Here is a 72,089-nt window from a genome sequence, read left to right on the forward strand (position 1 = left end):
CTGCGCCTTGGTCCATTCATTCACCTCAAGACGACCGTGACAACGAGGCCGTTTGAAATGGGCACCTTTAATCAGAGCTACTCAATACTGCCCCTGCAGCCATAAAAAGTTAATCTCTGCAGGGTCTCAATTCTGTCTCACAGAGTCTCTTCTTTTCCATACAAAATGAAGAAGCATGCTTATTGAATTCACACCCACATGGTAAAACTGTTCATCAGTTTGATATTGATTTCTAGATTCTCGTAATGTAGATTTTGTGCAGGATCATCCTGATTTGATCAATCAAAGTCATGTCAATTTAGTTAGCACTATCACATTTTCCACTATTTCTTATAAATGTAATCCCCATCACCAATACTGTATGATCAGAGACCAATGCTGACTTCATTGTTTTGAGATTTACTGTATCTCATTAATTTAACTAACCAATCCAAACTTTTGCATATGTTTGTTGGGGAAAACCTTGTTCTATAATCTCTAACAGGCATTATTGTTGCCTCAGATGAATGGTCAATACAGCAAAGTTTTAAATTAGCATTCGTTTTAAATTAGAGGCTTTTGAAGAAGGGACTTTGTTTGAAACCATTCCCAGCTATCCTCTGTGTGTGGTGGGTATAAAACTGAAGTGTTGCCGGCTCAATACCACTCATACAATACTGGGCTAATTTAGATCACTTGCACTAAATATGTGTGCCAGCCAGTAGGTTCTTGTTCCCCTGGTAAAATCCCCCACACATTGGCCACATGGCAGCCAACTGGCTTTGTTGCGGTCTGAGAAGCTAACAATAGAGTAAAATAAAAGTGAGAGAATTACAAAGTAGCAGCAGTCAAATTGTGTCAAGTCCGAGTGAGTGTGCCAGCGACCAGCTGCATTAGCATAGTGCCATGGCCACAGGGGTCTGCTGACGGAAGTCCAGGAGGGGAGGCTGTTTTCTCTGTTCCCATGGTGGAAAAAAGGCTAGAACTGTCTGGTGTATTTAAATGATCATCTAATAATAACCTTTGCAGCATATCAAATTACGGTTGCAAGTAGTTGATATATTAGACTACTGTCTATAGATATTTGAGAAATACAAGTTTGGTTCCTTTCCACTTATTTCGCCAAAGCCACAGATTTGCTAAATAATGCCTCACACAAAGACTAGTTTGCTCTCTCAGAGAGGGTTGGTTCCCTAAGTGTTCCATGTGGAGAGAAGCCAGCCAGCCTCCAAAGTGAGAAAGCCAACCATCCGCCCAGAACTAAAACCCTAGCAGCAACTCAAAGCAATTTTCTGGCTATTTTGTTGATTTAATCCCTGGTTTGCGATGCTCAGGCACAGCGGAGCGTGTGTGTGTGTGTGTGTGTGTGTGTGTGTGTGTGTGTGTGTGTGTGTGTGTGTGTGTGTGTGTGTGTGTGTGTGTGTGTGTGTGTGTGTGTGTGTGTGTGTGCGTGTGTCTGCGTGTGTCTGCGTGTGTGTGTGTGTGCCTGCGTGTATGCATGTATGCCTGTGAGGTGGGGGGTAGCTTTTTCGTGCCCCCGAGGGCCCAGATCTCAGCGCTCCCATCAGCAGGCTACATTACTGCTCTTACTGTGCGTCCATCACGGAGGCACTCATCCCTGTCTGTCTAATCAGGGGCTGGCTGCTGAAGCTGAGATCAGCCGTGGGATCCCATTCGCTCTATCCCTGGGACTGGAGCTCATCTGTCAGACAGCCTAATCACACGTCAGCGCAGGTTCAGGAGACTGAGCAGAGAGCAGCAGAGCAGCGGCTCCTCACATCACAGGAGCTACTGCTCATGACCTCCCTGTGCCAGTGGCTGTCCTGGCTGTCAGGCTCCCGCTCTCTGTGTGTAGAGAAGATTTATGATTCGCTGCACACCGTTAGTATATTCTGTGTCACTCTGACCCTGTCTGCGGCAAGGCGGTAACCCCCTTTTCATCACCCCACGATAATGGAACTCCCGCCATTATATATCCATGGCTGAGTCCCAAAGGGCACCCTATTCTGTATACAGTGCACTACTTTTGACCAGGTCAGAAGAAGTGCACTACATAGGGAATAGGGTGCCCTTTGGGACGTACCCGTACGGAACATGTCTAGGGGCTCATGTCTAGTTAATGTTGAATTGGTGTTGAGTCGCAACAATGGTCTCTTTTTGGAACATATGGAGAACATTTTCTTTTGACTTGCTGAAAGCAATCCTACTTTTAGAGCAACCTGTGTATCTGTTCTTACTGAAGGTGAGAAACACCAAATAGATGGTGTCAGCATTTTGACAAAGTGCAGAAAAGTTACTGTGTAATTAGCTAGGGGGGGAACACCTCTTTTTTGAAGGCAGGAAATCGTTAAATGTGTATTTACCCTCCCCTTTATACTGACCAATAATGAGAAGGTAAAAAAACGTGTTACTTAATAGTTACTTAATTCCTGATTGTTCAGCATTGTCTTTACATACCCCATCCATATGTCAAGACTTGTTCTTGTGTCGATAAAGAACATGTAATGTATGCGCCACGTTCAAGCTCTGTTGCCCACAGAGGGGCATATTTTCACTAACATGCATTTTTTATGTAACAACAAGATCAAAGGACAGACCACAAGGTTTTACTGCCAGTCTCCAAACCATAACTCAATCTCAGCACATTTCCCAGCAGACCGTTACTCTTAAAAGAAGCAACATGTCTCGGGAGCCTAGAGAAACAGCCCAGTAACTTTTGGTGTGGAAAGAATCATGTTACCAAATTGAACTGAATGTTCGTCTGGAGACCATCCCAAATGGCACCCTATTCCCTTTACACTGCACTACTTTCAACCACTACTTTTGACCAGAGCCCAGGGCTAGTCAGTGCACTAAAAGTAGTGCCACTATAAAGGGAATAGGGTGCCATTTGGAATGCAACCCTGAACACCCGGCCAACCCCGCGCGGTGCGCTGCAGGGCTAGCCGGAACCCTGCAGATGGTCTCCCCCTCACCGGTTTTAATCTGTCAGCTTGGGTTGTGGTCTGGGGCGTCGGGAAGGGGAGGGAGAAGGTTAGTTCCATTTTCCCCACTCCCCACATGCAGGTGTTGCCTGCTGTTCATGGCAGCCTGTCATGAGAAACCCGGACAGAGAATAAAATCCCGCAGCACTCAAGGTCACAACTCGCCACCCCTGCAGTAATTGCCCCTGCAGTGTTGGTCCTCAGAGAAAATGTCTGTCTCCTCCACTGTGAGCAGGGGGGTTGAGATGGGGTGCAGGCAGGCAAGGAGATAACTAGGCAGAAAGGCAGGACAGGCAGACAAACAGACAGGCAGCAACAGGATCATGTATTGGAGGAGGTATTTTGTTAAATGAGACTGTGGAATGTTAATTGTTTTTGGTAGGATACTTTGACATTTCACTGTAGCCACATGGTCTGAAGTGAATCAGGCTGTTGTGTGTTGGTCACTGTCGGATCCATACTGGCTAGTAAGGGCAAACTAGAAATGTCAAGATGAACAATGAGTTTCATAACTTGAGAATTGAGAGTGGGTTGAGATTGTGCATTCAATATTTTATTAATAGATAAAGTAGCTACTGTTCTACAATCTCTCTCCTATTATTTTCTCTACTCTCTCTTACATACAGTTTATCTGAACCTTCTGCTTCGATTCACACGAGGCTTTCTTTTTTCCTTTGATTCTAGGATACAAGGGCATCTTCGCCATCTCACAGATAGAACGACTCCATTCTCCTGACAGATCACGAGCTCTCCCAGCAGGATTTGACAGGACCTGGTCACCATGGTGATGAAAGGCCTGCTCCTAGGCTGTGTGACCGTGACCGTGTTGCTCCAGCTCTCCAGCGCCGGCCTGGTCAAGAAGATCATCCGCCACCGCAGAGAGACCCTGAGAGACCCCTCTGAGAACATGACCCTGCCCCACCCTGACCAGCCAGTGATCTTCAACCACATCTACAACATCAATGTCCCCTCCAGCTCCCTGTGTTCCGTAGATGTGGAGAGCCCCGGAGGAACCGAGATCAAGCCCAAAGGAAGTCCAGTCCAGTCGGACATGCAGACCACAGAGCACCTGGAGCACACGGTGGACGGGGAGAACCAGATCGTGTTCACCCACCGCATCAACATTCCCAAGCAGGCGTGCGGCTGTGACAACCACATGCACGACATGAAGGACATCCTGAGCAGGTTGGAGATGCTGGAGTCTGAGCTGTCCAGCCTCAGAGAACAGTGTGGCAGTGGAACCAGCTGCTGTGGAGCTCAGATTACAGGTACAGTATAGTACAGTCGGTCTACAGACACTCTAGGCCAGTGTTTCCCAATCTTGGTCCTGACACACCTGATTCAACGAAAGGCTTTGATAATGAGTTGATTAATTGAATAATGTATGTTAGTGCTATGACAAAAACAAAAGGACCAGGATTTGGATTTGGAAACACTGCTCTCGGGGCAGTTAGTTGTAGTTTCGACATAGATAACATTTTTAGATTGGTCTTAATTCTTCTAAAGATCAATAACCCCTATTCAGACTTGGCTTTTGTCTTTGTGCATAGTATTTGTGATAGAACTTTTACTATTATAAATCACCTAAACTGAATTTTGTGTTGCTCCCTCCATGTTTCCTCAGGTGAGGTGGCCACCAAGCCTTACTGTAACGGCCGTGGTAACTTCAGCACTGAGACCTGCAGCTGTGTGTGTGAGCCCGGCTGGAAGGGACCCAACTGCACCGAGCCTGAGTGCCCCAACTTCTGCCAGGACCAGGGGCGCTGCATCGACGGCAAGTGTGTCTGCTTCGAGGGCTTCGATGGAGATGACTGCAGTATGGAGCTGTGTCAGGTGGACTGTGGGGACAACGGGGAGTGCATCGACGCCATGTGTATCTGTGAGGAAGGCTTCACAGGGAACGACTGCTCCCAGACCAACTGCCTGAACAACTGCCTGGGGCGTGGCCGCTGCGTGGACGATGAGTGTGTGTGTGACGAGCCGTGGACGGGCTACGACTGCTCCGAGCTCATCTGTCCCAACGACTGCTACGACCGCGGCCGCTGCGTCAACGGAACCTGCTTCTGCGAGGAGGGCTTTACCGGAGTGGACTGTGGGGAGCCTATCTGCCCCAGCAACTGTAACAACCGCGGGGTGTGCGTCAACGGCCAGTGTGTGTGTCACTCCGGCTACAGCGGGGAAGACTGCTCCAAGCTCACCTGCCCCAACGATTGTACTGAGAGAGGCCACTGTTTCAACGGGAGGTGCATCTGCGACCCAGGCTTCGAGGGAGTGGACTGTTCCATTTTGTCCTGCCCAGACAACTGCAGCAACAGAGGCCAGTGTGTCAATGGAGAGTGTGTCTGCAATGCAGGATTCGAGGGCGAGGACTGTTCTGAAATCTCCTGCCCTATGAAGTGTCTGAACCAAGGGAGCTGTGTGAACGGAGAGTGTGTGTGCAGTAAAGGCTTCGCGGGGGATGACTGCAGCATCAAGACCTGCCCCAAAGACTGCCTGGGACACGGCGAGTGTGTTGACGGCAAGTGTGTGTGCTTTGTGGGCTTCACAGGCAAAGAATGCAGCGAGCTGACTTGTCCCAACAACTGTCTGAACCGTGGCCACTGTGTCAATGGCCAGTGTGTGTGCAACCAGGGCTTTGCTGGGGAGGACTGCAATGAGAAGACGTGTCCCAATAACTGCCTGGAGAGGGGTTACTGCGTGGACGGGAAGTGTGTGTGCTTCGAGGGATTCCAGGGCCTGGACTGTTCTCTGCTGACCTGTCCAGGAGACTGCGAGGACCAGGGGAAATGTATGAACGGAGTGTGTCTGTGTAACGAAGGCTTCATCGGAGAAGACTGCTCTGAGGGTAAGAAACACAGTCTGCGTCCCAAATGGCACCCTATTCCCTTTATAGTACACTATGTTCAGGGGTGTAAAATACTTAAGCAAAAATACTTTAAAGTACTACTTAAGTAGTTTTTTGGGGATATCTGTACTTTACTTTACTATTTATATTTTTGAGAACTTTTTATTTTACTCCACTACATTACTCCATACATTTTCCCTGACACCCAAAAGTACTCGTTACATTTTGAATGCTTAACAGGAGAATGGTCAAATTCACACACTTATCAAGAGAACATCCATGGTCATCCCTACTGCCTCTGATTTGGCAGACACACTAAACACAAATGCTTAATTTGTAAATTATGTCTGAGTGTTGGAGTGTGCCCAACTATCTGTAAATTTAAAAAAAACAAGAAAATTGTGTCGTCTGGTTTGCCATACATAAGGAATATGAAATTATTTATACTTTTACTTTTACTTTTGATACTTAAGTATATTTTTCAAATTACATTTACTTTTGTTACTTAAGTATATTTAAAATCAAATACTTTTAGACTTTTACTCAAGTAGTATTTTACTTTCACTCTTATTTGAGTCATTTTCTGTTAAGGTATACTTTTACTCAAGTATGACAATTGGATACTTTTTCCACCACTGACTATATTTGACTAGGGCCAATACGCTCTGGTAAATAGTAGTGCACTATATAGGAGAAAGAGATTTCCTTTGGTTGATGAGAGTATTGTTTGATGTGATGTCATTTGTTTATGTTGGCTGATATTTTGAAGGAACATTTCCACATGATGACATTCATTGAAGTGCTAATGTGTCTGGCCTCACAACATTGTTTATATTGATTTAAATTAATAATATTGCAGTTTAATGTGGTTGTCGAATGATGACATATGGGTTGAAGTTTTCCAAGGCTGTCGGCTTCATCATGGAGAATTGATGATTTGGTTGAAGTTAGGTCATTAGTAGCCGCAAAATAACTCAGATCAGAGAAAAATGTCAAATTATACTGTTGAAGCCCACCCTCTATTGAACTGTAGTTGTGTTGCTGTAATTTTCATACAAAAAAATATTCACTATCTTGACATTTTAATTTCCCTGCTTCCATGATATAAACAAGCTTCCATGATATAAACAACAAAAAAACAATTATCACTTCTAAAAATATGAATATGTCCCCTAACATGTTGTTGTTTTGTGTCTCTCCAGTGTCTCCACCCAAGGACCTGACAGTGCTAGAGGTCACCCCGGAGACAGTGGACCTCTCCTGGGTTAACGAGATGCAGGTGTCAGAGTACCTGGTCACCTATGTGCCAACCGCCCTTGGAGGCCTGGAGCTGGACATGCGTGTGCCTGGGGACAAGAAGACTGCCACCATCAGTGAGCTGGAGCCTGGTGTGGAGTACCTGATCAGTGTCTTCGCTGTCCTCAACAACAAGAGGAGTGTCCCTGTCAGTGCCAGGGTGGCAACACGTAAGTCAGGAGTAGCGTAACTTTGACCCAAGATGCTGACCTTGGGTCAGTTTAGCATTTTCCCCACTAATGGTTAAGGTTAGGATTTGGGGAGGGGATCCTAGATCTGTACCTAGGGTAAAATTCACCCCAGGGCCATAAGACACCTCTACGGTGCCCACATTTGGACATTCTTTGTCTCAGCAGGCACTCATGATAAGGCTGACTAAAGTCTGACTGAGACTGTCCTAATATGGACACCGTACAACCTTAACCTTTGATGCCTGACTGCTATGGGGTAATGCAAAAATGCCATTCATTAAGGGCAGTCAATAAAAATCCAATGTAACTTTTAATATCAACAAATTGATTACAGGGCTAATGCGAAAATCTGTTGCCAATGTAATTTCATTAAATCACTAATTTGTACCTGGGATGGTGCAGTTTTTCAATGTTGCCCTTAATCTACCCGTCATTGGAACCAGCTGGCCGTGAGTCCATGTCTGCGTCTCAATGGCGCCCTATTCCTTATAGTGGACTACCTTGACCAGCGCCCATAGGGCTGGCTCTGGTCTAATCAGTGTACTGTAATAGGGAATAGGGTGCCATTTGAGATGTAGCCATGTGCTGGGTGTCCTGAGGGTTAAGTAAACAGAACATCAAATATGGTCTTATTTGTCCGTCTCATCCCCTTAGATCTCCCTGAGCCTGAGGGACTCAAGTTCACATCAGTGAGGGAGACTGCAGTAGAGGTTCAGTGGGACCCGTTGGACATCCCCTTTGATGGCTGGAACCTCATCTTCAGAAACACTGTGAGTTAGCAACAGTGGATCCCTCATCTTCAGAAACACTGTGACTTAGCAACAGTGGATCCCTCATCTTCAGAAACACTGTGACTTAGCAACAGTGGATCCCTCATCTTCAGAAACACTGTGACTTAGCTACAGTAGATGCCTCATCTTCAGAAACACTATGAGTTTGCAACAGTGGATCCCTCATCTTCAGAAACACTGTGAGTTAGCAACAGTAGATGCCTCATCTTCAGAAACACTATGAGTTAGCAACAGTAGATGCCTCATCTTCAGAAACACTATGAGTTAGCAACAGTGGATCCCTCATCTTCAGAAACACTGTGACTTAGCAACAGTGGATCCCTCATCTTCAGAAACACTGTGACTTAGCAACAGTGGATCCCTCATCTTCAGAAACACTGTGACTTAGCTACAGTAGATGCCTCATCTTCAGAAACACTATGAGTTTGCAACAGTGGATCCCTCATCTTCAGAAACACTGTGAGTTAGCAACAGTGGCTCCCTCATCTTCAGAAACACTGTGAGTTAGCAACAGTAGATGCCTCATCTTCAGAAACACTATGAGTTAGCAACAGTGGATCCCTCATCTTCAGAAACACTGTGAGTTAGCAACAGTAGACCATTCATCTTCAGAAACAGTGTGAGTGGGCAGCACGCCCCTCTCCTGTCTCCCATGGTGCATTGCATGTTGTTAATGGAGCTCTCTCTACCTATTCCACAAGGAGGAGGTTGAGATCTTCAGAAGCCCACAGCCTATCATTATCCCTGTTTCCCTGTGGAAGAAACCATATACGCCCCATAACAGGACAGACACCCACTCCAAGCTTCAGTAATTGCCCTAGCTATGTGTCTGCGTCCCAAATGGCACATAATTCTCTATATAGTGCACTACTGTTGACCAGAGCCCTATAGGTCTATGGGTCCTGGTCAAAAGTAGTGCACTATATAGGGAATAGGGTGTAGGGTGCCATTTGGGAGGGAGATTATGTGAAACAGGGTTAGTATTTCATGGAAAATAGTTTAGCCGAGACAGTATCCAAAGACTGTTTTCTTAAAGTCTCTAAGTTCAAATGTGACTAAATGTTCTGCGAGGCTTCTATTGACAGCTCTAATGGCCATGTACTGCAGCCATGAGGCACAGAATGATTATTGTTTCTTAAAGCTTTTTTTCTTTTCAAGAGCCTTTGAGAAATAGTCCTAGGACATGAAAGCCACAGTTCATTACATTCAGCTCCACACACTCTACTATAGTTCCACCATCACAGACAGGACCCCTGAGTATGATGTGGCTGACCTATTCCCACACCAAGTGTTTTTGTCCCAAATGGCTCCCTACTCCCTATATAGTGCACTACTTTTGACCTGAGCCCAATTGGCCCTGGTCAGAAGTAGTGCCCTGTAAAGTGAATAGGGTGCTATTTTGGGAAGCTGCCTAAGTCTAAGCTTGCCTTTGAGGTGGGTAATGATAGATACACTAGATAGATAGGTACTTTATTAATCCCCAAGGGGAACTGTGCCATTATGAAACATGCCATATCATTTTAATGATTGGAGTTGTTTGGTGTCGGCAGAAAGAGGAGAACGGGGAAATTCTGAACTCCCTGGGCAGCCCTGACACCATGTTTGAGCAGTCTGGGCTGGGACCTGGTCAGGAGTACGAGGTCAAACTGGAGGTGGTGAAGAACAACTCCAGCGGACCCCCAGCACGCAAGAACGTTTTCACAAGTGAGTGTACATCCATTTGTTTACAGGACAACATTTTACTCCTCCAGGCAAATAACCCCCCCCCCCCCCCCCAAGTATATGCACTTGGTGGCACTGTGATACCCAAGGTTTACAGAATCATATATACAGTAGGCCTTTGATTTAATGCCTCAAGGCTTGAATGTCTTATCTCTGAAGAAGCTTTGAATTAAATGTTCAGAATTCATTCAGAATTAGATTTTTTTTCATACCTGCCAATGCGGGCTACACACAATTACAGGTAAATAACTAATTCAAATATGGAGAGCTTCACACAGGGACCTGCCAGCATCAAGTCTACTGTAATGCTTGTATTCATGACATATTTGCATGGGAATAAGCCATAAACCCCTCTTACGCCATTCTGACCTGCATACATTTTTAAATATGATTTACATCAATACAGACAGACTCAGAAGCGGCTTTCAGCTGTCAAAGTTACACACAGAAACACATTGTCACCTTGATCCAATAGATTTCTTGAATATCCCCTCTGCTGCAGCTCTGAGATTGTGTCCTAAATGCCACCTTATTTCCTATGTAGTGCGCTACTTTTGACCAGGGTCCTATGGGACTAGTAGTGCACTATGTAGGCGACAGGGTACAATTTAGGATGCAGTCGGACAGTCGGTAGAAGGCATCCTGAAGTTCCAACATTGAGTGATTAGCTCATTACTTTTCATATCATCGTCTTGATTTACTAGAGGCAGTAAAAAGCCATCACTACCCCCTTGGAAGGTTTAACAGTTATGAGGAAATAATACTTCCATCAGGGTGCTGCTATCAAGGCTAATGGCTTGTATCAGTGAGAAGTACTTTGGGTTTGTGATCAATATAACTACAGGTTTTGGGGTTGAAACTATACTCCAACTGCCAGCTTGGTTCCCACCAACCCTCTCACCAGCCAAGCTATTTTTAGGTGGCTCGAGGGGAGGTTAAAATACACTGCACCACCAACACATTCAAGACTGGTAGTCATCGAGAATGGTGTTTTGTTATATATATTTTTTTTTAAAGCTTTGTGGAACATTCCAGCACTGAAATGGGATCTGAACAGAGTGTGAGCTTTTGACCCTGCCCCAGAGAGTTCTGTTACAACCAATCAGAATAAGGCCATTTCAATATGCTGAAGAAAATGTTCTTCACAAGGTTCTCTACTAACCTTTATGGCCTCACCTCCATCCCAAAGCAAGGTCAGACTCTCTCTGCTTATTTATGGTTTGATAACTACCCCCGGTTTGCCAGAGTAAACGGAGCAAGGCAAGGAGAAGCCATTAGCCACCTGACATTCTCCTCTTATAGACCTCCTCTGTAGGATCGGAGGGTACTTTGTAAGTTAACGCATTGACTGTCACTATAGGACTAGCATTTACAACGTGTGTGAAGTCTATGGAGCTGTTGAACAATGGAACCTGAGCACCATACTGGGTGGTGTTAAGCACACACACACACACACACACACACACACACACACACACACACACACACACACACACACACACACACACACACACACACACACACACACACACACACACACACACACAGCAGCACTGGGATGGGGTCCCCTATATCTCCATGTCACTCAAGGCTTCTTTATGTCTGCCATTAACACACATTGACATACTGTAGTGGGATTTGCATTCTGGGGGTCTAATTGCATGGAGTGATCCCGTCCCCCCCTCACTCTCCCCTTCCCCTCCCCCCATGGTATGTATGTGTGTGGGATGGAGGCACCACTTTGGAGACAATCACAACCGCTCATATGCACGCACACACATGCACACACGCACACACACACACGCGCACAAGCACACAGCCAGTCTCATTGGGGGTTAAATCTGTGTTAAGCTCCAATGCAGGTTCCATGTCTTATCTCCCTTTTGCAGAAGGTTTGACTTTCCTGAAGTTGCTGAAAGTGACAAATCAATTCCATCACACTGTAGGGAAAGTGCCTTTCATGCTCCAGGTTTTGATGTGTACTTACATGAACAACCGCATGCATGGATGCATACTAGAAAATGCAGTGTTTTCAAACTGTTATTGGTAGTACATGCTCTCACTATTCATATTCAACCCTGTAGCAAAGGTTCTGATGAGAGCTCACACTCTCTAACCTGGATTCCAAGTCTCTCTGCCCGATCCTTGTTGTCTTACCTGGGCACCTGCACCCAGTACCACTTCCTCCCTTGCCCAGTGCATTCCTAAATAGGCAACCTGCCTTAATTTAACAACCAAACCCCCTTCTTTGGCCTACGAACCTTATGAATGCTTACTAAATGCTTATTAAATGGGATTCGACCCAAATAGCACCATATTCCCTATATAGTGGACTACTTTTGAGCCGGTACCATAGGGCTCTAGTCAGAAGTAGTGCTCTATATAGGGAATAGCACCCTGTGTTCACCCCACCCCCTTTTCTGGCCTCCTCTCTCTGCAGAGATCGATTCGCCCAGAGAGGTGGATGTGCGTGACGTAACGGACACCACAGCGCTGGTGACCTGGTTTCTGCCGGTGGCCATAGTGGACGGGGTGAGCGTGACCTACGGGCCCAACGACAACCCCTCAGACAGGAACACAGTGGAGCTGTCCTCCAGCGACACACAGTACCACCTGGGCAGCCTGAACCCTGACACAGAGTATGAGGTGTCTCTCATGGCCAAGAGGGGAGAGATGACTAGTGTGCCTGTGTCTGAGAACTTCCTAACAGGTAAGACACAAGTAATGTCCCAATTGGCACCCTATTCCCTTTATAGTGCACTACTTTTTTTTATCATGGCCCATTACTGCTCTGGTCAAAAGTATTGCACTATATGGCAGGGTTGGGGTCAATTCCAATTTAATTTGAAATTCCAATTAAATTCTTGATTTCACTCATGAAGTGGAGAATGTACATTGAATTCAATTCGAATTTCAACAATCGTCAATTTACGCAATTGGAATTGAATTGTGATTAGACTGTTTGAATTAGAATTGTAAAAACATTTAATCTTTGTAATTGAATTGAATTGAATTCAATATTTGTATATGTCCCAGTTAATATAATTAATGCAGTATCAAAAGTTGACTACATGATTTGTTTAAGTAATTTCAACTTGTATTTCTATATTTCCAGTACAGCTAGGCTGTCTGAACAGATCAGCCTGAAAGCCTGAGGGAATTTAATTTGAATTTGAATATGTAGAAGTTCTGGGGATAATATTGAATAGGTGAATGAATTATTGGAATTACCTAACATTGGAATTGAGAGGAATTGAATGATCTAAGAATTCAAATAATTGAATTAAATGGAATTTACAGGGATGGAATAGAATTAGAATTGAATTTGTGGAATTGACCCCAATCATGCTATATAGGGAATAGAGTTCCATTTGGGATGCAGCCAAGGAACCTGGAACAAGCCTTTCAAACAGCACTAGGGTTGCAAAATTCGGTTAAAAAAAAGTGGTGGTCTGTTCTCAACTGGGTGTCTGGACCACACATGGTACTGTATTTACATAAGGATCATACCATTCCCACTCCGACTGATCTGTGACTGGATGTGTTCCAGACCTGGATGCCCCGCGGGATCTGCAGGCGGTAGAGCTGACTGACGAGAGCATCACTCTGGAGTGGAAGAACAGCCAGGCTAAAGTAGACAACTACCGCATCAAATACGGCCCCCTCTCTGGAGGAGACCACGGGGAGCTGCTGTTCCCTACCGGACCCCTGGACACCACCCAGGCCAAGATCAGTGGTAAGTGATCTCATTTGAATATCTGTAAAACCCTGGCGAAGGCAAAGGGCTCAAATGCGTTAGTTATATCAATAAAGATATTTTTATTATTTTATCTACTTCAACTACCCTTCAAGAGTTTCTCTTCCAAACAACTTCCTAGTCACTTCAGTTAGCTCCTCAATTCAATCAGCTTTGTTGGGGAGCGAGGTAGTGGTGGTGTTCCGTTCCCTTTGGTAAGACAGAACCCATCCCACTAGTCCAGAGTTACAGGATGCTGTGGTGGTGGTGATGTTGAGTAATGTCTGGTGGTGCTAGTCTCGTTTCCCACTCTACAGGAAGTGAGGAAGTGAACTGTGCTTCTGGTACAGTTTCAGTTTTTAGATACTTTTGTTTTCTTTGAGTTTACATTAACTCATTAACTCTTTGTAACGCTCGTCGTATGAAGTAGAGGGAGACCAAGGTGCAGCGAGGTAAGCGTTCATGATTTTTAATCAAACTGAACACTGAAACAAAAAAACAAAGTAGAACAAAACGAAACAGTTCTGTCAGGTGCAGACACAAAACAGAAAACAACTACCCACAAAACACAGGTGGGAAAAAGGCTGCCTAACTATGATTCCCAATCAGAGACAACGATAGACAGCTGTCCCTGATTGAGAACCATACCCGGCCAAAACATAGAAACACAAAACATAGAATGCCCACCCCACATCACACCCTGACCTAACCAAATAGAGAAATAAAACGGCTCTCTAAGGTCAGGGCGTGACACTCTTTTTAAAAAAGGATTGAAAAAGTATTTCTTTTAATGTGATAACAGCTTTAAAACAACCATGCTATCTTTGTGTAAATTAATAGATATTGTTTGTCAATGTAAACGGCGGCGGCGCTCTGCCAACTATTCAGCCGCCAAGCATTTGTGGTCCTCTTTCAAAAATGTTCTGCATTATATTCAATGCACTTACAGTATTTCCAAATGGCCTGCTTTGTTTTTGTGTCGTGAAACGTTTGCCCGGGCACAAAAGCCCCCCAATTTATTAGAAAACAGCCAAAAGGAGAATGCAATTCGGGCTTTAAATGAAATAACACTGCTGCTTGTTTCAATGTGAGCTCCATCCTGGTCAAACAAGAAAAGCAGGGAGGGCTTTTTTTCATCCGCATGCGTCGGCACCCAGAATGCACCATGCTTTGAGGTGGGCGGACGGACGTGTTTTTCAAGATTCCAAACCAGTAATAGTGTCCTTGGGAGGCCCATCCCCTGTATATAAGGCAGTGTGTGCATCCCAAATGGCATTCCATTATCTACATAGTGTTTTACTCCCTACATAGTGCACTACTCAAAAAAAGTGCACTCTGTAGGGAATAGGGTGCCATTTGGGACACACCCAGTGTTTCTATTTCGCTGACTGACGTCCCCCTCCGCTCCTCTCTGATCCTCACACACCTCAGCACTTTTTTCACACAGTTATTATCTGTAATTGCCTTCACGCTTGTGATTTTATTGATAATGAGTTTCCTCTGCATTAGGTGTAATTTCATGCTGCAAGACTCCTAGTGCTTGGCTGCCTAGTGACCTCTGTGGGAGTTAATAAAGGAAATAAGGGCAGTTGGACTGAGGGCTGTTAATTGCACCGCACACAGCGATCTCAAAAGCCTCTTATATCACAGCAAATGTTGTTTCTGGCCCATACAGAGCCTCTTCTAGAGCCATCAGGGCAAATAGAGGTTCCAAATACAGGTTCCAGGATGAAGAGGCTGAAACCCAATTATGCTTGAATCTTTTTTTAGGCAATTAAGACCTTGAAGAGCTTGAGTCTTTTTCATTGTTGTCGAAGCTATTAGCTGCAAACAGCTGAGTGTTTTTCTATTACACTATTTTCATAGATCAAAACCTGATCATTGGTCAATACAACAAAAATATGTTCCTCATACTCTGTTTGCATACATCCGGTACAACACGTGTTATTTGTCTGTGTGTTGTGTAGGCCTGAGACCTGGGACAGAGTATGGGATGGGAGTGACTGCCGTGAAGAGTGAGCGTGAGAGCCTTCCTACCACCACCAATGCCGTTACTGGTGAGATCTATTCACTTTTACTGTATTGTAAATGAATACATTGTGTTGTTTACTGTCATGGATAGTAGTAGGAATCTACTAATTATAATTCCCATTCAACTATTTACCTCCTACAATCCACAAATAGTTATCTCCACTTGTCTTGCACAATTTGAAAACCACAGTCAGACATCCTAGTCTTGTTAGCCTGAAATACACTCCTTCTATATTTCCTATTCTATATTCTATATTCTCCTTCTATACTATGTATTCTATATTCTTCGTCTATTTCATATTATTTGTTCTATATTATCCTTCTATGTTCTATATTCTCTTTCTATACTTCATATTATTTGTTCTATATTCTCCTTCTATATTCTAATCTTCAGCATTGGATGCGCCTAAAAACCTTGAGGTGGAGTCTTCCACTGAGACTCAGCTGGTGCTGGTGTGGCAGAAGCCGGTGGCTAAGATCGACAAGTACAAGTTGCTATATGTGTCAGCCGACGGGTACAGGGCTGAGTTGACGCCCTTCTCCAATGACATCAAGTTCACCCTGAGGAACCTGACGGCTGGCATGCTGTACACTATAACCCTGACCGCTGAGAGGGGACACAAGCAGAGTGGCCCCGCAACCATCTCAGCAGCAACAGGTCAGTGAGGACTATTCTAGCCTTGTCCCATACATAGAATTAGAATGAATAGAGCAGGTATCCCCATTCAGGTCAGTTATGCCATAATGGGAGGACTGGCGGCCATATTGAGTGTCCCCTCATTCTATTTACAGTATATGGTCCCATACTGCAGTAGCCACAGGTCAGTGTGGACAGAACCTCTCCAAACCTGGTCCCATACATATCTTTTTATGGTCTCAGAATGTACAGTATGTATACAAGCCACAGGTCAGTGTAAACAGTACTGGAATTGTCAAGCCAAATCTTCAATTTAATTGACAATAACTGTCTTGACAATGACGAGTTGGCAAGAGCACAAACTAATCTGGAACCAGGCTAACAGTACACCTCTCCTAGCCTGGTTCCAGACTGTATGTACAGTATCTAACTCTATCTTCATTGGCTAAAGCACAAACAGACTGGACGACTAGGCTACATCTCTTCACATGATGAGTTTTAGAAAATAATTATGTTAGGCTATACCTTAGCACTACCACTATTCATCTTCCATTTATATTAACTATCAACAATCTCTTACTGTATCTTAAAAAGCTATAGGAGGGATTTACACTGTCCATCATCCATGTTGATGCTGTATAGTAGGGGTATTGAAGAAAGCACATTTTTTTATTCTGTGAGAATCAGTTTGGGCTGTGTTTTGTGAGGTTTGGTGCTGTAGGGTTTTTTATTATATGGTTTTGTACTGTAGGACCCCAGCCCTTTTCTCATTAACCAAAGATTCCGTTTTGCTCTCGAGGCCTGCAGCCAAACCTAGGCAATGAATTGAATTCATTGTTACTACTTTTCTGTCTGTCTCTGTTTCCCCCCTCAAGCCTTTAATTTAACTGAATGTGGGTTTATTTGACTTATTTTACTGAAATAAGGAAAGAAAAATAAAAGATGATTGTGATTTTTTTTTCCGCTAGCCCCAGTGGTCAGGGTGCTTCCAAACCAAACATTTGAGAAGAAAGTCCTCCAGTTATGTAACAGGGTAGCCATTCATATGTATGGCTATGGGCAAAAATTGAAAACGCTGGGATGGAAAACGCTGGGATGGTTCAGAATAACTTTATTTTGTTGAATCTGTGTCCCATGCTGCCAAGGTGCAGAATGGAGGCAGTGTGTGTGTGCTCCATACAAAGCTCATACATGTGATAATTGTTAGAGTGAGCCCATTCCCCTGTGTTTTTTGTATGATTTGACCACGATGAACTGTGGGTCTGTCAGATAAAAGGACACATGCGGGAGCCTCTGTTAAAACATTGTGTCTCCGAAATGAACACTCCTCTAATCCGCATACAGCATTCGTTCCTCCGACCGTTTTTAGCGTCTCCAGACGGGTAATGCAAACACAAAGCATGCTGCATGTTAGCAGGGATATAAAGGGATTGGACAAGGGGAGAGGGGTGTGGTGGTTGCCCACCCTTTCGCCCCCACCCCAGGTCTGGGCCTTACTTGTGTTTGACAATCATCAGGCATTGAAAGGATTACAAGAACCTGAGTTCAAGTGTTTGGAGGCCCACTGGAGTGAGCAAATAAGAAACACTATACCTCTGGCGGGGAAAAACGCTCAGGAACAGCGGTTCTGAATTTTGAATGCTGAGCAAGTAAATGCTGAGCAAGTAACCAAAATTGATTTGATATAATAAATCTCCCGGTAAATTGAAAGTACCAGATCCGTCCAGCAGTCAGAAATGTACAGGAAGATCAGGAGACAATAAACCTGCAGTTTTACCATCATTTAGGCTAATCTGCAAATTCAGGGACTCACCGAGTTGTGGGGAGCCTTTGTGTAAACGGAAGACTCAGGCACAATGAGAGAAAACTGTTTGATTGATCATATCTTGAGCAATAGTCAAAGGAGTCAATAATCTGATTGGAATAATAGAATAAACACATCAGAATGTATTGGCTTTAGTGCCCTGCACACACCATACAGACTATGACGTATAACCCTAGAGTGTAAACAAAGCCTTATTAAGATTCTGCTGTACAGAACCCTCTTCTTTAGTAGTTTGGTGATGGTTCCATACGCCCACGTGAACCAGTGGCGGTCAGTGCCGTTTAAGATGAGGGAGGATGATTATTTTTTTGTGGGCATGGCCTTATTTATATTACAGCATATTGGATGACTGTCATTCATATTCCGTTCACCCAGCTCAATGTAACATCGACAGGTTTAGGCCAGGGTTTCTTGAACTATGGTTTGGGACCCAAAGTGGGCCCTGAGCATGTGAGCCAGTGGAGGCTCCTCAGAGGAGGAAGGGGAGGACCATCCTCCTCAGTGAATACATAAAATAAAATAAATTGTAAACAGAGTAAACTATACAAAATATACTAAATATATATATATAAAAAAAGGCACGTTTCTTTTTTTGCTGAGTTTTTATATATATATATGTATATATATATATATATATATATATAAAAACTTTATATATATATATATATGTATATATATATATATATAAAAACTCAGCAAAAAAAAGAAACGTGCCTTTTTCAGGACCCTGTCTTTCAAAGATAATTCGTAAAAATCCAAATAACTTCACAGATCTTCATTGTAAAGGGTTTAAACACTGTTTCCCATGCTTGTTCAATGAACCATAAACAATTAATGAACATAGACCTGTGGAACGGTCGTTAAGACACTAACAGCTTACAGACGGTAGGCAATTAAGGCCACAGTTATGAAAACTTAGGACACTAAAGAGGCCTTTCTACTGACTCTGAAAAACACAAAAAGAACGATGCCCAGGGTCCCTGCTCATCTGCGTGAACGTGCCTTAGGCATGTTGCAAAGAGGCATGAGGACTGCAGATGTACTGTGAGACGCCTAAGACAGAGCTACAGGGAGACAGAACGAACAGCTGATCGACCTCGCAGTGGCAGACCACGTCTAACAACACCTGCACAGGATCGGTACATCCGAACATCACACCTGTGGGACAGGTACAGGATGGCAACAACAACTGCCCGAGTTACACCAGGACACACAATCCCTCCATCAGTGCTCAGACTGTCCGCAATAGGCTGAGAGAGGCTGGACTGGGGGCTTGTAGGCCTATTGCAAGGCAGGTCCTCACCAGACATCACTGGCAACAACGTTGCCTATGGTTACACTGAGGCCTGTACTCTGGAGCGGGATCAATTTGGAGGTGGAGGGTCCGTCATGGTCTGTGGCGGTTTGTCACAGCATCATCGGACTGACCTTGTGGTCATTGCAGGCAATCTCAACGCTGTGCATTACAGCTGTGCATTACAACCTCCCTCATGTGGTACCCTTCCTGCAGGCTCATCCTGACATAACCCTCCAGCATGACAATGCCACCAGCCATACTGCTCGTTCTGTGCGTAATTTCCTGCAAGACAGGAATGTCAGTGTTCTGCCATGGCCAGCGAAGAGCCCGGATCTCAATCCCATTGAGCACGTTTGGGACCTGTTGGATCGGAGGGTGAGGGCTAGGGCCATTCCCTCCAGAAATGTCTGGGAACTTGCAGGGCCTTGGTGGAAGAGTGGGGTAACATCTCACAGCAAGAACTGGCAAATCTGGTGCAGTCCATGAGGAGGAGGTGCACTGCAGTACTTAATGCAGCTGGTGGCCACACTAGATACTGACTGTTACTTTTGATTTTGACCCCCCCTTTGTTCAGGGACACACTATTCCATTTCTGTTCGTCACATGTCTGTGGAACTTGTTCAGGTTATGTCTCAGTTGTTGAATCTTGTTATGTTCATACAAATATTTACACATGTTAAGTTTGCTGAAAATAAACGCAGTTGACAGTGAGGACGTTTATTTATTTGCTGAGTTTATATACACTACCGTTCAAAAGTTTTGGGTCACTTACAAATGTCCTTGTTTTTGAAAGAAAAGCTAATTTTTGGTCCATTACAATAACATCAAATTGATCAGAAATACAGTGTAGACATTGTTAATGTCGTAAATGACTATTGTAGCTGGAAACGACAGATTTTTTATGGAATATCTACAGAGGCCCATTATCAGCAACCATCCCTCTTGTGTTCCAATGGCACGTTGTGTTAGGTAATCCAAGTTTATCATTTTAAAAGGCTAATTGATCATTAGAAAACCCTTTTGCTATTATGTTTGCACAGCTGAAAACTGTGGTTCTGATTAAAGAAGCAATAAAACTGGCCTTCTTTAGACTAGTTGAGTATCTGTAGCATCAGCATTTGTGGGTTCAATTACAGGCTCAAAATGGCCGGAAACAAAGAACTTTCTTCTGAAACTCATCAGTCTATTCTTGTTCTGAGAAATGAAGGCTATTCCATGCGAGAAATTGCCAAGAAACTGAAGATCTCGTACAACGCTGTGCACTACTCCCTTCACAGAACAGCGCAAACTGTTTCTAACCAGATTAGAAAGAGGAGTGGGAGGCCCCGGTGCACAACTGAGCAAGAGGACAAGTACATTAGTGTCTAGTTTGAGAAACAGACGCCTCACAAGTCCTCAACTGGAAGCTTCATTAAATAGTACCCGCAAAACACTCATCTCAATGTCAACAGTGAAGAGGCGACTCCGGGATGCTTTGACGTCCTCCAACCTATCAGAGCTCTTGCAGCATGAACTCACATTTTGTCCACCCAATCAAAGGATCAGAGAATGAATCTAGTACTGAAAGCATAAAATACAGCTAGCTAGCACTGCAGTGTATAAAATGTGGTGAGTTGTTGACTCAAAGAGAGATAAAGGCAATAGTCGAACAGTTTTGAACAAATTAATTTCTTCCAAAATGAAGGAGAGACAAGAGAAAAATAGAGAGAGAGAGTTCTTCATTTTTTTCACTTTCTATTTCACTTACTTAGCTAGCAAATGCAGCTAGCCTACTGAAACACCCTGCTCAAACAGAGGAATGATATGTTAGCTAGAACACAACACTGGAACTTTTCCAATTAAAGGTAAGCTTTTGGTTTACTAATATATTGCCACCGGGGCCCGCCGGTGTAACTGCTTACTGACTGTACACTGTAACGTTACTGCATGATTGTAGCGGGTTTACTAACGCGTTAGTTCTATCAGCTATGCTGACTATGATGTTACCACAGATAGAACAATGAGTTTAGTTATACATATCTTTGTTGTTACTTTAGCAACTATGGTGACAACGATGTAGGCTGTGTGTAGCGGTTTGGCTTGGAAGGTTTTTTTCGCCTGGTCACATACAGCTAATGTGCATTGAAGTCCACAAGTGAAGGGAAGAGGTGAGAGGAGGAGAGCGCATGAAAATAAATATAACATGGCTGCTATGAAAGTGAACTGTGTTTACACGTGATCAGGGGTGTATTCATTCCACCGATTCTGTTGAAAAACTATTTCTATATCAGCTAGATGCAGGCAAGAGTGTGCACGGCGGTATTCAATGTCACTGTCAGTCCATGTGTCACTGTCTGTCATCTTAAATTTGTCTCTCGACCTGTGTGCACCTATAAACTTTATAAATGTATAAACTTTCATTCATAGGCTAGCCTGTAGCAACCTCATGATGGCTATAGGGAAAAGTTGTGTATCATATAGTAGTCTAAACCTATCGCTGTTACATTGAACTGGGTGAATGGAATATGAATGAGAGTCATCCAATATGCTGTAACAGAAATAAGGCCATGCTCATGAAAAAAACAACATCCTCCCTCAACTTAAATGGCACTGACCGCCACTGATGTGAGCGGTGGGTCGCGAGTTATGAGTAAACATTTATAATGACACACTATTTCTTCTTAAATTCGGTCATTCAAGGACAGAAAATGTCTCATTTGGGTCTCGAGCTGAAAAAGCTTAAGAATCTCTGTTTTAGGCTACTACATGATACTAAAATTTTCCCTGTACCCATCATGAGGTTGCTACAAATCAAATCAAGGTTTATCTGTCACGTGCACAGAATACAACAGGTGTAGACCTTACAGTGAAATGCTTACTTACAAGCCCTAACCAACAGCGAAATTTAAGTAAAAAATAGGTATTAGGTAAACAATAGATAAGTAAAGAAATTAAAAAAAACTGATTAATGACAGTGAAAATAACAGTAGCGAGGCAATATACAGGTGGTACCGGTACAGAGTCAATGTGCGAAACCTAGCCTATGAATGAAAGTTTACAGCGTAGGTGCACACAGGCCGAGATAATTTTGAGTAATCAATTGAGGAGACAGACAGTGACGCCTTGCACAGTCTTGCCTGCATCAAGCTGATCTAGGGTGTAATCATTAGTCCAACAGATGCAAATTAGAGTTTTTATTGGACAAATTAGGGAAAGGGGGATACCTAGTCAGTTGTACAACTGAATGCATTCAACATAAATGTGCCTTCCACATTTAACCCAACCCCTCTGAATCAGAGAGGTGCGGGGGGCTGCCTTCATCGACATCCAAATTCAGCTATGTTTATCCCCTTTTCGACTCAGTTTGCTTCCGTTTAAGAAACAAACACAGTTCACTTTCATAACAGCCACATAAAAACAACATGCTCTTTGTTTTATATGATTCCTTCTCGCAACTATCTATGCGCTCTCCTCCTCTCATCTTTTACCTTCACTTGTGGACTTCAGTGCACAACACATCAGCTGTCTGTGACCAGGCGAAAAAACCTTTCCAAGCCAAACCTTCATATCATGACTGCTAACCACTACACACAGACTACATCTTTATCATGTCATAGTCAACATATTAGACATATTTAGTAAACCTGCTACAATCATGCACAGTCAGTGTACAATCAGAAAGCAGTTTAGCAGTTACAATAATTTAATGAAACCAAAAGCTTACCTTGACTTGGAAGAGTTCCAGTGTTGGATAGCAGTAGCCAGCTAGCTAACATAGCAACCCTCTCTGTTTGAGCCAGGTATTTGAGTAGGCTAAACTAGGTAGCCACAATCTCTAGCTAAGTGAAAGTGAAAGTTTAAAAAAATACAATCAAATCTCTTTCTCTCTCTCTCTTGCTTCTCCTTCATTTTGTAAAAAAATGATTTGTTCAAAACTGTTCAACTATTGTCTTTCTCTCAATTTAAATCAACTAACCAACACATTTTATGCACTGCAGTGCTAGCTAACTGTAGCTTATGCTTTCAGGACTAGATTCATTCTCTGATCCTGGACAACATGCCAGTTCATGTTGCAAGAGCTCTGATAGGTTGGAGAATGTCCTCCGGAAGTTGTCATAATTACTGTGTAAGTCTATGGAAGGGGGTGAGAACCATGTGCCTCCTAGGATTTGTAATGAATTCAATGTACCCAGAGGAGGAAAGAAGCTAGCTGTCCTCTGGCTAAACCATGGTGCTACCCTACAGAGTGTTGCTGAGGCTACTGTAGACCTTCATTGTAAAGCAGTGTGTTTTAATCAATTATTTGGTGACGTGAATATATTTAGTATAGTTTTATCTAAAATAATTTTTAGTTTTTAATGTTTCACTATTTTTTATTTTATGAAATTCACTGAGGAGGATGGTCTTCCCCAAAGTTCCAGGAACAAGACCAGAAATGTTGTTGAATTTTAAATAAGTTTTGATGTTTGATACAATTTTTTTTCTTTTACCCCGTTTTCTCCCCAATTTCGTGGTATCCAATTGGTAGTTACAGTCCTGTCTCATCGCTGCAACTCCCGTACGGACTCGGGAGAGGCGAAGGTCGAGAGCCGTGCGTCCTCCCCGAAATACAACCCAACCAAGCCGCGCTGTTTCTTCACACAATGCCCACTTAACCCAGAAGCCAGCCGCACCAATGTGTCGGAGGAAACACTGTGCACCTGGCGACCGTGTCAGCGTGCACTGCACCCGGCCTGCCACAGGAGTCACTAGTGCGTGATGGGAAAAGGACGTCCCTGCCGGCCAAACCCTCCCTTAACCCGGACGACGCTGGGCCAATTGTGCGCCGCCCCATGGGTCTCCCGGTCGCAGCCGGCTGCAACAGAGCCTGGACTCGAACCCAAAATCTCTAGTGGCACAGCTAGCACTGCGATGCAGTGTCTTAGACCACTGCGCCACTCGGGAGGCCCTTTTGATACTATTTTGATATAAAAATGTTGCATGACAATTTCTCCTCCAAATGGAGCACAAAGTGCCTGTCCTGCATGTTTTTGAGATGATCTCGTCTTGACAATAAGTTATTTTATTCATCCCATCACATATCCATCTGCATGTGCTAAAGGCCAAACCTGAGACCCTGCCACAGTTGCTTCTGATGACTGAAAATGGGAGGAGAGACAATTCATCCCAAATGGCACAGTATTACCTACAGTTGAAGTCGGAAGTTAACATACAACTTAGCCAAATACATTTAAACTCAGTTTTTCACAATTCCTGACATTTAATCCTAGTCAAAATGTCCTGTCTTAGGTCGGTTAGGATCACCTCTTTATTTTAAGAATGTGAAATGTCAGAATAATAGAGGAGAGAATGATTTCTTTCATCTTTTATTTCTTTCAACACATTCCCAGTGGGTCAGAAGTTTACATACACTCAATTAGTATTTGGTAGCATTGCCTTTAAATTGTTTAAATTGGGTCAAACGTTTCGGGTAGCCTTCTACAAGCTTCCCACAATAAGTTGGGTGAATTTTGGCCCATTCCTCCTGACAGAGCTGGTGTAACTGAGTCAGTTTTGTAGGCCTCCTTGCTCGCACATGCTTTTTCAGTTCTGCCCACAAATTTTCTATAGGATTGAGGTCAGGGCTTTGTGATGGCCACTCCAATACCTTAACTTTGTTGTCCTTAAGCCATTTTGCCACAACTTTGGAAGTATGCATGGGTCATTGTCCATTTGGAAGACCCATTTGCGACCAAGCTTTAACTTCCTGACTGATGTCTTGAGATGTTGCTTCAATATATCCACATCATTTTCCATCCTCATGATGCCATCTATTTTGTGACGTGCACCAGTCCCTACTGCAGCAAAGCACCCCCACAACATGATGCTGCCACCCCCGTGCTTCACGGTTGGGATGGTGTTCTTCGGCTTGCAAGCCTCCTCCTTTTTCCTCCAAACATAATGATGGTCATTATGGCCAAACAGTTCTATTTTTGTTTCATCAGACCAGAGGACATTTCTCCAAAAAGTCCAATCTTTGTCCCCATGTGCAGTTGCAAACCGTAGTCTGGCTTTTTTATGGCGGTTTTGGAGCAGTGGCTTCTTCCTTGCTGAGCAGCCTTTCAGGTTATGTCGATATAGGACAAATTTTACTGTGGATATAAATACTTTTGTACCTGTTTCCTCCAGCATCTTCACAAGGTCCTTTGCTGTTGTTCTGGGATTGATTTGTACCTTCAGGCGTTCGGGAATTGCTCCCAAGGATGAACCAGACTTGTGGAGGTCTACAATTTTCTCTCTGGGGTCTTGGCTAATTTCTTGGGATTTTTCCCATGATGTCAAGCAACGAGGCACTGAGTTTGAAGGTAGGCCTTGAAATACATCCAAATGTACACCTCCGATTGACTCAAAGCCATGACTTAATGTTCTGGAATTTTCATAAGCTGTTTGAAGGCACTGTCAACTTAGTGTACGTAAACAAAGTAAATGTCCTAACTGACTTGCCAAAACTATAGTTTGTTAACAAGAAATTTGTGAGTTTTGAGTGGTTGAAAAACGAGTTTTAATGACTCCAACCTAAGTGTATGTTAACTTCCGACTTTAACTGTATATAGTGCGCTACCTTTGACCAGGGCCGATAGGGTTCTGGAATAGGGTGACATTTGGGACACAGGAAATACACTACATGACCAAAAGTATTTGGACACCCCTTCAAATTAGAGGGATCTGCTATTTCAGGGACACCCGTTGCTGACAGATGTGTTAAACCGAGCACACAGCCATGCAATCTCCATAGACAAACATTGGCAGTAGAATGGCCCGTACTGAAGAGCTCAGTGACTTTCAACGTGGCACCGTCATAGGATGCCACCTTTCCAACAAGTAAGTTCATCAAATTTGAAGAACTTGACTGGTCTAGACAGAGCCCTGACCTCAACCCCATCGAAAAACTTTGGAATGAATTGAAAAGGCGTCTGAGAGCCAGGCCTAATCACCCATCATCAGTGCTCGAACTTTCTAATGCCCGACCTCACAATACAAAAAAAACACAAGTTTTAAACCTCTTGCCACTCAAATCATGCCTCTCCCATAACCCATTATAACCTGACAATACCTCTTCCCACATTGTGTGTTTCCCTCACTTTGATGCACAGACTGTAAAATATATTTTGAAACCAACCGTCCACGGTATAGAACCACCCCGCCCAGACCAAAATTATTCAGTTCACATGAGACCTGGCATGGCCTGCGGTGAATCAATCTTTGATCCACCCTTAGCACACTATCTGCCTGTCAGGACGTGCCATGACATAAAAAAGCACCTGAAGCATTTCTAAACTGTCAGTCGGCCCCCGCGTTGTGATCTTTACCACGGGTAGTGAGTAGTGGCCGACTGCAAAGAGACAGCAGAGACCCAACAGGTGCATTGATTTATCCTCTCGAACCAACCAATAAAGGTCATTGTCAACCATTCACATTCTGCTGATTACAATGTTGTGGACTGAATGGAGCGTGAACAATGTACAGAACAATCTCACTTCAAGACTACTTGCTTTGTTTGCTGTTAAAGCCATTGAGGATTTTGGCATGTGCTAAGACGTTAAGCAGTAGTTACAATAAGTAATAATAAGTATTTGTATGCAGTGGCAAAACTAGTAGAGTTGCATGAAATTAGTTCTAAATTTGCAACATTTTCTCTTCGCCACATGGCAAAATGTGTAGAATTGCAAGAAAGGAACTTTTCAACTTCAAAATGTTCTCTCCGCCAGCCATCAAGACGGGTGCCACTAAAATGTTTTGCCAGCGAGGTGTTGTCCAATGTAGTAATCTATTTTCAGTTGGGATTTAAGTTGGGTTTCAGTTTGGTTACAGCCATCTGTTTTACAGCATAGAGTACATAGATGAACCTGGCCTCTGCCTACTTCTGCTGTCATTAGAGAATAATACCGGTCATTTCAGATCAGTTAGCCCCCTGGTACCACCCACTCTACAAAAACACTCACATGGAGCCCCCTGGTACCACCCACTCTACAAAAACACTCACATGGAGCCCCCTGGTACCACCCACTCTACAAAAACACTCACATGGAGCCCCCTGGTACCACCCACTCTACAAAAACACTTACATGGAGACCCCTGGTACCACCCACTCTACAAAAACACTTACATGGAGCCCCCTGGTACCACCCACTCTACAAAAACACTCACATGGAGCCCCCTGGTACCACCCACTCTACAAAAACACTTACATGGAGCCCCCTGGTACCACCCACTCTACAGAAACACTCACATAGAGCCCCCTGGTACCACCCACTCTACAAAAACACTCACATGGAGCCCCCTGGTACCACCCACTCTACAAAAACACTCACATGGAGACCCCTGGTACCACCCACTCTACAAAAACACTCACATAGAGACCCCTGGTACCACCCACTCTACAAAAACACTCACATGGAGCCCCCTGGTACCACCCACTCTACAAAAACACTCACATAGAGACCCCTGGTACCACCCACTCTAAAAAAACACTCACATGGAGCCCCCTGGTACCACCCACTCTACAAAAACACTCACATGGAGCCCCCTGGTACCACCCACTCTACAAAAACACTTACATGGAGCCCCCTGGTACCACCCACTCTACAGAAACACTCACATAGAGCCCCCTGGTACCACCCACTCTACAAAAACACTCACATGGAGCCCCCTGGTACCACCCACTCTACAAAAACACTCACATGGAGACCCCTGGTACCACCCACTCTACAAAAACACCACCCACTCTACAAAAACACACACATGGAGCCCCCTGGTACCACCCACTCTACAAAAACACTCACATGGAGCCCCCTGGTACCACCCACTCTACAAAAACACTCACATAGAGACCCCTGGTACCACCCACTCTACAAAAACACTCACATGGAGCCCCCTGGTACCACCCACTCTACAAAAACACTTACATGGAGCCCCCTGGTACCACCCACTCTACAAAAACACTCACATAGAGACCCCTGGTACCACCCACTCTACAAAAACACTCACATGGAGCCCCCTGGTACCACCCACTCTACAAAAACACTCACATAGAGACCCCTGGTACCACCCACTCTACAAAAACACTCACATGGAGACCCCTGGTACCACCCACTCTACAAAAACACTCACATAGAGACCCCTGGTACCACCCACTCTACAAAAACACTCACATGGAGCCCCCTGGTACCACCCACTCTACAAAAACACTCACATAGAGACCCCTGGTACCACCCACTCTACAAAAACACTCACATAGAGACCCCTGGTACCACCCACTCTACAAAAACACTCACATAGAGACCCCTGGTACCACCCACTCTACAAAAACACTCACATAGAGACCCCTGGTACCACCCACTCTACAAAAACACTCACATGGAGACCCCTGGTACCACCCACTCTACAAAAACACTCACATGGAGCCCCCTGGTACCACCCACTCTACAAAAACACTCACATAGAGACCCCTGGTACCACCCACTCTACAAAAACACTCACATAGAGACCCCTGGTACCACCCACTCTACAAAAACACTCACATAGAGACCCCTGGTATCACCCACTCTACAAAAACACTCACATAGAGACCCCTGGTACCACCCACTCTACAAAAACACTCACATAGAGACCCCTGGTACCACCCACTCTACAAAAACACTCACATGGAGACCCCTGGTACCACCCACTCTACAAAAACACTCACATAGAGACCCCTGGTACCACCCACTCTACAAAAACACTCACATTGAGACCCCTGGTACCACCCACTCTACAAAAACACTCACATAGAGACCCTTGGTACCACCCACTCTACAAAAACACTCACATAGAGACCCCTGGTACCACCCACTCTACAAAAACACTCACATGGAGACCCCTGGTACCACCCACTCTACAAAAACACTCACATAGAGACCCCTGGTACCACCCACTCTACAAAAACACTCGCATAGAGACCCCTGGTACCACCCACTCTACAAAAACACTCACATAGAGACCCCTGGTACCACCCACTCTACAAAAACACTCACATGGAGCCCCCTGGTACCACCCACTCTACAAAAACACTTACATGGAGCCCCCTGGTACCACCCACTCTACAAAAACACTCACATAGAGACCCCTGGTACCACCCACTCTACAAAAACACTCACATGGAGCCCCCTGGTACCACCCACTCTACAAAAACACTCACATAGAGACCCCTGGTACCACCCACTCTACAAAAACACTCACATGGAGACCCCTGGTACCACCCACTCTACAAAAACACTCACATAGAGACCCCTGGTACCACCCACTCTACAAAAACACTCACATGGAGCCCCCTGGTACCACCCACTCTACAAAAACACTCACATAGAGACCCCTGGTACCACCCACTCTACAAAAACACTCACATAGAGACCCCTGGTACCACCCACTCTACAAAAACACTCACATAGAGACCCCTGGTACCACCCACTCTACAAAAACACTCACATAGAGACCCCTGTTACCACCCACTCTACAAAAACACTCACATAGAGACCCCTGGTACCACCCACTCTACAAAACCCTCACATGGAGACCCCTGGTACCACCCACTCTACAAAAACACTCACATGGAGCCCCCTGGTACCACCCACTCTACAAAAACACTCACATAGAGACCCCTGGTACCACCCACTCTACAAAAACACTCACATAGAGACCCCTGGTACCACCCACTCTACAAAAACACTCACATAGAGACCCCTGGTATCACCCACTCTACAAAAACACTCACATAGAGACCCCTGGTACCACCCACTCTACAAAAACACTCACATAGAGACCCCTGGTACCACCCACTCTACAAAAACACTCACATGGAGACCCCTGGTACCACCCACTCTACAAAAACACTCACATAGAGACCCCTGGTACCACCCACTCTACAAAAACACTCACATTGAGACCCCTGGTACCACCCACTCTACAAAAACACTCACATAGAGACCCCTGGTACCACCCACTCTACAAAAACACTCACATAGAGCCCCCTGGTACCACCCACTCTACAAAAACACTCACATGGAGACCCCTGGTACCACCCACTCTACAAAAACACTCACATAGAGACCCCTGGTACCACCCACTCTACAAAAACACTCGCATAGAGACCCCTGGTACCACCCACTCTACAAAAACACTCACATAGAGACCCCTGGTACCACCCACTCTACAAAAACACTCACATGGAGACCCCTGGTACCACCCACTCTACAAAAACACTCACATAGAGACCCCTGGTACCACCCACTCTACAAAAACACTCACATAGAGACCCCTGGTACCACCCACTCTACAAAAACACTCACATAGAGACCCCTGGTACCACCCACTCTACAAAAACACTCACATAGAGACCCCTGGTACCACCCACTCTACAAAAACACTCACATAGAGACCCCTGGTACCACCCACTCTACAAAAACACTCACATAGAGACCCCTGGTACCACCCACTCTACAAAAACACTCACATTGAGACCCCTGGTACCACCCACTCTACAAAAACACTCACATTGAGACCCCTGGTACCACCCACTCTACAAAAACACTCACATGGAGCCCCCTGGTACCACCCACTCTACAAAAACACTCACATGGAGCCCCCTGGTACCACCCACTCTACAAAAACACTCACATGGAGCCCCCTGGTACCACCCACTCTACAAAAACACTCACATAGAGACCCCTGGTACCACCCACTCTACAAAAACACTCACATGGAGCCCCCTGGTACCACCCACTCTACAAAAACACTTACATGGAGCCCCCTGGTACCACCCACTCTACAAAAACACTCACATAGAGACCCCTGGTACCACCCACTCTACAAAAACACTCACATGGAGCCCCCTGGTACCACCCACTCTACAAAAACACTCACATGGAGCCCCCTGGTACCACCCACTCTACAAAAACACTCACATGGAGCCCCCTGGTACCACCCACTCTACAAAAACACTCACATAGAGACCCCTGGTACCACCCACTCTACAAAAACACTCACATGGAGCCCCCTGGTACCACCCACTCTACAAAAACACTTACATGGAGCCCCCTGGTACCACCCACTCTACAAAAACACTCACATAGAGACCCCTGGTACCACCCACTCTACAAAAACACTCACATGGAGCCCCCTGGTACCACCCACTCTACAAAAACACTCACATAGAGACCCCTGGTACCACCCACTCTACAAAAACACTCACATGGAGACCCCTGGTACCACCCACTCTACAAAAACACTCACATAGAGACCCCTGGTACCACCCACTCTACAAAAACACTCACATGGAGCCCCCTCGTACCACCCACTCTACAAAAACACTCACATAGAGACCCCTGGTACCACCCACTCTACAAAAACACTCACATAGAGACCCCTGCTCCCACCCACTCTACAAAAACACTCACATAGAGACCCCTGGTACCACCCACTCTACAAAAACACTCACATAGAGACCCCTGGTACCACCCACTCTACAAAAACACTCACATAGAGACCCCTGGTACCACCCACTCTACAAAACCCTCACATGGAGACCCCTGGTACCACCCACTCTACAAAAACACTCACATGGAGCCCCCTGGTACCACCCACTCTACAAAAACACTCACATAGAGACCCCTGGTACCACCCACTCTACAAAAACACTCACATAGAGACCCCTGGTACCACCCACTCTACAAAAACACTCACATAGAGACCCCTGGTACCACCCACTCTACAAAAACACTCACATGGAGACCCCTGGTACCACCCACTCTACAAAAACACTCACATAGAGACCCCTGGTACCACCCACTCTACAAAAACACTCACATGGAGACCCCTGGTACCACCCACTCTACAAAAACACTCACATAGAGACCCCTGGTACCACCCACTCTACAAAAACACTCACATTGAGACCCCTGGTACCACCCACTCTACAAAAACACTCACATAGAGACCCCTGGTACCACCCACTCTACAAAAACACTCACATAGAGACCCCTGGTACCACCCACTCTACAAAAACACTCACATGGAGACCCCTGGTACCACCCACTCTACAAAAACACTCACATAGAGACCCCTGGTACCACCCACTCTACAAAAACACTCACATGGAGCCCCCTGGTACCACCCACTCTACAAAAACACTCACATAGAGACCCCTGGTACCACCCACTCTACAAAAACACTCACATGGAGCCCCCTGGTACCACCCACTCTACAAAAACACTTACATGGAGCCCCCTGGTACCACCCACTCTACAAAAACACTCACATAGAGACCCCTGGTACCACCCACTCTACAAAAACACTCACATGGAGCCCCCTGGTACCACCCACTCTACAAAAACACTCACATAGAGACCCCTGGTACCACCCACTCTACAAAAACACTCACATGGAGACCCCTGGTACCACCCACTCTACAAAAACACTCACATAGAGACCCCTGGTACCACCCACTCTACAAAAACACTCACATGGAGCCCCCTGGTACCACCCACTCTACAAAAACACTCACATAGAGACCCCTGGTACCACCCACTCTACAAAAACACTCACATAGAGACCCCTGCTCCCACCCACTCTACAAAAACACTCACATAGAGACCCCTGGTACCACCCACTCTACAAAAACACTCACATAGAGACCCCTGGTACCACCCACTCTACAAAAACACTCACATAGAGACCCCTGGTACCACCCACTCTACAAAACCCTCACATGGAGACCCCTGGTACCACCCACTCTACAAAAACACTCACATGGAGCCCCCTGGTACCACCCACTCTACAAAAACACTCACATAGAGACCCCTGGTACCACCCACTCTACAAAAACACTCACATAGAGACCCCTGGTACCACCCACTCTACAAAAACACTCACATAGAGACCCCTGGTACCACCCACTCTACAAAAACACTCACATAGAGACCCCTGGTACCACCCACTCTACAAAAACACTCACATAGAGACCCCTGGTACCACCCACTCTACAAAAACACTCACATGGAGACCCCTGGTACCACCCACTCTACAAAAACACTCACATAGAGACCCCTGGTACCACCCACTCTAAAAAAACACTCACATTGAGACCCCTGGTACCACCCACTCTACAAAAACACTCACATAGAGACCCCTGGTACCACCCACTCTACAAAAACACTCACATAGAGACCCCTGGTACCACCCACTCTACAAAAACACTCACATGGAGACCCCTGGTACCACCCACTCTACAAAAACACTCACATAGAGACCCCTGGTACCACCCACTCTACAAAAACACTCACATAGAGACCCCTGGTACCACCCACTCTACAAAAACACTCACATAGAGACCCCTGGTACCACCCACTCTACAAAAACACTCACATGGAGACCCCTGGTACCACCCACTCTACAAAAACACTCACATAGAGACCCCTGGTACCACCCACTCTACAAAAACACTCACATAGAGACCCCTGGTACCACCCACTCTACAAAAACACTCACATAGAGACCCCTGGTACCACCCACTCTACAAAAACACTCACATAGAGACCCCTGGTACCACCCACTCTACAAAAACACTCACATAGAGACCCCTGGTACCACCCACTCTACAAAAACACTCACATAGAGACCCCTGGTACCACCCACTCTACAAAAACACTCACATTGAGACCCCTGGTACCACCCACTCTACAAAAACAATCACATTGAGACCCCTGGTACCACCCACTCTACAAAAACACTCACATAGAGACCCCTGGTACCACCCACTCTACAAAAACACTCACATAGAGACCCCTGGTACCACCCACTCTACAAAAACACTCACATAGAGACCCCTGGTACCACCCACTCTACAAAAACACTCACATAGAGACCCCTGGTACCACACACTCTACAAAAACACTCACATGGAGACCCCTGGTACCACCCACTCTACAAAAGCACTCACATAGAGACCCTTGGTACCACCCATTCTACAAAAACACTCACATAGAGACCCCTGGTACCACCCACTCTACAAAAACACTCACATAGAGACCCCTGGTACCACCAACTCTACAAAAACACTCACATAGAGACCCCTGGTACCACCCACTCTACAAAAACACTCACATAGAGACCCCTGGTACCACCAACTCTACAAAAACACTCACATAGAGACCAGGCTGCACATACCACACTTTGTTCTATTGAGGTCTCGCTTTCTGTCTTGCCACTCACCTGCTAAAAAAAACGACGTCAAATTAGTTGTCCCTCATCTACTTATTTGGTAACTTTAAAAGGGATATATTTGAAATGATCCTTTCAAAGCAAATTTTAAACAATTCTTTATTTTGACAAATTGAGGTTTTTCCATTGCATACTCACAGTATAAACAATACGGGTATTGTATCATTGTTAGTAAACATCAAAAGCACATGATAGTTCAGCTGTTCCCAGATAATGATGATTCAGCAAATGGATGGATGGAGAGTCAGTGGTTTCTTCAAGTCCCTGAGGAGCTTTTGTTTCATTCTGTGAAGGCTCTGTTCTGTATGCACCCCCAGTCCTCCCTCTATCCCTAGACTCGGACCGCTCTGCTCCGCTCCCAGACCCTCTGCTCCTCATTCTCATGCTCACATTGACACTGTGGCCTGGAGCCTGGCGCCTGGTGTTGGGGTGCCAGGGACTGTTGCGGCTTGCTGGGACCATGGCTCAATGTGGCACATATTCAAGTCTGCTCTGAAGCCCATTGTCTGCATGCTAATGATCTGAAGAGAAACCAGCTCCAACCCCAACGTTTCGTAATTGTATGTTAGTTAAAGGGAAAATATGGCTGTTTTTTTTCCATTTGCTGAAAAGTTTCAGTTTTGGAGCTACCATGTTTTCTTCAGACAGCGACTAGCCTAAACATAATCCATATACAACACTATGAAGTATCCATACAAACACTGTCAGTCTGTCTCCATTGATTGATTAGTTTGTGTAATGTATGTTCAACACACTTCTGAAAGAAGTCGAGAAACAAATGTTTGCACTCCTGGGTTGCGTCCCAAATGGCTATTCCCACTATATTTTACCTTTATTTTACCAGGCAAATCAGTTAAGAACAAAGTCTTATTTTCAATGACGGCCTAGTGGCTTAACTGCCTTGTTCAGGGGCAGAACGACAGATTTTTAGCTTGTCAGCTCGGGGATTCAATCTTGCAACCTTCCAGTTACTAGTCCAACGCTCTCACCACTAGGCTACCTGCCACCCCATATATAGTACACTACTTTCGACCAGGGCCTCCATGTCCCTCTCTACCACCCTTCCTGCTTCCCTGACTGGCTGACTACTGTATCTAAAGCAGGACTGTTCCGCTCCTAACGAAGAGTTACAGCACCTGGGATTTGTCTACTCTTGTTTTCATTTTCCACCACTTCTTCTCACAACAAGTTCCCTCGTTTCACGTCAGCCGAATCCTCTGGGTTCACACTGGCTCAAGACCTTGCGACCCTGACGTTTGGTGTAGTGTTCTAATGAGTTATGTCCCTGTATCTAGCCAGGCAGCACTGAGACGGCACTGAGTCCACTTCGAGGTCTATGGCAGTCCGTCTCTCATATATAGCAGAGATACTTTAAAACTGCTGTGGACCACCTTCTATCCATCTGTAACTCTGTTTCTCCAGGAAGCAGCTTTAGTTTAATGAGCTGCTGTCTGTATGCTGCATTGCAGGCAGTCGGTCTAACCTCTCTCTCTCTCTCTGACTTCTGCCGAGCACTTCCTCTAACAGCTGTAGACTCCTGCTGGCTCGGCTCCTCTACTCTTCCTCAGCCATTATTAGCTACTGCTAATGACTAGTTAACACAGTTGGCTTTTACAACACTGTATACGGCCGACCCATCTGCCCTGACGTCACCCAAGCTCTTAAAACTCTAGTAAAACTCTGTCTGTCTAATGTTCCTTTTCTTCTGACTGTAGATGACTTTTCGTATCAGTGTATTATGGAACTGATGCACAAATCCCATGTATGTTCTGTTGCAGTCACAGCATCGATAAACTGAGGGTTGAATTTGATCAAACTAGCTGGTTAATAACACTGTACCTATCTACACCAATAAAATGCATGTTGTTACTTTCATTCTTACCTAGGGTTGCACAATTCCTGGAACTTTCAATAAATTCCCTGGTTTTCCAGAAATCCTGGTTGGAGGGCTCTGGATTTCTTGCTTATTCACTCCTGATTCCGGGATACCTCCAACCGGGATTTTGGGAAAACCAGGGAATTTATTGAAAATTCCAGGAATTTTGTAACGTTTACACTCACCACAGTGGATGTGATAGGTACATACACTAAGCACAAGGTTTTCTACCCATGTATAGTTGTGTCAAAACCTATTAAGATGCCTAAGTGGTATAAACACTTCACTTATGCCTGACACAATGAGTACTAGTGAACAAAAGTCAACATGAAAATCATTATAATTCTTGGAAATAACCTCTTAATTTCCCCCAGGATAGGGTATGTAACAACACTTAATTAGTGCATCTTGTGAACCTGCTCTTCTTGTTTGACTCATATATATCCATAACTAATTGTGATGTCTATTGTACATACAGATGGAATAACTGTTACTTCCTGATCTTCTGTAATCTTCATAAGAACTTATTTAAGTACTCTTGAGGTCTAGGGGACGAAAACAACATGTCTTCCCTTATCACCCAGAAGCTGAACCCATCGTGGAGTATCTCTTGGTCTCCGACGTCACATCAGACAGCTGTAAACTGGCCTGGTCAGCGGAAGAGGACCTCTTTGATAGTTTTGTCATTATGATCAATGATACAAACGACGACCTCGCTTCTCCGCAAGAGGTGGTCGTGCCCGGGGAGGAGAGAACAACAGTGCTTACTGAGCTAATTGAGGACACAGAGTACAAAATTGAGCTCTATGGAGTCATTTCGGGACAGCTCTCCAATTCTATTTCCGTGGTGGCAAAAACAGGTACGCGGTATGACATCACACCAGCAATGGCCTAGGGCTACTGGATAGATGATGTTAGGAATGTATTCGTTGCAACGTGTCAGCTTCTTTTAATACTGTAAATTGTATTTTCTCAATGTCTCAATGTGTACTCCTAAAATAACAGCATGGAAATGGGGTCAATGTTGGGTCAGTGTTGAATATCTTCATCATTGCAGCCATTTTTGTTTGCTAACCTGATAACATTGTGTGATAATATTTGTTCAAGGCAGCAATCTGGTAGAATTATAAATAGTTAGCTTTGCAAATTAATTATTAAAACCTGCTTGGGCTGCCTTGTGTGTCTTGTGTCAGCAGCTGTGTGTGATGTGTCTCATCGTGGTTTGTTTACCCAGTTGGACGTGTCTGTTCAGTGCTCACTGTCCTGTCATTGTCTTGTCTGTCAGCACTCTTGAGTGATTCCACTGGAATCATCCAGCAGCCCTCTCATCTTAAACCAGTCCCAGTGTCTGTGAACTAACACACTCTCTGTCTGTCTGTCTGTCTGTCTGTCTGTCTGTCTGTCTGTCTGTCTGTCTGTCTGTCTGTCTGTCTGTCTGTCTGTCTGTCTGTCTGTCTGTCTGTCTGTCTGTCTGTCTGTCTGTCTGTCTGTCTGTCTGTCTGTCTGTCTGTCTGTCTCACTGTAAACACCATACTCAGCTTCTGATAGCCTCTCATTCACGGGGATCCAGAGAACTGCTCAGGAGATTTACTCATCTATTAATTTGCTCCGTTTTTTTGTCTCTATCTGTCAAGTTGTCTCCAATGTTGTCTTTGGCTGGCTTGCACCAAATGGGTTTGTCTAATTGTCTTTAAACTGTAAAGGGAAAGTTGTCTGTCTGTCTGTTGAGTGTCTGAATGGCTCTCTCTCTCTCTCTGGCTGTCCCCTGCCTTCTCTGTGTGTATGGCTTCACTCTCGGGTCCAATGGCCCTGCCGCATGTTTCACTTTAGTGTGTCTGCAATGGGGGCAAGTTAATATCCCATGCAAGATACTGTGGCTCAGTGCTGACGACAGGCGTTGGAAGCCCTGGCCTCTTTGTTTCAGTCTATCTCCTTTTATCTACTTTAACTAGTGGTTCTCAATGCTGGCGTATCTGCTCACACTAAAATAATAGAATAATGTGTGTTTTCTGGGTTATTAATGGATTTAATATGATCTTTATGGATGTATTAGGGATGGGATCTTCAGGAATGCTTTAGGGATGTGTTTTCCTGTTAAATGTTTTTATTTTTTATTTGTAACCAGTATTATTTTATAAAAAAATGTGATGAGGCATTATTTGATATCCTAGGATCTGGTATGAATTTCTCTTCACTTAAAAGTCTGTCCACGGCATCTTTAGCTAACTAGCTACCTGTCTTCTGTTTGTTTGTTGTACTCTCTATCATTTATCCTATGCCAGGGCTGGGCACACCCACGGGCATCCGCTTCTCTGAAGTCACTGATACCTCTGCCACCGTACACTGGGCAATCCCCAGAGCTCGAGTGGACAGCTTCCGTGTCACTTATGTCCCTGCTCAGGGAGGTGAGTACATACAGATATACCTATACTAAACGTACCAGTGGAGGCTGCTAAGGGGAGGACGGCGTCAAACACATAGAAACCATTCCGCTCCAGCCATTACCACGAGCCCGTCCTCCCCAATGAAGGTACCACCAACCTCCTGTGATACATACCTATACTGTGCATACGTTGGCTGCAAAACCAGTGGTAAGTCATTGACACGTTTGGTGTGCTCATATGGCATTCGTTTTTCATTTAATCAATGAAAATAAATAAGGTGTTTTTTGAGTCTCTGTAAAGAGAACTGATCTATCCTGTGGAATCCTATGTTAGTCTCATTCTGCCCTCTAGTGGCTGTTCTGTCTATGTGAGAGGATGTGGCAGTTTGAAAGCAGGGAGTCAACACAACTTCTATGTCAACTGCTCCGTGACTGGTTCACTATTTCCCCTCACTACTTGATGATAATGAAAACACTTTTTGGGAGCACATTCTATGAAGTTCATACGCAAAATGCTTTAGAATGCCTTGCATTATAATACACTTATGATGTGTTATGACACTAACTTTGTATACAGAATCAGACGTCTGACTGACCTTTTGACCGTGTGTGTGTGTGTGTGTGTGTGTGTGTGTGTGTGTGTGTGTGTGTGTGTGTGTGTGTGTGTGTGTGTGTGTGTGTGTGTGTGTGTGTGTGTGTGTGTGTGTGTGTGTGTGTGTGTGTGTGTGTGCAGGCGCTCCCAAGACTGTGACAGTGGGTGGAACTGAGACTCAGACCGTGCTGCCAAACCTGACCCCTGGAGTTACCTACCAGGTGTCCGTCATTTCTGTGAAGGGACAGAAGGAGAGTGAGCCAGGCTCCAGCAGCGTCACCACAGGTGAGGTTCACACTTGTTCACAACACAAGGGATGTGTCCCAAATGGCACCATATTCCCTATATAGTGCACTACTTTTGACCAGAACCCTATTTAGGATGCAGACAAGACTTTAGTTTACGTTAACGCAAGACTACATACACATACTTAAGACACTGAGTGTACAAAACATTAAGAACACCTTCCAAATATTGAGTTGCACCCCCTTTTGACCTCAGAACAGCCTCAATTCGTCAGGGCATGGACTACAAGGTGCCGAAAGCGTTCCACAGGGATGCTGGCCCATGTTGACTCCAATGCTTCCCACAGTTGTGTCAAGTTGGCTGAATATCCATTCTTGATGCACACGGCAAACTGTTGAGCGTGGAAAAACCCAGCAGCATTGCAGTTCTTTACACACTCAAACCGGTGCCTAGTGTAACGGATGTGAAATGGCTAGCTAGTTAGCGGGTACGCGCTACTAGCATTTCAATCAGTTACGTCACTTGCTCTGAAACCTAGAAGTAGTGTTGCCCCTTGCTCTGCAAGGGCCGCGGCTTTTGTGGAGCGATGGGTAACGACGCTTCGTGGGTGACTGTTGTTGATGTGTGCAGAGGGTCCCTGGTTCGCGCCCGTGTCGGGGCGAGGGGACGGTTTAAAGTTATACTGTTACACTGGCACCTACTACCATACACCGTTTAAAGGCAGTTAAATATTTAGTCTTGCCCATTCACCCTCTGAATTGTCTCAAGGCTTAAAAATCATTCTTTAAGCTGTATCCTCCCCTTCATCTACACTGATTGAAGTGGATTTAACAGGTGACATCAATAAGGGATCATAGTTTCACCTGGATTCACCTGGTCAGTGTGTCATGGAAAGAGCAGGTGTTCCTAATGTTTTGTACACTCAGAGTACATCCTCACAACAATTATAGGCATGTCTTTGTATGCTCTGCAGAAATGGTTGGATTCATTCAATATTTCTAAACAAAGCATCAAACACTAATGGTGGTAACCCGTCTCTAAAGGCTGAGCGCATAGACCATTGTGAAAGCTGTTAGTGTGCACAGATGGAGCATGGCTGGGGGTGGATAGGCTTTGTGTTTCCGTTTAACAACAGAACATGTCTCTATCCTTGGGGAGGTATTTGATGTGGTTCTGCTCAGAGTAACCATATTGTTTGTCTGTGTGTCTGTGTGTCTGTGTGTGTGTGTGTGTGTGTGTGTGTGTGTGTGTGTGTGTGTGTGTGTGTGTGTGTGTGTGTGTGTGTGTGTGTGTGTGTGTGTGTGTGTGTGTGTGTGTGTGTGTGTGTGTGTGTGTGTGTGTGTGTGTGTGTGTGTGTGTGTGCGTGTTCTATGTGACAGCTCTGGACAAGCCCCGTGGTCTAACCGCAGTCAACATCACTGACACTCAGGCTCTGCTCCACTGGCAGCCTGCCATCGCCACTGTAGACGGATATGTCATCACCTACAGCGCAGACACTGGTACAGTATCACAAGCGCACACACACACACACACACACACACCATCTGGATGTACTGTACTGTATATTACAAGGGATTATGGGAGAAAAGGCATTAGGCCTCCCATTGCGTGTGTTGTATGTTCCTTCATTGTTTGGATTTAAGAAGAGATCTAAATCGCCAGATTGCTTTAATCTCCTTGCAGAATATTTTAGACAGATGCTGATCGGGACCTTACTGTATCTGTACGGATACTCTCCTTTACTGTCTCTGTCAGTCTATGTCGGTCTATGTCTGTCTCTGTCTGTCTACAGTATGTCTGTCTCTGTCTCTGTCTGTCTCTGACTTTCACTGTCTGTCTCTGACTGTCACTGTCTGTCTGTCTCTGTCTCTGTCTCTGTCTCTGTCTCTGTCTCTGTCTCTGTCTAATCTCTGACTGTCTAATCTCTGACTGTCTGTCTCTGACTGTCTCTGTCTAATCTCTGACTGTCTGTCTCTGTCTGTCTCTGACTGTCACTGTCTGTCTGTCTGTCTCTGACTGTCACTGTCTGTCTGTCTATCTCTGTAATCTTACTGTATCTGTGTGTTCTGTGTGTGTAGTTTCCCCAGTGATGGAGAGAGTGTCTGGGAACATTGTCGAGTTTGAGATGAGCTCCTTGACCCCTGCCACCCACTACACTGTCAAGGTCTATGCCATGAGAGCGGCTGCTAAGAGCGCCGTCACCACAACTGAGTTCACCACTGGTGAGTGGCCTAAAGGGCCATGACCTAGAACATTCCCTCCCACACACAAACTCTCACTTTCAAGTCTGCCAGTTGTTTTTTTTACCCCCTACCATTTCAAACAGACAACCTGAACCTGCAAAAAGAATAGGTACTCAGTCTGAACTATGCTCTCTCTCCCCTAGATGTGGATGCCCCTCAGGACCTGGCAGCCAGTAACGTCCAGACAGAGAACGCCATGTTGACTTGGAAGGCCCCACGCGCTGACATCACCGGCTACATCCTCAGCTTCGAGTCAGCTGACGGCACAATCCGGGTGAGTAGTGGTCTGCTGGAACCATAGAAATAGAACCGTAGAAATATCATCTATTCTATTCCAATAGAATCTATTCTAATCTGGAACCTATTTCTATGGGTGGAGCAACCTTGCATTCTTTCAATTCTAGAATAGATGATTGTTTTGTGGTCATAAGTGGTCATAATGATGCGTCATTGGAGTGTAAAAAAATACCTATTGATGAATACGTATTTGAGATCTAGAAAATCACTATATTACAGTGTCTATGTTAGGACAGACACAGTCTCACAGTTTCAGGTAATATGGACACTGTCCCTATCTAAATCCAATGTATTATTAATTCTGTATTTCTGGCGTATATTCTGACTACTGTGTTGCTGTGGTGTTCCTCCAGGAGGTTGTCCTGAGCCCCACAGCCACCTCCTACAACATGGCCCAGCTGAGTGCCTCCACTGAGTACTCCGTCAGACTGCAGGCCATCGCAGGGCCCAAGAGGAGCAGAGTCGTCACCACCGTCTTCACCACCAGTGAGTGTGTTACCACAGTGATGCTGGAGTCTTGTGGTAGCTCTGCCGACTCCGGACCGAACATACCTCCTGGCAATAGGGTTATGGATCCTGCCTTGGCCCCTACTCTCTGTTTTCCTCTGGATCTGTCTCCCCGACTGTCCCTGTCCATAAACGCTAAAATATGAAAATATACACTACTGTTCAAAAGTTTGGGCTCACTTAGAAATGCCCTTAAAATAACATCAAATTGATCAGAAATACAGTGTAGACATTGTTAATGTTGTAAAAGACTATTGTAGCTGGAAACGGCAGATTTGTAATGGAATATCTACATAGGCGTACAGAGGCCCATTATCAGGAGTGATGGTTGCTGATAATGGGCCTCTGTACACCTATGTAGATATTCCATGAAAAATCTGCCATTTCCAGCTACAATAGTAATTTACAACATTAACAAGGTCTACACTGTATTTCTGATCAATTTTATGTTATTTTAATGGCCAATTTTTAAAATGTTCATTCAAAAACAAGGGCATTTCTAAGTGACCGTAAAACGTTTGAACGGTAGTGTATGTTTCACAAAAAGGGTAATGAATAATGAATAGAGATGGTCTCAGTGAGACCATCTCTATTCAATATTCATCTCAGGCGTAGAGTTTGTTGGGCGGATGGAACTGTTTAGTAACTAATCCTCTGTGTGTGTGTGTGTGTGTGTGTGTGTGTGTGTGTGTGTGTGTGTGTGTGTGTGTGTGTGTGTGTGTGTGTGTGTGTGTGTGTGTGTGTGTGTGTGTGTGTGTGTGTGTGTGCGTAGTTGGCGTGCTGTACAAACACCCTAGGGACTGCTCCCAGGCCTTGCTGAATGGAGACACAGCTTCTGGTGTTCACACCATCTACCTGGGTGGAGATGAGAGTCAGCCCATACAGGTCTACTGTGACATGGACACGGATGGAGGTGGATGGATTGTAAGTCACCGGCTAGTAAACTGTGCAACCCAACTTGGCAAGACTTCCTATGAAGTGCATACGTATACTGCTTTATATCACATCCTTTATCATGCTTTATAATGTGTTATAACACTGACTAAATAAACAAAGTCATAAGCGGTTCTAAACCGTGTTGATTCGGATGTATCTAATGTAGTGCAATGGATCGTAGTCCATATGATGTTTGAGTGAGCTGATGTAGTTTGGCCCCGTCCCATGCAGGTGTTTGTCCGACGCCAGAGCGGTAAACTGGAGTTCTTCCGCAACTGGAGGAACTACACTGCTGGCTTTGGTGACACGAACGACGAGTTCTGGCTCGGTATGATCATATTATGGAAATTAGGAGTATCGTGTCAAATGTTTAATCATCTTTAATCTGAAATCTGAAACGTTTTAGATTAGATATGTTTGATCATCCTCCGCAGAGGAAATTCATTTCCACAGTTCCTACATTTACATAAAAAGTCAATCTTATCACCTCGACTTGATATCTTTTTCTCCAAAGGCCTGTCAAACCTCCATAAGATCACAGTAGCAGGACAGTATGAACTCCGTGTGGACCTCAGAGACAAGGGGGATGTAGCCTACGCCCAGTATGACAAGTTCTCTGTCTCTGATCCCCGCAGTCGCTACAAGGTCCACGTTGGAGGCTACAGTGGGACCGCGGGTCAGCCTTCCTTCTCTACAACCATTAGTTACATGTCTGCATCCCAAATAGCACCCTATTCTCTACATGGTGTGCCATTTTTGACCCTATATAGTGCACAAAGTAGTGCACTATATAGGGCATAGGGTGCCATTTGGGATGCAACCCAAATAGATAGGATAAACTTAAGTTAGAAAGGACTTGACATGGTGTTAGGTGTGAGTATGACGTGAGCATGGATTCAAAACCTCCTTCCTCAAGTCCGATCACTTTCTCTCTGCTGCCCCCTGTAGGTGATTCTATGACCTACCACCATGGTCGCCCGTTCTCAACCTACGACCATGACAATGACATCGCCGTCACAAACTGTGCCCTGTCCTACAAGGGTGCCTTCTGGTATAAGAATTGCCATCGTGTCAACCTTATGGGACGATACGGAGATGACAGTCATAGCAAGGTGAGCGCACATATACTTGAAAGTACAAAACTAACAGCAATTTCTACATCCATACTTCTGTAGTGCAGTATGAAACTATATACAGAAATGTTTGGATACAAATTGACTATGTAAATGTAAAGGAGGAACTGCAAGGCATTTGTGTTAATAAAATAAAATGTTCTTCAGGGAGTCAACTGGTTCCATTGGAAAGGCCACGAGCACTCCATTGAGTTTGCTGAGATGAAGATCAGGCCATCCAACTTCAGGAACTTTGAGGGAAGAAGGAAGCGATCGTAAACCAACCGACCAATCCACGCTCCGACCCCTCTCCTCCGCTTCGTGACCCCTGAACCCATCCTCCATCCTCTGCCCCTGCTGAATCCAGGGTAGCATTCCAAATGGCACCCTATTCCCTATGTAGTGCACTACTTTACGGGCCCTCGTCACAAGTAGTGCACTACATAGGGAATAGGGTGCCATTTGGGGCACAACCCACACCTTCCCTGCAGCTACCAAAGCCACTGCCAAGAGCCCAGCCACCTCAAATGACACCCCTCCTCCTGCTCACTCACAGAAATAAGCACAGATTCAGTCAAATTCACTACAAATTCCACTATCCAACCCCACCTGATACAAAATGGTTGTGTGCAGTATAAATACGGTCAAAGCCAAATTGATGTGAAAAAAAAATGAACTCCACCAACCAAGCCCACGCTGATTAAACATGCACCAAAGAGAGCTTAATCTATGAAACCCGAGTATAAAGCATTTCTTTCTTTCTTCTCACTCTCACAATGTTACAGCACTAAGCGGAGGGGTGCATTTGAGTCTGGTATGGCATGGCACATTAACATGTAGAATACTGATGTTTTCTGCCTCTACAGTGTGTCCATCTCCTCCAGCCACAGTAGCTTGTTCATTAGGGTGTTTGCAGAGAGGGCATGGCTGTCTACATACATGTGGTCTTGTTTTAGTGTCAGGGCCTCTTCAATAATACTGGTAACCTCTAAACTGGATTATAGAAATGATATTCTTTGAATAACACAACACCCAACAAAAGCACATACTGTACAGTGTGTACATTCAATTCCATCATCCGGATTGTAGTGATGTTATTGATCTCCTGGATTGAAGTGAGATTATTGATCAAAAAGGATTTTCTTCGTAAACCGCACGACTCGTTCAAATGTCAAATGTCTATGTCAAATGGAGCGAGATCACATAGAAAGCTCACAGAGAAAGTCCTATCTTGTCATTCATTAGTCTATGTGTGACTCGTCCTTTGTCACTTGTTCTTTCCCTCTCTCCCTCTCCCGAAATCCCCTTTTCACCTCAACCTGCAAACTGTCATCTGAAATGATATGGGCAAAATAAATGACATTCTGAATATGGATCATCTGCTGCATCACCGCACAGACATATGTGGATGACATGACGTGTTTCCATTGGTTGTGTGGGTCATGCAAGTGCTGTGCAATTGTTTCTTACACATTTACCTGAGCTAGTACTATTTGTTCCTCCAGCTATCATGCATTAGCTACAGGATCCAGAGAAAAAGTCAATGTGTTTGATTTGTTTTATTTCCTTTATAAATCCAAGGCAGGACCTATTATTCAATATATAATGAAATGGTGGGTGATTGTTACATTTTTGCAAAATGTGAAATACATATGTGGATACATATATGTATGCAACAAGAGTCAGAGGGGAATATTGTATTGAAATACAAAATATATTGATGCTGAAAATAGTTGAATGGCCAATTCCAATTGACATTGTAAGGTCACAATGTTCACTTTGCTGAGAAACATCTATTTGGGCACACCAACATTAACTAAGGAGAAGTTTAGTTAAGAGGGGAATATTGTGTTGAAATACAAAATATATTGACGCTGAAAATAGGTTAATGGCAAATTCCAACTGACATTGTAAGGTCACAGTGTTCATCTTGCTGAGAAACATATATTTGGGCACACCAAAATTAACTAAAGAGAAGTTGTTCTTATTCTGTTTTGTTCTCCCCCCTCCCCCCTCCCCATGCCCGGAGACGAAACCACTGACCCCCGTCCCTTGAATACCTGTGTAAATGAAACGTTTCTGTGCTTCTGTGGTTTAACATTTTTTTTGGTTTATAACTGGGTGAACAACAGGTGTTTCTCTGTAACACGTATTACAATAAAACAAAGTTTGTTTAAAAATGACGAGTCTTCAATCTTGTCTAAAGCAAAACATTTTAACTAATTTAAGACGCCGATCAGTTACCGCAATAAATGTGTTTTTACCTTTGATATTTGGAGTTGGCTCGTCATTAGCTCTTCGACGCACTCACGTGAAGGAGCCATATAGTCTCTATATAGCCTATTTTAGAGGATATTTATAGCACTAAGAATGCACGCCTCATAATTATAATGAGATTATATTTTTATGGTAGGGTGTAGGCCTATCGATCACATGTATTGATCAATGCCACGTGAAGGGGGCACTAGCGCAACAAAGCACCACTGTTATGATACTGATGGTTTGCGGAGACTGATAGTTTGTACGGTGTTGGCTACCAGTATAGCGCCATCTAGTTGTCACTTCGGGGATAACAGTTGTTGACAGCTGTAGCGTTGTAACTAACCCGTTTCCTAACCGTAAACTTATTAACCTAATCTGCTACATTAATTATCGTAACCTACTATGTAAACAAACCACCAGTGCTGAAAAAACGTTAGTATCACCACCACCGGGCATTCCAGTATGACCCGTATGCTGTTTAGTAGTCAGAGCTCTGAGTCAGACGGAAACTATTTTCCTGGTTGCTCTTTGGCCTGGGAGTGGCAACATGAAATCGTAGCAAGGAAATGATGCAAGCTTGATTTTGTCGCCACCGTGAATGCTTTTCTTTTGGTGCTTCGGAATACAGAAACAGTAACCTAGGAATTAATATGTTTAGGAATTAAAATAAAATACACTCGAGATACCGATTGTATATGATTACTTTACCATGCTTAAAACGTCTTACTGGAGGTTAGTGAAGTTCTTTATCATTGCAGGTGTACTCACATTTGTTGTTAATATCTTACTGAACAAAAAAGCTCAGCCAAAGACGGATTTATCAACACCAAGTCCTCTGTCTCGGGAACTTTACAAGGTGATTTCCCCAGAGACCTACAAATACGTTCTCAACCATGTATCTGTGTGTAAGGAAAGAAGCCCATTTCTGGTGCTAATGGTTCCAGTGGCACCCGTTGATGGGTTGTCCAGGGATGCTATCAGAAAGACATGGGGCAGACCAGGCCTTATCTCTAATGTGGATATCCTCACTCTGTTCTATGTGGGCCTGCCCAAGGAGGGACAAAGCTCCCACATTCAACAGGACCTGGAGAAGGAGAGCAAAGAACACGCTGACATCATCCAAATGGACTTCCTGGACAGCTACCACAACCTGACCATCAAGTCCATGATGATCATGGACTGGCTCGCCACCCACTGTCAGGGTGCCTCTTATGCGATGAAGGTGGACACAGACGTTTTCGTCAACGTGTTCTACCTGGTCAATAAGCTGTTAGTTGAAGGTGGCCCTCTCAGGCATAAGTACATCACAGGCTCAGTCATCAGTGACGGCAGGCCTCGTAGGGATAGGAAGAGTAAGTGGCATCTGTCTGAGGACATTTACCCTGAAGACACGTTCCCCCCATATGTCTCTGGAGCAGGGTATGTCTTCTCTATTGACCTGGCCAACAGGATCTCATGGGCATCCAGGTTTGTGAGACCCATTCCCCTGGAGGATGTCTATGTGGGGTTGTGTCTCAGGGTACTAGGGGTCCGGCCTGTGTACTCTCAAACGCTGCTTCCTCCCAGGAACTTGTTTGAGATCAAACGGTTGAATTATGAGACGTGTACGTATGCCACGCGGGTCATTGTCACTGGATTTAAACCACATGAGCTGCTGGACATTTGGGGTGACTTTCAGAAAAGCCATCTCACCTGCTGATGTCTCAATCCAGTCTTTCTTATGCACTAAAAGGAATAACTAGCCCTCAAATTAATGTGTATGTTTCTTTGTTTTCTCCAGTGGTGGAAAAAGTACCCAATTGTGCTCCTTGAGTAAAAGTCTAAAAGTATTTGGTTCTAAATATACTTAAGTATTCAAAGTAAAAGTATAAATATTTTGCAAATTCCTTATATTAAGCAAAGCAGACAGCTCCATTTTTTTGTTTTTCAAATTTACAGATAGCCAGGGGCACACTCCAACACTCAGATATAGTTTACAAATTTTGCATTTGTGTTTAGTGAGTCAGCCAGATCAGAGGCAGTAGGGATGACCGCTTGTTATCTTGATAAGTGCGGGAATTGAACCATGTTCCTGTCCTGCTAAGCATTCAAAATGTAACGAGTACTTTTGGGTATCAGGGAAAATTCATGAAGTAAAAAGTACATTATTTTCTTTAGGAATGTAGTGAAGTAAAAGTTGTAAAAAATAAATAAATAGAAAAGATACCCCAAAAAACTACTTAAGTAGTACTTAGAAGTATTTTTACTTAAGTACTTTACACCACTGGTTTTCTCTGATATTACAACTAGTGGAGGCAATGTTCTTTGATGTCATACACAATATCTTGAACTTGACTGGTGTTTGTTGGCAAAATTATAAGCTAAAATGAGGTGAAAGGTTTATTATCGACCTTTAATACTAAAGCAGTTGAAATAAAATTAGATGTAATCATTCCAAACGTAAGCAAAGATCTGCAGTTACACTTGATAAACAGCTGGTGGCATAGTTCACCCACTATCCTATTATAATGACGTGGAAGAGAACAGATCAGCGTCACAGTGCAATGGCGTGTGGTGTCATGGCCAGAGTATCATTACAAGTCACATATGTTATTTAATCATGTCTATTGAAGTGCCTTCTGATCATAGAACATATTTAATCTGTCCAACTACTACCTCAGAAAATGTATTCCACATTATCTACAATGCATTTTTATCCTCTGCACTGAATAGTGTCATTGAACAAGTAGGCCATACTCCAAATTCACCTGACTATCTTTAATGCAATGTAATTTAACTGAGGAAAATGTATATATTTATGTCTTTATTTAGTTATTTGATGTTATAGTATAGTAATCCATATCATCATAACGAAGTGCTTGTTGGCGGTGACTGTTACATAATTGCTTTGGGAAAATAGTCAAGTTAACAGAGGAATGAAGATGTCCTCAGATGCTGTGTAATCACAGGGTGGATGGATGGTAAAACTATGATATAATGATAGAATCTCCCTGCAGCAGAAGAGAGATGTCTTAGTGAGCGGGATCAAAAATAGGCGGATGATTCATGAACATTAGAGCCGGCAGCCCGCTTCTCTCAGCCAGCCTGCAGCAGATGGTTGTAGGACCAGTCACACTAACCATAGCACCATACGACAGTGACAAACAACAAGTTCCAGCCTTTCTTTGTTATGCTACTTTACCTCTTTTGTATTTATTTGGTTCCCACACTTTGGTGCACTCAAGCCTGTAAACAACCTTGTTCCTCTTTACCGGCTCCAATGTTATCTTCATGCAAACTCTGTTTGACATCACAATGTTCCTAGAAATATGGCTGGTTCATATAATGTTTGTGAGTTTAGTTACAGGGACTGTCTATGTCAACACTGTGTAAAATTATTATATATTAAAGACTTAGCTAGAATAATGTCTATGTCTTCAATACTGCATCATTTTACAGATTGTTATATTGTGTTATGGGGGGGATTCTGACGCGGGCTAAGCACGTGTAAATGGAACGTAATTCCCTTTTATGAACTTTTCTCTCTATGCGTATTCTGACCTTGAACTTAAGCATGAGAATAGCATGCTATTCACCCGCTATTCGTTGGCAGTGGATATCAAATAAATGAAGGTGTGGTGGAGGTGTGTCTACAGATACACCGTATTCTGACCTTGATTTAATTCCCTCATAAATCCAGCACCTTAACGCGATGAAACGTTGAATAAGGTCGAGCAACCTGTCACTTCCAAGTGGAACAACATAAAAGTATATTATACTAGATTTTTTCCAATAGAAATAACACCCTTTGGGCTCCTGAGTGGCGCAGCGGTCTAAGTCACTGCATTGCATGTAGTAGTGTTAGAGGTGTTACTACAGTCCCGGGTTCATTTTCCGGGATGTGCCACAACCGGCTGTGGTCGGAAGTCCCATAGGACGGTGCACAATTGGCCCAGGGTCGTCCGGGTCGTCCGGGTTAGGGGAGGGTTTGGCCGGTGGGGTTTTACTTGGCTCATTGCGCTCTAGCGACTCCTTGTGGTGGGCCGAGTGCCTGCCGGCTGACCCCGGATGCCAGGTGAACGGTGTTTCCTCTGACACGTTGGTGCGGCTGGCTTCTGGGCGTTAGGCGGGTCATGTTTCAGAGGACGCATGACTCCACCTTCGCCTCTCAAGCCTGTTGGGGAGTTGCAGCGATGAGCCAAGATTGAAAAATTGGGGAGAAAAGGGGGCTAAAATACAAACCATTTACGAAATAACATCATTCTCCATGCACTATAATTTACAAATTGATAAGAGCTAGGTAAATGAGTAAAACGGATTAGGGGATTGTTTAAATCAATTACAATTATTTTATATATATTTTACCTTTTGATCGCTGGAGACAAATGTGAAACCAGTCATATGGTAGCAAACTAAAGCATATCAACACTTTTCCACAGTGAAGTTTATGAAATGCTGGCCTTATAATTTGGGATGAAATTTGGAGACCCAAGCTATAGGCTTCTGAAGCCATGAAGGTGGTATACCGGGAAACCAACAGAGTTGATGATTTCTAGAAGGTTTTAATTATATGCCCAGACTTTTCACTGTATTTCTTTTACAATTTGTATTGTTAAATATTAGCCACTATCGGTAGCCACGCTCAATTATACTCACGTACATTTATAATTGTCACTAACTTTATTTGTTCGTCTCCTTACATTTTGCATCATTCCATTACATCGTTAGGTTACCTTTCTTTCATCTGTCACGTTCATGTGGTTGTTCCTGAGGTTCGCAAGCAATAGTGGATCATATTAAGCTGACGTTTTACAAGTTGTGCATTAATGTATCCTATTTGAATCATTATGGAACGCAGGCCAGACATAGCAGTTTAAACCTGGACCCTGACACACGGTTCATGACAACTGGACCATTGTCATCACAGTTTCATGATAAGTGAAGGTTATCAGTGTAGAGTTATAGGACTACTATTCAACCCTTATTGTACACTTTTCTCCCCTTCCAATATGTCATGGATGGAACAATTGAATATGGCAACTTTCGGGATAAATGAAACAACTGTATTTTTGATTCACCAATATATTTTGTGCAAGGGCTGGTCCATTTTTAGCCTAGTGGGCCTATCTAACTTGTTTATATTGCGCAAAATGATCATTATCTGGTTAATAATGGGGGCCACAAGGAATATTTTTTTGCCGGTGGGTTAGAAATGCCAAGGCCGATTTTTGGTCACAGTCTACCCCTAATTTTGTGCGTAAAGGCTTTCCAAACCTGTTTGAAAACTTTACCTAAACACTTTCCTAACCCTAAATAATATACAAGATCAGAGTATTTTTTTAATCTATATATTTGGTGCTGAAAGGAGATGAATATGCATGTATTTACATGGCCTTCGTTCATTGATCCCTAATATTCTGAACCGTTCCATACACTACATGACCAAAAGTATGTGGACACCTGCTTGTCGAACATCTCTTTCCAAAATCATGGGCATTAATATGTAATTGGTCCCCCTTTTCTGCTATAACATCCTCCACTCATCTGGGAAGGCTTTCCACTAGATGTTGGAACATTGCTGCGGGGACTTGCTTCCATTCAGCCACAAGAGCATTAGTGAGGTTGGGTACTAATGTTGGGCGATTAGGCCTGGCTGGCAGTCAGCATTCCAAATCATCCCAAAGGTATTCGATGGGGTTGAGGTCAGGGCTCTGTGCAGACCAGTCAAGTTCTTCCACAGCGATCTCGACAAACCATTTCTGTATGGACCTCGCTTTGTACACGGGGGCATTGTCATGCTGAAACAAGAATGGGCCTTCCTCAAACTGTTGTCACAAAGTTGGAAGCACAGAATCATCTAGAATGTCACTGTATGCTGTAGTGTTAAGTTTTCCCTTTACTAGAAATAAGGGGCCTAGCCCGAACCATGAAAAACAGCCCCAGACCATTATTCCTCCTCCACCGAACTTTACAGTTGGCACTATGCATTCGGGAAGGTAGTGTTCTCCTGTCATCTGCCAATCCCAGATTCATCCGTCAGACTGCCAGATGGTGAAGCGTGATTTATCACTCCAGAGAACGCACTTCCACTGCTCCAGAGTCCAATGGTGACGAGCGTTACACTACTCTAGCCGACGCTTGGCATTGCACATGGTGACCTAAGGCTTGTGTGCGGCTGCTCGGCCATGGAAACCCGTTTCATGAAGCTCCCAACAAACAGTTATTGTGCTAACATCGCTTCCTAGATGTTTCCACTTCACATTAACAGCACTTACAGTTGACCGGGGCAACTCTAGCATGACAGAAATTTGACAGAAATTTGACAAAAAGTCACTGAGCTCTTCAGTAAAGCCATTCTACTGCCAATGTTTGTCTATGAAGATTGCATGGCTGTGTGCTCGATTTTATACACCTGTCAGCAACGGGTCTGGTTGAAATAGCCAAATCCTCTAATTTGAAGGGGTGTCCACATACTTTTGTATATATAGTGTAATTTAGTGCGTCAAGAACATTCTAATTAATGATACACCAAATTTAAAGGGATAGATTTAGATACAGTAAATGTTCTGAAAACCCTATTGAATGAAAACTCCATGTGAAAATGTGTTGGCTAGCAAGTGGGTGGGTTTTCAGTGGTTGAACAAAATGTATTCAGCGCGCAAAAGGGAATCACGCTGCAAAGCCAAATATGTAGCTGCATAAGGTAGCCTACTATAAGTCTGAATACCAACTACTGAGAAGTGGATAGGAAAGGCTGCACAGGAAAGGCATACATTTCCTAAATCTGAATTGGCCACAGAAGTTTAAAAAAACATTATCTTCTATTGTAACTGATTTCATAATGTAGTTTCACGCTTCTTATTGTAGCGTGGGTGGAGACTGAGTTGAGCCATATCAACCGACGTAATGGAAGTTGGTTCCTAAGACAAACCATCAAACATGTATTTCATCGAGTTTGTTTCACCCCCCGTCGCCATACCGCTTTCAGACTGTGAACCTTGCATGACGCGAGTGCGTTGGTTGGAGACTGAAGAGCCGCACACCCTACACGGAAACAGTGAAGCGCGCCCAGAATTCGGTGCCCAATATAGTATATCCTGTGTAGAATAGAATCAAGACATTTCTGGGAGAGCACATTACTTGCCTTTATTAACGAAGTGGACTGTTATAACCATGTAAGTAGGCTAGAATTTATACCGATCAAGTATGTGTATGTCGTAAATAGATGTATCAAAGGTTGGAGTTGTAGCCTAAAGTTGCCCTTCTTTTTCTAAAAACAACATATCATTGATTGATTGAATACTTGGAAGATTAGGCTGCATACCACTAAGGCATAGAAAATAACCTCGATGATGACTGGGCAAATGGCTGGCTCCTATTCAAAAATCGAATCAAATTTTTTAAAGATTTGTCATATAGCCTACTGTACTTTGCTTTTGTAATCCTGCTTTTAATTTTAATATTTTATTAGATAGGGTAGTTTGGGGCAACTAGCCCTCTGGGTAACCCCCCTGTAATTCTCACAGAAACCCACCTTGTGTCACCAATCTTTCGTAACACTTTCCCCTGACTGCCACAACTCTTTCTCAACTAAAAATGTCATCGTTCTCATCTACATTTTTTAAGTCACTCCAACAAAACGATTTTAAGGTAAATGCATCTAGTATTTTGTCATTTAGAAAAGGTTATATATATACAGTATATAAGCTAATGATCTATACACTCCACATTTTATTGTGTTAAAGCCTGAATTTAAAATGGATTCAATTGAGATTTTGTGTCACTGATCTACACACAATACCCCATACTGTGAAAGTGGAATTATGTTTTTAGAAAAGCTGAAATGTATTCAATCAATAACTATTCAAACATTTTGTTATGGCAAGGCTTAAATAAGTTCAGGGGTGTGCTTAACAAGTCACATAATAGGTTGCATGCAGTCACTCGGCATACAATAATAGTGGTTAATTAAGAGTCTATAGACGGTCCTGTGCGTCAATATAATGAACATAATATTAAAAGTCCCCATCAAAATCTATAAATTTGCATGGCCTGCGCCTCAATCAACCGCATCTGCCCATGTCACCATTCCACATCTGCGGTGGAAAGTGGCAGAGCTACAGAACTGTTTGTCAGACCAGGAGACATCTCAGAAATTGGTCTTCTCACGAAAACGTCTGTAGCATCCGAACAGTTTGGCCACTCTATGGAAAGGAGACTCTCGCGAACACGATGGTGTACTCCGTTTTGCTCTATGACCTTTACAAATGTCACGGGACTCATATTTCCAAATGAATGGGAATATGGAGGTAGTTTTGTGCCAACAAAATAAGGGGTTAAATATGTGTCACCCAAAAAATATTTCCTGAGCTTTCATATATCTCATAGATGTAGGACAGACACTGCAAAACCTTATTCCTCATGATTGATTTTTTTGGACTGTATTTTCTTTTGCAGTTTATGAATGTGTTATTCAATCTGTTTTTATGGGCTACAGTAGTAAAGGCCAAATTCAATATTTTATCAAATAATTAGTGAATATTTTTTTATATATCTAAAGGGGTCCTAAAATTCGAAATCAAATAGTTAAATGATCCATGGTATGACCATTTTAAAACAATTCCATATGTTAGCTTAGTAGAACATGATTTTTAGATGACTACCCCATCTCTGTACCCTAAACATACAGTTATCTGCTCTGTCGAGCAGTAAATTCAAGCACATATTCAACCACAAAGACCAGGGAGATTTTACAATAGTTCGCAAAGAAGGGCACCTACTGGTAGATGGTTAAAAACTCAGTTGCCGGAGAGGAAGGAAACTGCTCAGAGATTTCACCATGAGGCCAATGGTGATTTAAAACAGTTACTGAGTTTAATGGCTGTGATCGGAGATAACTGAGGATTGCTACATTGTAGTTACTCCACAATACTAACATAAACTACAGACTGAAAAGAAGGAAATCTGTACAGAATAAAAATATTCCAAAACATCCTGTTTGCAATAAGGCAACATTTTTTGAAAATAAGGTCTTTTTTTTCCTGAATACAAAGTGTTGTATTTGCGGCAAATCCAACACAACACATCACTGGGTACCACTCTTCACATTTTCAAGCATGGTGGTGGCTGCATCATGTTATGGGCATGCTTGTCATCGGCAAGGACTAGGGAGTTTTTAAGGATAAAAAGAAATGGAATAGAGCTAAGAAATCTATTTTAATCCTACCTTGTAACATAACAACATGTGGAAAAAGTTAAAGGGAGTGAATACTGAAAGCACCGTTTACACACCATTAGGGAGCCTAAAGATAAATTATACACTTGTTTAGAAATATATTAATGCAATCAATGGTACATAAATTAGCATTTTCCAAATCATATCTAAATCATCAGTCATGTTTTGATACTTTAGGATGATTTGGACATGAAAATGAAAATAGGAACCTTACATTACAACCTCATCATAGTGAGGATATTAATAGTGAGATGTGCTATGCCATTGTGTTTCAATATTTGATGTATTTCATAAAAATAAGATACCTAGACTTTAGCTTTAAAGAGTTAATTACTTAAAAATGTCAAAATAAGTGAATGAAACAGGTTGCCTATTGAATTCATGTTTATGTCTGCCTCTAAATGTTGCCTGCATGAAAGAAAAGCCTAATGTTTGTCACAGTAACAGTCCTGGGTCTGTGTGTGTGCTCATTGTTGCATGTATGTTTTCCCCCAGCTTCTGGATAAGGACTATAGCTACTGCCCGGCTGGCTTGGGTATTGTACTGACTGACGGCCAGTGCATTTTCACCCATCCTCAAGATGCATATGAATAGCTTATTAAATCAATGGAGTAAGTACTGTAAAGACTACAATTTTTTTCTTAGCCCTTCTAATTTCCCTTGCAATGGAAATCCCCTGCAGTCATATCCTATGATTCTCCCATGACAACTATGTATAATATAGGAACGTTTCACAGCTTTACAGAAGTAGCGCTTTGAATTTTTACTCCTAATCATATGCCTATGAGTCTGATTGATACTTCCCTTTAAGACATAATTAGACATAATACCCTTTAAGCCCTGTTTATACCTGGCGCTAACATGTACCCTTTGTCCTGATCTTGTCCACATTCTGATTGTGCCCACATTTTTAGACAGGTGTAGACGATTAAAAGACACATTGTGATCTGATTGTGATCAGATCTTCCTCACCAGCTCCAGAGGTAGTCAGCATGCATTGTGCCTGGATATTTAAATCATCATTATACCGGCCTCTAAAATCATTGACAGGTAGCACCATTGACTCATGGCATTAGTAATTGTCTCAAAATGAATATATTCATATTATTTCAAAATAATATATTTCAAATAATTTGCAGGGAGGCACTAGTTGATCTGGTCACAATGTGGACACAGTGGACGGAAGAGACACATTTTAATGCAATGTGTAGACTCGACAAACCGTGATCAAATAGTGATTGGATCATATTGCTCAGATCACGAAACTCACATGTTAGCACAGGGTGTAAACGAAGCTTTAGACATAATTGTTTTATATCCTAAATCATCAGTTAAATCAAATATTTTGCCTGCTTCCCAGCGTTTATGATTATAGCGTATGTGCACGGAGCTTCAGTTTCTCACCCTGTATCCTTGTTTAGACATTGAGTCTCTCATATTGTGTGACTAAATGTGTGTCTCAAATGGAACCCTATTCCCTAGTACACTACTTTTAACCAGAGCCCATAAGGAGTAGGGTGCATTGTCCTAATATAGAAAGTCATTTCCTCAGCATATCCTAACCTTTTTCAGAGGTGTTGAGTCAGGAACGTGTCCTGTTACCCTGTTACTTGTATACATCTATCCTCCTGGAGATCAGAGACTCATTCTCTAAACAGACTCTGGGGGCCTCATTTATAAAAACGGACTTACGATCAATTTTTAACTCATGTACGACTTACGCCAAAAAAACACGTATACATAGCTATTTATAAAACCTTACTTTGACGTGGAAATTATCTTACGACTAAGTTCAAGTATAAATCTAAGAACATTTTTATAAATGAGGCCTCAGGTGAATAAATGTGACGAGAGTGTTGTACTGGCATGTTAGAGACTCGAGCATCTAAAATAGCCTTTGGGGCCATACCAGAGTAGGAGTGCTGATTTAGGATCAGGTCCCCTTGTCCAGTCATTATACCGGTAATTACAAATGCTAACTTGATCCTTGATCAGAGCACTCTTACCCTGAGACACTTTATGAATACGTGCCCTGAAGACTTGCTGGAAATTGTCGTTTTCTTTTAATTAAAAGTGGTTGCTTGTGGTTGTTAAGTGGATGTTTACAGAACATTTGGCATTTTAGTAATCTAGCAGACACTCTTATCCAGAGTGACTTACTTAATTCGTAATTGCATACATTTTTCCTACTTTTTCACTGAAGCCATGGAGAATGTGCAGGGCCTTTTTATGTTTCTGTTTGCAATCTGACCAGCATAGAAACAAATGGTCTGGTTCCCGTGAAGCCTGTCTGTGGTGGGGGTCAGTACTTTGGAGCAGAGGGGAGGGGATGGCAAGAGGAGGGGAGGGAGAGAGAAATGGAGAGGCGGGGGAGTCAGGAGAGGGGACTCAGAGGAGGGAGGGGCTGGCATAAATCCCTCTCCTCTCTCTGGGTTTGTTGTTGTTTATGATGATGTAATCAGAGGGGTTGAAGCTTTTTAGTCTGTCCTCCTCTGAACCAGGATTCCCATATTACTGGGCAAGTAGGCAGACTGACTTACAACGTGTATGTTCTGCCCTTTTAACTTCTTAGCGTTAAGCTCACACACAGATGTCACAGTGTATGTTACATAGTAAAGGGTGCATGGGGATAACCTCAGGTTTCTGTACGTCTGTTGTCATCCCAAATGGCAACACTACTTGTGCACTATACTGGGATTTGGGGGGCCATTTGGGACTGACAATATGTTTTTAACTTATGTATGGCGAATTTTTAATTAAAGGTGGTGTATTTAAACACCCAAAACTATTTCTATGCTGTTTTTTAATTTATTCCCACTGACACGCCACTCTTCCCTCACCTGAGAGATGACTTGCAAATGATGTTCCTTCCTATAAGCTTCTCCTGTCCAAGACTGTCCAAGAAACAGGCTGTTCTTTACCCTCCACAAACGTTCCTAATACTTCCTACCTCACTAAATGTCAATTCCTAAACAAACCCTAGATCCAGATGGTTGTTTGACCACTGCACGGTAGGAGACAGGACAAATCTGCGTCTGAAATGGCACTCTATTCCCAATATAGTGCACTACTTTTGACCAGAGCCCTATGAATGACCTGGTCAAAAGTAGTGCACTATATAGGGAATAGAGTGCCGTTTAGGACACACACAAGTTGGAGAGGGACAGAGCTACATTGTGTCCTGCTGACATTTTGTGTGACCTCCCATACTGTACATCATCCTACTCCCTCCCGTCCCACAATGCTGTGTTGTTCTCAAAAGTCATTATGCTACCGGAAAGCATTTAGTGGACAATTGATCCATGATGAGCAAAGCCAGCGTTTCCACAACTGTCAACAACTACAGTGTGTTGTGGGCCTGCACAGTCTGCATCAGTATCCTTTGTAAACAAGGCTTCATTATCAAAGTAAGGGTGCCTTTTATACGGTTTCTTCTCTGCCTATACTGTATATTTAATTCAATTGTAATATGTATTTTTTATCCTATAGCATCTAAGCAAAGTTGCACTGAGAGTACAAAACATTAAGAACACCTGCTCTTTCCATGACATAGAATGACCGGGAGAATCCAGGTGAAAGCTATGGTCCCTTATTGATGTCACTTGTTAAATCCACTTCAATCAGTGTAGATGAAGGTGGGAGACAGGTTAAAGAAGGATTTTTAAGCCTTGGGACACTTGAGACATGGATTGTGTATGTGTGCCATTCAGAGGGTGAATATGCAAGACAAAAGATGTAAGTGCCTCTGAACGGGGTATAGTAGTAGGTGCCAGGCGCACCGGTTTGTGTCAAGAACTGCAATGCTGCTGGGTTTTTCATGCTCAACAGTTTCCCATGTATATCAAGAATGTTCCACCACCCAAAGGACATCCAGCCAACTTGACAACTGTGGGAAGCATTGGAGTCAACATGGGCCAGTATCCACGTGGAACACTTTCGACACCTTGTAGAGTCCATGCCCGAAAAATTTAAGCTGTTCTGAGGAAAAAAGGGGGGATGCAACGCAATATTAGGAAGGTGTTCTTAATGTTTTGTACATGCGCTTATATAGTTTTGACTGGACTGGATAGTGTTCATTGGGAGTAGCCTAATACATGGAATATATAGGTTGGAGTTAGGCTGTTTGTGCCAGGTAGATATTCTACTGCAGCTTCTTAATAATTAAACTCTGGGTACCTGCTACCATGCCTCCCATTGAGGCGGTGAACAAGTGCAGAGTCTGTGACATCCTGAGAAAGGCCTAAATGGATAGAGTTACAGACTAACAATGGAGGTGAAGAGACGCTTGAGGCAGAGCTAAGAATGCCCTCCAAATAATTCAATGGATTCAAAAGGAAGCATGGCCCTTTTCTGATGCTCTCGCTACATGGTCATTAATGGCAAATGCTTGTACTGCACGGCATTACGGTCTAGATACTTCTTCATATAGAACCCTGTTTTACTGTATCTTCCAGGGGTACTGTATCTTCACATATTTATGGACACTGTCTGACATTACTGATACGCTCTATTCTTGCAACAGATTCTGTGCTAAATTCACCATCATTTGTTGAATTTAACAAGGTCTTGCCTCATGGAATGATGGTAGAAGACAGACTCTCTTTGTCTTAGTGTTATGAAACTCTGCGTTTATTGATTAGGAGCTCCCAATTCGTGAGCAAAACACGTACAGTAAGCAATCGATCCAGAAATGATTGGTCCATGCTTTGATTCAAGAAAGTAACGCCTCCATCTTTTTGACCTGTCTGGATGTGGTTTGATTGGTTAAATGAAACACCTCATCCCAGTACATTATTGAATACTTATGGACTCATTTGATGACTTGGGTGCACTATAGGGCAGCCTATCTGATTCAGTCAGCCACTTACACCTTGTTTGCGTCCCAAATGACACCCTTTTCCCTATAACGTGCACTACTTTTGACCAGACCCCTATGGACCCTAGTCAAAAAGTAGTGCACTACATAGTGAATAGGATGCCATTTGAGACGGAACCCTTTGAGACGGAACCCTTTGAGACGGAACCCGGTTCTGCATCACAACATTTTATTTGATTATTTCTTTTCATAATCCTAGTACATTTGATTAGGCACTGGGAATTAGTTTGAGTTTCAGGGGATTATAGCTAAGTAAGCACCGTGTACAGTGTATATACATTGTTCCACACCCAATTAAAATGGCATTTTTTTGTTTACAGAGGAAGTGGATGTCATTGGATGGTAAATAAGCCTACGTCAGTTTGTGAAAACTGCTGATGTTAAAAGGGGCTATCTAAAATAAATGTGATTGACTGGTAGTTCAGATTTCCAGGCAAATCTCTGGTCTTTGCTTTAGGCTGCTGGTACTGAGATCTAGTCCAATAGCGGGTTAATGTGAGATACTAGAGGTCCCACCCACATGACCACACAGTGATATAACAAGAAAATATGATGGGATTTTTCTGAGGAAATACATTGTGTAAGATGCAGAGGAGCTGCAACACTGATGCAATTACCTACCTTATTCCTGGGAAAAATGTTCTCAATGAAAGTATACATTTCTCAGTTCTCTTCTTTCTTTTTTCTTTCTTTCTTTTTTTCTCTCTCGCTCTGTTTTTCTCTAGAAAGCATTTCAGATGTTCATTCATGTTGAGTTATGCCTTGAGTTGGACTCTCAGGCCATTAGCTACAGGCTCAACAGGAACCCAAACGTATAGACAGTCTCAGACAGACCGCCATATATGGCACCTACATATATTTTAAATGTAAAATGACAGTGGCTTTGGCATATTCCACCTATGTGTGGTGACTTATAGTTGATACTGAGCACAGTCATCACCACAGATATGTGTGCTCTGGCTGGGGGCTGTATGTTTTAGCCCTATTGATCAGCTGTAGAGCCACACAACATGATCCTTCCATGCTGTTCCTGTGTTGATCACAGAACTGCAGACGTATACAGGAAGCATCAGGGCTCCTGTGGCAGAGTCACTTTCTTTGTGTGTGAAAGGTTGCAGCTCGAAAGTGTCAGGGATCGTATCAGAATCTCTGTAGTGAATCTTATGTCTGTGTGAAGGCTGTGTAATCCCTTCAGACATCACCTGTTGACGTGATTTAATCTCAGTCCGGAAATGGCTTTGCTGAAGTATTTCGTTCAGATGCCTCTGACTCTATTTCTCTTTCTATGGCCACATGTATCACACAGCGTATTCACTAGAAACACTGTCCCGCTCTCTCTGCCCTGAACTGAGAAAGCAGTCAGATCTGTGGAACTTCCTCAGAAAGAGAGTCGTTCCCCTTGAGGAACAGCCTCGCCCTGGTGTGGACTGATCTCACTGTTAAAGTCTCATAATTCACATTCCTTATCTGTAGGTGGGACGTCAGTAGGGCGGTCCCACTGGTGGTGTTTCTCATAAAGGTCGCTGTGGTCGGGCACTTAGTCAAAGGTCAAACTCGTTTCGTGTGATAACAGGCCTTTCCACAGGAGATCACTTTACGAAGGCCCTGATCTAAAGAAGTATATAGCGAATAGGGAGCTATTTAGGGCACCCACTAACAAGTGTCTTCCTTTTTTGCAACTCTTGGCTCAGTAACAAAGCACTTTGTAAGATAAAGCTAAAATAGACCAACCAACAAAAACACATTTGTAAACACAAATTGAATCCAAACATTATGAAATTTAATTTAGAGACAGAGATTTGTTGTTTGCACACCGAGATTCACTCTCAATTAACGTGAAGTGCAAGCAAACTGATGCTAAGTGTCACGGATCCCTCCGGAATTGTGTCATTACGCACACCTGGTCCCCATTCCCACTGATTGTAATTGTATAAATTACGCTGTCGATTTTTGTTCTAATGTCTGTTGGTCGTGTGAGTACCTGTGCTCTGTTGTTTTGGCTTTCGTGCCGCTTGTATTGTGCAGTTGATTACGGGTCTCGTCCCGTGTGGTATCATTGTGCACTTGTGTATTTCTTCGAGGTACTCCTCGCTTTTTTTTGTTTGGGTTTCAACCCTGTGTTTTGTATACGTTTGGTCTTCGTCCCTGTGCCTTTACACGGCACGCTGTAATTTGAGTCAATAAAAAACCCTATTCCCGCGCCTGTCTCCCGACCCTTTTAGACCGACGTGACACTAAGGAGGCCTGTCACAATGACCTGAATAATCTACCAACATGTATTCATGCAAAACAGTGTTCTAAATGGCATCCTATCCCCCTACATAGTGCACTACATTAGGGCTCCGGTCAAAAGTGATGCACGATATAGGGACTAGGGTGCCGTACGGGATGTGGAGGAGAGTCTGGATGCATCCATCTGTGTCTGTGAAAGTAACTGTGATTGAGGAGGGTGTCTATGATTTACCATGGGTTGTCAGTGAGAGATGTAAGGCTGCACTGTGAGCGTTTTCTCTGGCAGCCAGTTGGGTTAGGGTGGTGCAGTTGAGCTGAAAAGTGTGTGTGGGCTCGCTTTGATTCCCACTTGTGTCAGCATGTCAGTCTGTGCTGTTCACTGGTGTCATTGTCAGGACCGGGTTTGTTTTTCTGGAAAACAAACTCCCACTGCCCTTAACTATGTTCCCCCAATACCGAAAGTTAAGAACCTTGTAAGATGTAGTGACGTGCTTAGAGGCTTGTGATTGTCCAGTGGGTGAACATTGTACTTGTAAAATAAACTCTGTTTGATTCAATAGAGAAAATACTGTCTGCTTCCAACTCACACTCTCAAACGCATCGGTCCCCTGAATGCAGCTCACTCTCCAGATCCCAATCACCTGTTCACACACCTGTATGTCATTTACACACACTATTTAGTTCAGTTCTTTGCAACCCATCGTTGTGATGTTTTGTTACACGTTCTATTCGGAGCTCTGTTTTTATTTCCGCATTAGTCCTCCCGTGTATCGTAGTTTTTGCCCATCCTCACTAACGACACCTTGCCTATTCCCTGCCTGTACTTTTGCCTGTCAGATTTCCTGTCGTCAACACCTTGCCTGATGTCCCGGGCTACGTTATTAGCCTTTTCCCTGCCTGTACTGTTCCCTTTTTGGCATCCCTGTGTATGACCTTCTGCCTGTCCCTGGACCCAGCTACCTGCCTCTTCCTGTGGTCCTTTGCTAATAAACACCTGGTGCGACCTGCGCTTGAAACCAGCACTCTGTCTCTCCATCGTATTCATTACAGTTATAAGGGGTGGACAGTTATGTATGTTGTAAACCACATGTCTGTGCCACACAGCATAGGTGCCTATCCTACTGCTATAAAAACAATGACGGTGTGGTTTGGTTTGCTGCACAAGCTTCCTGTTAGAGGTTCTCTTCTCAGTGACAGTTTCCTGTGACAGGCGATTCCAATAATTTGTGTTTGTCTGAGAAGGGCTTGGTGAAAGAAGGCCTCAAAACCTTCAAGATCGAATCACACACTGACATTTATCAATAATGCAATCGAGGAACATAATCTTATGAGTAAAAAACTGGTTACAAATGAATAAAAGATACAGATAAATCAAAAGAACACATTTTATTTTCCAAATGTCTCCCTCTCATCCTGTGTGTGGGCTACATATCCCACTCATATCATCTCATTAAAATAAATAGAACCCCTCTCCATCTTTCTTGTTATGATAAGCCAAGATGGAAAACAAGTCACTTGACTACAGTATGCTACACTGGATAGTCTCTCACCTGCACTGACCAGGCCTGCTACTCTCTATTTTAAGGAACCATTATTGTCTCTTTGTTTCACTCCATAAAGGGGAGGCATGAAGGGTAGGCACTTTCCCTCCTATCTAGTTAACGAGTGTGTGATTGAATTATTGTGTTCTAATCTGCTCTGTCTTTCATCCCCTGTACTTTATTTCTGCATGGGGTTATTAGGGGGTTTTGCAGACTCTTTGTTGAAGGACAGCCCTTCTGTCAATGTAATCTGTCACAGAGGTGAGGGGTGTGGCTAACATTTGTGTGTGTGTGTGTGTGTGTGTGTGTGTGTGTGTGTGTGTGTGTGTGTGTGTGTGTGCGCGTGTATGTGTTTGTGTGTGCATGCGTGTGTGCGTGTGCGTGTGTGTGCGTGTGTGTGTGTATGTGTATGTGTGTGTGTGTGTGTGTGTGTGTGTGCATGCATGCTTGCATCTTCATATTCGTGTGTGTTTGTGTACCATAGCAGACATCACTCCCCACTCCAGGATGTGTGACTGTGACGTGGACGTGTCCTCGGAGCCCACCAGCCCCACGCTCTACGGCGAGTCCTCTGACAAATACTACCATGTGGACCGCTGGCAGAAGCTCCGCACCGCCGTCCGCAAGCTGGAGTTCTGGGAGAACTTCACAGCCGAGCTCATCGGGAGCGGCTTCTTTTCCAAAGTCTACAAGGTACCTGGTCCCTCCCTAGCCATCTGTACTGAACGTAGTATGCATCCCAAATAGCACGCTATTACCTATATAGTGCACTACTTTAGAACAGAGCCCTATGGGTGTCATTTGCGATGCATTAGGACAAAGCATCCTATGGGTTGGATCTAATTGGGACATACAGTAGTTGCCATTCCACGATTAGCTTACACTCCATCATGGATGCCTGAGCAATGGTACCCCACTGTGTTTCAGCTAACATAACTTCCCCAATCTGTACTCTGTACAGAAGCAGAGCCAATGGAGGAGTAACATGGCATGCATTTAGATTTTGAAGTGGAATGGGCCTGGGGAGAAAGACAGATGGGATGATTACAGAATTCATCTATTAGTCTACTAGAGTTGAACACTGGATGTTCTGAGTAGAGAGAACACTGCTGGAGATAATACTGGCCATTAATCTGTTTTATGTTATGTGATGATTTAATCACATTAAAATATTAATAGAATTCAGCAGTGCCAGTGAGATGGTGAGGTAATACATCAGAGGTCACTGTAAAACCATGTGGGCTGTTCAGAATTAAAATGAGGGCCGTGTCAATTAATGGAAGTCTTAATGAATTTACCTGCAAAAACAGCTCCTTTCAGACACCTAACTGTTTTTTGTTGTCGTTTTGTACACCGTTACATGACTAGGTCTTGAGTAGGTCTTTTAGTGGTTAAAGGCCCAGGGCAGTCAAAAAACTGGATTTTCTGTGTTTTATACATATTTCCACACTGTAAGGTTGGAATAGTACTGTGAGATTGTGGAAATTATGATAATGCTCTTTCAGTGTAAGAGCTATTTGAAAAGATCGCCTGAAATTTCAGCCTGCTTTGGTGGGTTGGAGTTCTGGCCTTCCATGATGACATCACCATGCGGTAAATTAGTTAATAATAGACCAATAAGAAAAAGAGTTCCAAACCTCTCTGCCAATAACAGCAAATGTTCTGTTTTTCCTTCCCCACTCAGACCACTCCCTGACAGTTCTGCCAAAATCATTGCTTGTGAAATTGCTCTTTGCTGAGATGCTATTTTTGTTTATTTTAATTGATAACAATCACAGTAAGGTCCTTAATTGAGAAATATATGTTATTTATCTTTGTGTAGCGTAAGATCAATCAATCAATCAATCAATGTGCATGCAAAAACACACATATTGAAACAAACAATTCTAAAAATCAACCTACAGTAGAGCATGCTGGGAAACATGATAATGATTGGCATAGTTTTTCATAGTCACGTAGGCCCATTCTACCCCTATGAAGTGGTTACATAAGGTGTGAAGGCATAGTGTTTGTCCAAGCAATCTTATTAGCCTTTTTTGTTTATTTTAATTGATAACAATCACAGTAAGGTCCTTAATTGTTGCCCAGAATGATTTGATATTGAGATAGAAACGTCTGCATTGGACCTTTAAACTGTAAACCCTTGTCTGTTTCTCTAAGGTGATTCACAGTACGACCCGTAAGGTGATGGTGGTGAAGATATATAAGAACGACGTGGACCAGGATAGCATCGTGCGTGAGATCAGCCTACTGCAGAAACTCTCCCATCCCAACATAGTCAGGTATTAGTCAGTTACTCACACCTTTTTGTGATGATCACTTATACATTTTGGTACATGTCCTTATTGATAACAATTGGAATACAGGGTATGCTTTGTCTACTATGTGGTGCAGTCAATGGCACAGGAATATAATAGTTCAATTAGTTCAATTAGCCCACTGAAGTGGTTAGATAAGCTGTGAAGGCATAGTATCAGGTGGATATTATTAAGTGCACCACAGAATCATGGCGTACTGTTCCTGCATTCGAGTCCAAAATATAGGGTATTATACTGTATTATATTGTATTATCTTTACACTGTATTTACATATTTATATACACAAGCATTTCGCTACACCCGCAATAACATCTGCTAAACATGTGTATGTGACAAATTAAATGACATTTGATTTGATTTATATTATGCCGTACACTCTCAGAAATGTGTTCTTTTTTTTTTTTTTTTTTTTTTAAATTTTATCCCATTTTCTCCCCAATTTTCGTGGTATCCAATCGCTAGTAATTACTACCTTGTCTCATCGCTACAACTCCCGTACGGGCTCGGGAGAGACGAAGGTCGAAAGCCATGCGTCCTCCGAAGCACAACCCAACCAGCCGTACTGCTTCTTAACACAGCGCGCCTCCAACCCGGAAGCCAGCCGCACCAATGTGTCGGAGGAAACACCGTGTACCTGGCCCCCTTGGTTGGCGCGCACTGCGCCCGGCCCGCCACAGGAGTCGCTGGAGCGCGATGAGACAAGGATATCCCTACCGGCCAAACCCTCCCTAACCCGGACGACGCTATGCCAATTGTGCGTCGCCCCACGGACCTCCCGGTCGCGGCCGGCTGCGACAGAGCCTGGGCGCGAACCCAGAGACTCTGGTGGCGCAGTTAGCACTGCGATGCAGTGCCCTAGACCACTGCGCCACCCGGGAGGCCCAGAAATGTGTTCTTAAAGGGGCACAAACGCTTGTCACTGTAGTACCTTAAGTTACAGGTACGTAATTGTACCTTTGCAGTTCGTAGCTTAAAAGTGCCAATAGTGTACCTTAGGTAGTACAGGCAAGGTAGTAAAGGCACAAAAGCGTACCTTTGGAAAAAGTACAAATCTGCTTGTTTAGGGTACCACCACAGTGACAAAGCCATTTGTTCCTTTTAAATGGCAAAAATTGGGTGTTGTTTTAACACTGTAGGGTGTATTTACCTCTAAAAAGTTTTTGAGGGTATTGTTTTAACACTGTAGGGTGTGAAGGCTTTTTCCCAGTGTGCCTTTCATGTAAAAAAATTTGTTTACCCTAACAGTGGTCTGAAACTTTTGGTTTGCCGGACACATCGGGCAAGTCACATTATGTTGTCTTGTAAAGTGATATGTTATTCCTATTGGAATACAGGCAGAGTTAGGATATCCCAAAATGTAAAGTTTTAATCACCAACAACATATATTTAGAATGACTGCCAAGGTAGGAAAAATTGATAAATGAGACTACATAAACCATCTAAAAAGGAACAACCATCTCTGTAACAGGCCCAACTACCAACAGATTGGATTAGAAAAAATATATGTTATTTATCTTTGTGTAGCGTAATATCAATAAATCAATCAATCAATCAATGTGCATGCAAAAACACACATATTGAAACAAACAATTCTAAAAATCAACCTACAATAGAGCATGCTGGGAAATATGATAATGATTGGCATGGTTTTTGATAGTCACGTAGGCCCATTCTACCCCTATGAAGTGGTTACATAAGGTGTGAAGGCATAGTGTTTGTCCAAGCAGTCTTATTAGCCTTTTTGCAAGGTCATAGTATCAGCAGGTATCAAACAGCACAGTTTATCTGCTGATGTCAGAGCATAGAGAGCCGTGATAAAAGCGTATCTGAGTCCAGTACAATATGTACCTGGCACAGACAGGCCATCCATCCCTCTGTGAGTGGGCACTACTCAAACAAGGATGTGAAAGCATTGTCTTCCTCAGACACGGTGGTTGAATCCCAAATGGACCCTATTACCCACAAAGTGCACTTTTTTTTTTACCAGGGCCCATATGGTGCCATTTGGGACAAATTCACTGTGTTTGAGGAAGGCAATGTTCTCAGGCTCCGACGTCAGAGCAATATAATAAAATGGAGACTGACTTGTTCATGTAATTAGTAATAACCTTTCAGTGAAGGATGGTGTTTTTAGGTTGTTAATCTCGGCAGCCCAGGCAAGTTTCTCGACATTTTGCCTGTCCACAAGAGATGCTGCCTTGAAGGTCAGCATCCCGGAGTCGCCTCTTCACTGTTGACGTTGAGACTGGTGTTTTGCTGGTACTATTTAATGAAGCTGTCAGTTGAGGACTTGTGAGGCGTCTGTTTCTCAAACTAGACACTCTAATGTACTTGTCTTCTTGCTCAGTTGTGCACCGGGGCCTCCCACTCATCTTTCTATTTTGGTTAGAGCCAGTTTGCACTGTTCTGTGAAGGGGGTAGTACACAGCGTTGTACGAGATCTTCAGTTTCTTGGCAATTTCTCGCATGAAATAGCCTTCACTTCTCAGAACTAGAATAGACTGACAAGTTTCAGAAGAAAGTTATTTGTTTCTGGCCATTTTGAGCCTGTAATCGAACCCACAAATGTAATCAGGACAACAGTTTTCAGCTGTGCTAACATAATTGCAAAAGGGTTTTCTAATGATCAATTAGCCTTTTAAAATGATAAACTAGGATTAGCTAATACACCGTGCCATTGGAACACAGGAGTGATGGTTGCTGATAATGGGCCTCTGTATGCCTATTTAGATATTCCATAAAGAATCTGCCATTTCCAGCTACAATAGTCATTTACAACATTAACAATGGCTACACTGTATGTCTGATCAATTTGATGTTATTTCAATGGACAATTTTTTTAGCTTTTCTTTCAAAAACAAGGACATTTGTAAGTGACCCTAAACTTTTGAACGTTAGTGTATATTCTGAATTTCATTATGTTTCCCCATCATAACTCTGTTGTTGTCATTCGTTCTAGGTACCTGGGGATCTGTGTGAAAGAAGATAAACTCTACCCTATTTTAGAGGTGATTGTTACTTTCTCCACCTTGGATTCATGACATGTTCACACTCTAGTGAGATAAGTGAGGAGAAACACTAATGTCTATTTCTGAGTCATGTACTGTACATATGCACACAATTAGGAAAACAACCTCTCATTCAATGTCAACAAAACAAAGGATATGATCGTGGACATCCACATCGAAGGGACAGCCGTGGAGAAGGTGGAAAGTTTTAAGTTCCTCGGCGTACACATCACAAACAAACTGAAATGGTCCACTCACACAGACAGTGTGGTGAAGAAGGCGCAACAGAAGTTTGTCTTGTCACCCAAAACCCTGACAAACTTTTACAGATGCACAATCGAGAGCATCCTGTCGGGCTGTATCACAGCCTGGTATCACAACTACACTGCCCTCGACCGCAAGGCTCTCCGGAGGGTGGTGCGGTCTGCACAACGCTTCTCCGGGGGCAAACTACCTGCCCTCCAGGACACCTACACCACCCGATGTCACAGGAAGGCCAAAAAGATAATCAAGGACAACAACCTCCCGAGCCACTGCCTGTTCACCCTGCTATCATCCAGAAGGCGAGGTCAGTACAGGTGCATCAAAGCTGGGACCGGGAGAATGAAAAACAGCTTCTATCTCAAGGACATCAGACTGCTAAACAGCAATCACTAGCACAGAGAGGCTGCTGCCTACATTGAGACCCAATCACTGGCCACTTTAATAAATTGATCACTAGTCACTTTATACAATACACTCTAAATAATGCCACTTTAATAATGTTTACATATCTTACATTACTCATATCACATGTATATACTGTATTTTATACCATCTATTGCACCTTGCCTATACCGTTCAGCCATCGCTCATCCATATATATAGATTCTCATTCACCCCTTTAGATTTGTGTGTATTAGGTAGTTGTTGGGGAATTGTTAGATTACTTAGATATTACTGCACCGTTGGAACTAGAAGCACAAGCATTTCGCTACACTCGCATTAACATCTGCTAACCATGTGTATGTGACAAATAAAATTTGATTTGATATGCAAAAGTATATGGGCACACGGCCATGCAATCTCCATAGACAAACATTGGCAGTAGAATGGACTTACTGAAGAGCTCAGTGACTTTCAATGTGGGACTGTCATAGGATGACACCTTTCCAAAAAGTTCGTTTGTCAAATCTCTGCCCTGCTAGAGCTGCCCTGGTCAACAATAAGTGCTGTTATTGTGAAGTGGAAACATATAGGAGCAACAACGGTTCAGCCTCGAAGTGGTAGGCCACACAAGCTCACAGAACGGGACCGCCGAGTGCTGAAGCACGTAGCGCGTAAAAATCGTCTGTCCTCGGCGGATGCAACACTCAATACCGAGTTCCAAACTGCCTCTGGAAGCAACATCAGCACAAGAACTGTTCGTCTGGAGCTTCATGAAATGGGTTTCCATGGCCGACCAGCCGCACACAAGCCTAAGATCACCATGTGCAATGCCAAGCGTTGGCTGGAGTGGCGTAAAGCTCACCACTATTGGACTCTGGAGCAGTGGAAACGTGTTCTCTGGAGTGAATAATCACTCTTCACCATCTGGCAGTCTGACAGACGAATTTGGGTTTGGCGGATGCCAGGAGAACACTACCTGCCCGAATACATAGTGCCAACTGTAAAGTTTGGTGGAGGAGGAATAATGGTCTGGGGCTGTTTTTCATGGTTCGGGCTAGCATACTATGACATTCTAGATGATTCTGTGCTTCCATCTTTGTGGCAACAGTTTGGGGAAGGCCCATTCTTGTTTCAGCATGACAATGCCTGTGCACAAGGCAAGGTCCATACAGAAATGGTTTGCCGAGATCGTTG

The 72,089-nt window shown here is 43.7% G+C and overlaps 3 protein-coding genes across 3 annotated transcripts in view; all 3 read left to right on the forward strand.

The window, feature by feature from the left end:
- Positions 1 to 3,744: 3,744 nt before the first annotated feature.
- LOC120055084 (tenascin-like) lies at positions 3,745 to 46,169 on the forward strand. Its single transcript, XM_039002975.1, has 22 exons — positions 3,745 to 4,231; positions 4,588 to 5,808; positions 7,011 to 7,274; positions 7,950 to 8,065; positions 9,637 to 9,790; positions 12,249 to 12,518; positions 13,359 to 13,544; positions 15,512 to 15,601; positions 15,970 to 16,233; positions 18,920 to 18,922; positions 37,065 to 37,340; positions 38,763 to 38,885; positions 39,597 to 39,740; positions 41,081 to 41,200; positions 41,780 to 41,923; positions 42,088 to 42,218; positions 42,595 to 42,727; positions 43,521 to 43,672; positions 43,916 to 44,012; positions 44,199 to 44,360; positions 44,633 to 44,796; positions 44,965 to 46,169. Exons 1-22 carry the CDS (start codon positions 3,745 to 3,747, stop codon positions 45,073 to 45,075), a joined length of 4,812 nt encoding a protein of 1,603 aa, XP_038858903.1. The 3' UTR covers positions 45,076 to 46,169.
- Positions 46,170 to 47,634: 1,465 nt separating this feature from the next.
- On the forward strand, positions 47,635 to 48,925 carry b3galt8 (beta-1,3-galactosyltransferase 8). The gene has a single exon (XM_039002989.1). The coding sequence runs from the start codon at positions 47,768 to 47,770 to the stop codon at positions 48,755 to 48,757; it is 990 nt and encodes a 329-aa protein (XP_038858917.1). The 5' UTR covers positions 47,635 to 47,767; the 3' UTR covers positions 48,758 to 48,925.
- A 7,927-nt stretch (positions 48,926 to 56,852) lies between these two features.
- The window catches only part of LOC120055095 (dual specificity testis-specific protein kinase 2-like), a 24,303-nt gene continuing 9,066 nt past the window's right edge, over positions 56,853 to 72,089 (forward strand). The window contains exons 1-4 of the mRNA XM_039003001.1: positions 56,853 to 56,883; positions 65,409 to 65,614; positions 67,082 to 67,203; positions 70,199 to 70,247. Of these exons, the coding sequence (XP_038858929.1) occupies positions 56,853 to 56,883; positions 65,409 to 65,614; positions 67,082 to 67,203; positions 70,199 to 70,247 (408 nt within the window). The remainder of the gene's footprint in view (positions 56,884 to 65,408; positions 65,615 to 67,081; positions 67,204 to 70,198; positions 70,248 to 72,089) is intronic.

The sequence above is a fragment of the Salvelinus namaycush genome, chromosome 1 (assembly GCF_016432855.1).
Source record: "Salvelinus namaycush isolate Seneca chromosome 1, SaNama_1.0, whole genome shotgun sequence".
NCBI classification, from domain to species: domain Eukaryota; kingdom Metazoa; phylum Chordata; class Actinopteri; order Salmoniformes; family Salmonidae; genus Salvelinus; species Salvelinus namaycush.

What these genes read in the sequence shown, in the direction of transcription:
- b3galt8 (XM_039002989.1), top strand. Translation starts at nt 47,768, where the DNA reads ATGCTTAAAACGTCTTACTGGAGGTTAGTGAAGTTCTTTATCATTGCA.
- LOC120055084 (XM_039002975.1), top strand. Translation starts at nt 3,745, where the DNA reads ATGGTGATGAAAGGCCTGCTCCTAGGCTGTGTGACCGTGACCGTGTTG. An exon ending in CGGATGGAGGTGGATGGATT is followed by an intron (nt 43,673 to 43,915) that starts GTAAGTCACCGG and finishes CGTCCCATGCAG; the next exon opens with GTGTTTGTCCGACGCCAGAG. An exon ending in GAGATGACAGTCATAGCAAG is followed by an intron (nt 44,797 to 44,964) that starts GTGAGCGCACAT and finishes AATGTTCTTCAG; the next exon opens with GGAGTCAACTGGTTCCATTG.